This window comes from Lutjanus erythropterus, chromosome 19 (genome assembly GCF_056507025.1).
Source record: "Lutjanus erythropterus isolate fLutEry1 chromosome 19, fLutEry1.hap2, whole genome shotgun sequence".
Lineage (NCBI taxonomy): Eukaryota > Metazoa > Chordata > Actinopteri > Lutjaniformes > Lutjanidae > Lutjanus > Lutjanus erythropterus.
In genome coordinates, this window is record NC_139335.1 from 28,595,626 (window position 1) to 28,667,158 (window position 71,533).

At 37.8% G+C, this 71,533-nt stretch overlaps 5 protein-coding genes across 5 annotated transcripts; 3 read left to right on the top strand and 2 right to left on the bottom strand.

Annotated features, from left to right (window-relative positions):
- The first annotated feature begins 2,230 nt into the window (after positions 1 to 2,230).
- On the top strand, positions 2,231 to 3,748 carry LOC146310040 (interferon-induced protein 44-like). Its single transcript, XM_084744233.1, has 4 exons — positions 2,231 to 2,464; positions 2,577 to 2,723; positions 3,362 to 3,533; positions 3,630 to 3,748. Exons 1-4 carry the CDS (start codon positions 2,246 to 2,248, stop codon positions 3,746 to 3,748), a joined length of 657 nt encoding a protein of 218 aa, XP_084600359.1. The 5' UTR covers positions 2,231 to 2,245.
- Positions 3,749 to 11,906: 8,158 nt separating this feature from the next.
- On the bottom strand, positions 11,907 to 22,163 carry LOC146310041 (interferon-induced protein 44-like). The gene is made up of 6 exons (XM_084744235.1): positions 22,093 to 22,163; positions 17,253 to 17,481; positions 13,188 to 13,328; positions 12,509 to 12,680; positions 12,304 to 12,404; positions 11,907 to 12,156 (listed from the first exon to the last, which is right to left on the bottom strand). The coding sequence occupies exons 1-6, from the start codon at positions 22,161 to 22,163 to the stop codon at positions 11,908 to 11,910; spliced, it is 963 nt and encodes a 320-aa protein (XP_084600361.1). The 3' UTR covers position 11,907.
- A 5,009-nt stretch (positions 22,164 to 27,172) lies between these two features.
- On the top strand, positions 27,173 to 31,138 carry LOC146310042 (interferon-induced protein 44-like). Its single transcript, XM_084744339.1, has 5 exons — positions 27,173 to 27,305; positions 29,403 to 29,549; positions 30,042 to 30,213; positions 30,308 to 30,408; positions 30,553 to 31,138. The coding sequence occupies exons 2-5, from the start codon at positions 29,463 to 29,465 to the stop codon at positions 30,712 to 30,714; spliced, it is 522 nt and encodes a 173-aa protein (XP_084600465.1). The 5' UTR covers positions 27,173 to 27,305; positions 29,403 to 29,462; the 3' UTR covers positions 30,715 to 31,138.
- Positions 31,139 to 49,482: 18,344 nt separating this feature from the next.
- Positions 49,483 to 53,422, top strand: LOC146310043 (interferon-induced protein 44-like). The gene is made up of 5 exons (XM_084744340.1): positions 49,483 to 49,689; positions 51,152 to 51,301; positions 52,594 to 52,765; positions 52,910 to 53,010; positions 53,147 to 53,422. Exons 1-5 carry the CDS (start codon positions 49,483 to 49,485, stop codon positions 53,306 to 53,308), a joined length of 792 nt encoding a protein of 263 aa, XP_084600466.1. The 3' UTR covers positions 53,309 to 53,422.
- Positions 53,423 to 57,755: 4,333 nt separating this feature from the next.
- Positions 57,756 to 67,144, bottom strand: LOC146310044 (lipopolysaccharide-induced tumor necrosis factor-alpha factor homolog). Its single transcript, XM_084744416.1, has 5 exons — positions 66,919 to 67,144; positions 62,258 to 62,426; positions 60,740 to 60,781; positions 58,294 to 58,438; positions 57,756 to 58,114 (listed from the first exon to the last, which is right to left on the bottom strand). The coding sequence occupies exons 2-5, from the start codon at positions 62,409 to 62,411 to the stop codon at positions 58,009 to 58,011; spliced, it is 447 nt and encodes a 148-aa protein (XP_084600542.1). The 5' UTR covers positions 62,412 to 62,426; positions 66,919 to 67,144; the 3' UTR covers positions 57,756 to 58,008.
- Positions 67,145 to 71,533: the final 4,389 nt, after the last annotated feature.

The window sequence follows — 71,533 nt, forward strand, 5'->3', positions numbered from 1 at the left end:
CAATCAAAATGAGGGGGGAAAAACACTTATTTTGTATCAAATCAATTATTAATGATTAATTGATTGTTAGTGTTTTAACTATTGGTAAAGCAAAACACAGAACATTTAGAGCCTCTGGAGAGGTGATGGTGACATCATCGGTTTAAAGTAATAATAATAATTAGTAAAACTAATAATCTGAGTAGTTTTTTTGACAAATACTTTGTACTTTTACTTTAAGTATTTTTCTAACACTAGTACTTTTACTTGTAATTGAGTAATATTATAGTAATGTAATAGTACTTGTACTTGAGTACAGATTTTCAGTACTCTTTCCACCACTGGTAGTAAGTAACTAAGTACATTGATTCAAATACTTAACTTCCTAGAATTGTACTTTACTTACTAAGTATTTCAGTTTTATGCTTTTTTTAGGTCACAGTCACATACCGCTGGTATAAATTCAAGAATATGGGGGGAGGTGACTCAAGACTGCTTGGTGAGTAAAATGCTACAAACATTACAAATATTATTCCAGTTTTTACAAAGAAAATATTGCATATTCTGTTTGCATGAAGTTTTATAACTTTTTCTCATTATTTGTGTGTATTTTGCCCCTCAGATAAGCCCTGGAGGGAAATGCCAGAGTGAGTATGAGTAAACATATAGGGCCCTATCTTACACCCAGTGCAAGGTGCTGCTTGCTTATATCAGCACAGTTGCCATTTTTTGCAAGATAGCAAATGAACTTGTACCCAGTCTGTGTGGCCGTGGACAAGAGTCTAAAGATGAGGGCAGAAGCCAGGCGCGTTTGCTTTCTTGTTTGCCACAAACCACTTGCAATAACAACTGGTGCATTTGACCAGAGCTTGCATGTGCATCTCAACAAATGCAAAACACCTTCATTTATTTATTTTTCATGGCGCAGGAATATTGATGAGTAAAGTGTCTTTTGAAAGTAATTTCAATTTTGAAAATCAAGTGTAAATATTGAAATTAACAGTGTGTGTGTGTGTGTGTGTGTGTGTGTGTGTGTGTGTGTGTGTGTGTGTGTGTGTGTCTCACGCTTGGCTGAGGTGCACACACACATCTCCACAAACACAAAACACCTGTCATTTATGTTAAACAGCCATGTGCATGTGTCTAAAATTATTCTAATGAATAATTAATAAGGAAATATTATTACAATTATCAAGCCTAATAAATCTCAACAGACCTGCAAAGTGTGACACAGCTGTCAGATCATCTTTAACAGATGAGTCAGCATGACAGCTGGAGTGTTTGTGTCTGATAGATATACCCATTTGATAACCTATGTAAATTTTGCACAGGGGTTATCAAACTTCAGAAACACGTTTTGATTCTGTTTCCTGAGCGGGACAGAGGAGGGAGAGTGGGAGGAGGAAGAGAGGATAAGGAGAAAGAGGAAGAGGAGATGCAGAATGGGCAGCCGAGAAGCTGCACTTTAATCCAGCTGAACTCCCTCATGGGCCTGATTGAGGTCTGGGTCGACTCGCTACTTTCAACAGCACCATCTCTCTCTTCCACTCCTCACTCCTCTCTCCTCCTCCTGCCCACTGGCTCCTTCCTCAGGAGCTTCAGCCAGCAGAGCCACATAACAATGTTGATGATATTAATGATTGACAGAGAATGAATCAGTGACAGTGTAATTCAAGGTGCTCCAGTGGAAAACATAGTTACATATCTGCAGCATATTTACAGTTCAGTTATTGTACTACTTTGTGCAGATGTTAATGGAAAATAAACTATTTATGCATGAAGCTGTACTTTCACCTCTTCAACCAGGAGATCTGTCTCCTCGCTTGAAAATCTTTTCTCTTTGTTTTCTCTCGGTTAGTCCACCATCATGCTGCCACTATTTGCACTCGTGGTGAATCTTAAAGGAGATGAGAGCTGACTTTCTGATTGGTTTATTGCATGTTTGGCCTAAATAAATGAATTAATCAAGGAACTTGAAACTTGAACTTGAAAGGCACAGCTGACAGGTGTATCCAGCTGTGTGCTGCTGGTGCAAGGAGCAGGATTCCCCTGTGACCGTGGCGTAAGACAGCAAAGGTGAATTTGGACACACCTTCAATAAATTAAATCCACTGCTTCTTGCGCTTTCAACTTGCATTTCAGATCATTGTAAGATAGGGCCCAAAGTCATTGTGATGTCACTGTGTCCTTTCTGTGTGGTTCTGCTCTTTAATAAGACATAACTCCATAGCATCCAATAATAAAAATAATTCAGTGTTTTAATCTAATGGTTTTTACTTCAATAAACAGGGTGAAGGAAAATCTAGACTTTGTGAAACGTTACAAACCTCAAAATGATGAAGTCACACGTCTCAGAATTCTGCTTCATGGACAAGTTGGTGCTGGCAAGTCCAGTTTCATCAACTCTGTGGAGAGTGTTTTACAAGGCAGAGTTACAGGTCGAGCTTTGACTGACGCACCCACAGACACCAGCTTTACCAAAAAGGTATGAATAACTGTTTATTTTGTTGATTCTAAGTTTACAAAAAGTTTCATCTGATCTAATCTGACGCTGATTCATAAAATGATGTAAATAATTACACTCTCTTCTTTTACAGTACAAAACTTACAAAATCCAGAAATCAGGGGGCTTTTATTCCGTCATTTTCAATGACATCATGGGCTTTGAGCAAAGCACTAACTGTGGGGTTCTTGTGGAAGACGTCAAACTGGCCCTGAAGGGACATGTGAAAGACGGTTACCAGGTACGATCATTTGAACTCTTGACATTGACATAAATAAGCTCGAGCAAAGTGGCCACCTTCCTGAACCACATAAAACTAGATGCTCTTGAGCCTCAGCTATTGATTAATTAATTAATTATTTTATTAATTAAAGGGAGCTTGTAGAGTTTTCTTGTAAACAAGCAAAAATGATACTTGGTGTCACTCACCAGAATGCATTGTGTGTATACTTGATGTTGACCAAATGTGATAAAACACTTGATTTTTCATACAAGGTGTTTAAACCCATGTTTGGTGCTGCAGTGAGCTTCTTCTTCTTCTTCTTCTTCTTCTTCTTCTTCTTCTTCTTCTTCTTGTCTTTGCATTGCTACATTTCTGGTGGTTTACTGCCACTTAGATCAGTGGAATAGAATATAAACATTAGCTGGAACATGTATCACATCACACACACACACACACACACACACACACACACACACACACACACACACACACACACACACACACACACACACACGTGCTCCCTAAAACTGCTCTACAGCACTATAGTGATCAAAAACTCCACAGGCTACATGCTATTTCTTTTCTATTTTGATTTAAACACATAACATTGTTCAGTTTAAATAATCATTATTTGATTGTATGTTATTGTTTTCCAGTTCAAGCCTGAAAAACAAATCACCATGAATGATCCATATTATGAACCATCTCCCACTCTGGATGACAGAGTTCATGTTCTGGTTTCTGTTGTTCCTGCTGACTCATTATCTATAATGAGTGATGAAGTTGTGAAGAAGATGAGAGAAGCCAGACTGGCAGCCAGTGAAATGAGTAAGAACAGACATCACAATGGTTATATTCTGTCTGGACACATTTATGAATCAAAAGTGAATACTTAAAATACTGATTTGGTTTGTGTATCTGCAGATATTCCCCAACTGGCTATTCTCACCAAAATTGATAAAGCCTGTTCTGCCACACAAGAAAACATAAAAAATGCTTACAAGAGCATTTACCTGAAGGAACTGGTACGTTTCTATCGGTGATTTGAGTGTTTTGAGATTTACACGCTCTTAGAATGTAATTCAAGTTAAGTTTTCAGTGTGTCACCATTTTACAATTACTGATCACCTGAAATCTGATCTTAAAATCTAGGTCGAGAAATGCCACAACATGCTGGGCGTTCCAGTGAACTGCATCTTTCTCATCAAGAACTACGAAACAGAAATCACTATAAATGATGACATTAGTGTGCTGACACTGACTGCACTGAGACAGATGATCAACTTTGGAGAAGACTACCTCAACAACCTGTAGACTTCAACCCAGTATCTCTCTTACTAATTTATATTTGTATTTGCAGGTGGTGTAAAGCACTTTGATTGAAAAAGAGAATAGAAAGATCTTACATAGTCCACATGTAGTCCATTTAGAGAAGGGATGTTAAACTCAACTTCATCCCGGGCCACATCACCAATATGGTTGCTCTCAAATCTAGATTATATATATATATATTATATATGTAAGTCTATATAAATGGATCAACTTAATATCTTTGCTACTACATTCAATTATTGTTGGTTTTAATAATAACTTAATAATTAATAATTTATCTCTGAAAGCAGAAGTCCAGACAAAGGAAAGGCAAGCAGACATTTAAATGTGCAACTATTATGAAATATTCAAAATAGTATAAATAATAAAGTCAAAATAACAATAAGGATTGTTTCAGTTTCACTGAAGGTTTTTCAAAGCCAAGTATATTTTCTTAACACTTGGTGTACCCTCAAAATTATTCATGTTAAACTCCCTCATACACATTTTTGTGTATATTTATATGAATATGAATAAACAAACTCATGAAAAACATTTCCATAATCATTTTCAGGGTTTTAACCCTTTAAATGTTTACATTTCTTTTTTCTTTTTTTTATTGAACAGTTAAAAACAGTTAACACATAATCGGTACATAGTGTTGATGTTTTCATGTATAAAAATACTAAAATAAAATGTATTAACAACAATAATAATAATAGCAGTAAAAAACAATAAAAGGAAACAAAATTAAATTAAATAAACCCAGTCATCAGGTAGGTACGTCTGTCTTCAACCATTTTCTGTTGATCAGTTTTTTGCTTGAAATCAACATTATCCTAAACATGTTTATCTCCAAATCTTGTAAATGCTATATCCAATTGTATATATCCAATACCTCAAATGTAAGCAGAAGTTCTACGTTCATATTTTATCCATACATTTCTTAAGCTCCCGCCAATATCTGCTTATAAGTGGACAATCTTGTGTGTATCTTGATATTTTTCTACCCGTGTTCTCTCCATGTCAATAAACAAGTTGTTTTCCACTGTCTTTCATTAACCTCTTCAAATTCATCCACTGTTGATGTAATATTTGCTTTGCTCTCTCACCTCTATTCTTTATCTACTGTATCATTTCCTTTGACATTTTCCACTCCAAGTCCTTTTTTTCTTTTTGCGGTTTTTGATTTTGTTGAACAAGTTTCCTTCTTCAACAAATGGCTCTGCCAGAGAAAACAATGTTAATCACTGCTATACACTGTTGATTAAATATTGTTATTTTCTTGGCTTACATGAAAAGCAATAAATTGATGAGCTGAACCACGAGATATAGTTTACATGACTTTACTGTTCAATCACACAGGTGTCATTCCACTGGCATATCACTAAACCTGTTAAAAACGTATACTGACACTGTGACAATTAACAAAAAGTAGTGCCTTTTTAAAGTATGTAAGTATGTGTTATGGTTGGTTGTTTAGGACCCAAAATGCAGTCTACTCAGGCGAACCAGTTCAAGAAAGTTTAATAAAAAGAACAAACCAAACATAGGCTTACGAAAACACAGGAGTGTAAAAAAAATCAAAGGTCCAAAGAAAAAAAAGAATCCACAAAAAAAGGCAAACACAAAAACAGTCCAGGGGAAAAATAACACAATGTTCAAACACAGGAGGGAAACACATTAGACACAGGTGGACAGACAGGTGAAACAATCAAAAAGAGTCAGAAAAGAACAAAGACAGGAAGTAAAGACAAGACACATGAGGGAGGACCAGGACTACCAAAATAAAACAAGAAATGACCAACAAAAAACAAAACCATGACAGTATGTTTTTCCTCGAATACATAACAAATATTGATATTGATATTATATTAAATTATTTTCATTCTTAAAAGCAATTAATGGATTAATGATTAATCATTAACATTCTCACTCCAAACCTGCTCTGCTGCAGTGTTTTGTTTAACTTCCATATCTCATTGTTTTCATTGGCCCATTTGTGATCAGATGAACCTGATTGGCTACGAAAAAGCAGATGAAAGGTTTGGATGTTAATTAAAATTTTACTCAGTACTCAGTTACAATTTTAAAGTACTTTACATACTGTAATCCATACTTAAGGATGAGTTAAAAAACAGACTTGAAAATCTACTCATAAAAGTATAAGTATCCCAAAACACTGCTGAATTTTAAGTAATTAGAATATTTGTAATTAGTTACTTCCACCCCTGTGTAAGGGATAATAACTGTACTGTCATTGTGAAGAGTCAGATGCAGTAGTGGACAGATTCAAATGCAGACAGGAAGAGTTTAGGGAAGTATTCATGCCAGCAAGTCCTTCTTCTTTTACGTCATGGTGGAAATAAACTGAAACTGAAAAACGAAAGTGACACAAAGAGGTAACTACTGCCGCTCTCAATATTGCAGTTTGCAATTTGTGAAGAATTCATTTTCCACACAAAAAATGGAATTACAGTGTTAGTAGGACAGTAATAATTTTAATTAGTGATTAGTAATAGTTTGTTACAGATCACAAGAATGGCTGATGTACAATTATACAACCATGTCATAAAAATGTGTTGTGTTTTATTTGTTGATTTCACATTAATTTAGCAGCAGCAGACAGAAGCTTGATGATTTCAGAGTGAAGTCAGAGTCAGTCAAATATGATGAGTAAATTCTTTAAATACAGGATATGAGTCTCTTTTGTCTTCATCCACATCAGATAAAATCATTTCATCTTTGACTGCATTTCCAAGACAAAGCTATTTAACTTATGAACAAGACAAGTAGTGTGACTCCAGTTTGTGTTTAATAAAGTGTACTGTGCTCTGTCACTAGTATCCCCACATAAACACTGTGACTTTTTAAGAATGAAATGACACAAGAAGTCACTGTTGTGGCAGTCATACATTAGACTGGAGAAATGCAACAGCAGGCAAAAAAAACAACAAAAACAAACAAACAAGCATTTTATCATTTGTATTCAACTTATTCACAAAAAGTGTGTAATGGAGTCTTTATACTTTTAAGGTGGATGTTGAAAGATATGGTCATCACAGTTACACCTGTTATTAAAATGTGTTTTAAAAAAAGGTAAAATAAGATAGAATGATATATAAGTATGTAACAGAGAGTTGCTAAAAAGGTGCAGGGCTGTCCTTTATATGTGTCATATCGTTAGCCTAATACCATAATTGCCTAAGTCATATTTTGACGTTTTCGGAAAATAAGAAAAAACACATTTTTCAGCAAACCGGTAAAGATTTTTTAGTAATACTGTAATAGTAAGGTCAACTAGATGTGTGAACACGTATACAAAAAAAAGAAAGACACAACAACGATTGCATAACAGATAAGAGTGACTTAGGCAAATCTTGCAGATAATATGCCATGACTTAGGCATTTTTTTCTCTTACATACATACATGCAAACATAACCAAAGTTGTTTTATTTGCCTAAATTCAGCAACTATATTATCTCAAAACAAAATATTAAATGATATCAAACAAAACAAACTGTATAGTTCACAGTGACAACATTACCTGACTGCTGAAACTGATAAAAAACTGAGAAAAATGTACAACAGTTTAATTTCTTTGTTTGAACATGGTAAAGCCTCAATAATAAAATCAAACCTACTGCTTTTTGTCACAGAAGGCAAGGCTTGTGTCTGCCTTGCATTTAGTCAATTCAATATCATGTTCCAAAGTTGTTTTACTTTGCTAAACATAACCAAGTTGTCTTACTTGTCTAATCTAAACTCAAGTCCCACTCAGGTGCTGTGTGAGCTAATTTTCACACTGTCTATTGATGAGGGAGGTTGTCATAGTACTGGTAGGCTGCTCTCCAATGCCTGCAAGTCATTGAATTTCCTGAGAGTAATTGGTAACTGGACAGGAAAGAGCTGGACCCAGTGGAACGGTTCTTTGGGAATGCTGACTCGCTGAGGCAGGTCCTCCCAGTCAGATTCAAACTCTAACTTGTACCCAGGGGTGAAAGTAATTAATTATAAATACTCAAATTACTAGAATTAAGTAGTTTATTGGAGTACTTGTACTTTTATGGGTAGATTTTCAAGTCTGTACTTTTACGTGTACTTAAGTATTCATTGCCATGTAATCTACTTAGTTATTAGTCATAGTTGAGTACTGAGAACAATTTGAATTCATATCCAGACCTTTTATCTGCATTTTTGTAGCCAATAAAGTGATTTGGTAGCAAAAAAGTTAATAGAAACCAGGACATATGGACAAAAAGCAAAAAAAGTATATTTAATAACTGATCTTTAATTGATTTTTCATTAAGAATTTAACCAGTTAAAAATGTATTCATGGATATTTAATCAATAGTTGTGGTAGTAACTGCACCTCATCTAGCTTTGTTTTGTCTGCTGGAGACATTTGCTGAATAAGGAAATAAAAACTTGAAATGAGAGAAAAAAAGACAGCCAATCAAAATGAGGGGAAAAACAATGGTTTTGTATCAAATCAATTATTAATGATTAATTGACTGTTAGTGTTTTAACTATTGGTAAAGCAAAATACAGAAAATTTAGAGACCTAGTCTGGAGAGGTGATGGTGACATCATCGGTTAAAAGTAACTAATACCCTGAGTAGTTTTTTTTTGACAAATACTTTGTACTTAAGTATTTATTCTAACACTAGTACTTTTACTTGTAATTGAGTAATATTTTAGCAATGTAATAGTACTTGTACTTGAGTACAGATTTTCAGTACTCTTTCCACCACTGTTTGTACTGAATTCTACCATCTGCCAAGTACTGGAGAGCCCAAAGGTCACTGACTGTGGGGTCGCCAACTTTTCTATTTGGTTGGATGTTGGTGACATAGGCCCCAGATAACTTCATGAAATTGTTGTGGTCAGGGGCACCGCCAGAAATCTTGGGCCCCCTGAAACCTAAAAAAACCTACGATAGATAATACTATTAAAATAATATTGATAGCCCTCAAAGGGCCCCCTGTCAGGCCCGGGCCCTTAGAATCGTCCTAACTTTTCCCCCCCTGGCGGCGCCCCTGGTCGTGGTATACCTGGGTGACCTCGAATGGGGATGGATGCAAACATGCAGTCTCAAAGATGATAATGTAATCATGTGGAGTGTGAATTTCTTTCATGGTACCACGTTCAATGAGGCTATGCATGGAGTCCTCCACTCCATTTGTGTGTGCCCTACAACCAGATATTTTTGCTCTATGGTTACACCATGCTTTATGGCCAGATCTAGGTCTGACCAGTCTTCTTTCTCAGGTCTATAGTCCTTCTCTAACTCCTTCTCTAAGTCCTTCTCTAAATCGGTATCATTAAGTTCATTTCCTGACCCTGAAGCAGAAGAAAAGAGGGGTAAGGTAACACTTTATGATTCCCCCATAGGAGAAATTCAATTTGTTACAGCAGCATAAGAATTTTAAATGAAAATAAAGTGCACTGACATCAATACAACAATAAATACAATGCTACACCTTAGACAAGTAAAACAACTTTGGTCATGTTTAAGAAAGTAAAACAACTTAAGTTATGTTTAGGCAAGTAAAGAAAGTGCTGCTGAGTGTTTTAACACAATAAACCCTGTTAAATGAAGGTCAGCTCTTTACAATAGCAACAGCACTACATCATACTTTGTCACGGAAATGTGATTAAAAGTTTAAACACACAGTTCATAATTCCTATGATCGACTGAAAGTACATTTACTGTATAGAAGGTTGAGGAAATGTGAACCAGCTTACCTGATGAATCAAAGAGAAGAGGTAATGCTTCACTTGCAGACAGCTGAGCCCTGTTTTTCATCAGGGCTGCCATCTTTGTATGTAGTGTCAAAAATGCCTAAGTCAAAGACATGACTTAGGCAGTAGCTCAGAAATGCCTAAGTCAAAGAGATGACTTAAGCAGATAGTGATTTTGGAGTGTAACAAGCATTCTGATAGGCTTAGGACATAGGCGATAAGGCAGGGTGATGCAGCAGTGTCAGGAGAGTAGAGTTAGGCAGATATCTCAATTTGGCCAAAAAATGACTTGGGCTAACGATATTCTCCTATGATGCACAGTGCTGTAATAAAGTTTGGATTGCATTATGCATGAAACTAAACTGTTCACTTGTGTTGCAGGAGCTGGGGAGTGGAAGTGTTGTGACAAGGCCGCCCCCAAGAAATCATATTTTATGTGCTATAAATTGTATTATACATTATCAAACAATTGTTAAGGTATACAGGTTCAATGTCACCACAGCAGGAGACGTGTTCAGTTAAAAGAATGATTTTATTTCACAAAAAACAATAACCAAATATTATAATCAGGGCAAAGCCACCAGGGTTTAAGGTCGAGGACAGGTACAACTTCGGTCAAGAAATTAAGAGCTCTTCTTTTCTTTGGGAATAAACTGAGACTGAAAAACAAAAGTGAAACAAAGAGACCGTTTAAAAAGTCTCCCTCAGTGTTTCAGTGTCACTCTGCACAGAGCCACACAAGTGAAGGTAAGGACTTTTTATTATGTCTCTCCTCAGATATGGGAGTAAAATATGCTCCTGTGATTGTGAAAACAAAATGACCTTTCTTAATGCTGGGTAATGTTTGACTCATTCTGTTTCTTTTGTTTGATTTAATGTCTGTCTTTTTGTGATTTTACACTAAACAAAAGCACTTTTATGAAAAATGATGAGAAATTTTATTCTTCTGACTATTTAGTGGACTTGAAAGTGAATACTGACTTGACTTTTAAAATCAAAAGAGAGGGAAGGAGAGAGCGTGTTAACCTGGACTGATGTGCCATAAATGTTTTTTTTATCATCAATCATAATGTCACCATACACCTCTGTTGAGATTTTGTTACTCCAAGTCTGATTTGTGTACTTTTAAATACTTAATTGCTTCATCCTGATTAATTAGTCCCTCAGCAGAATTTTACTTAGGGCCCCATGAAGGTCAGGACTGACTCTGGACTGAAATCACACACCTCTGTTTACAATCTACATGTCTGTGAGCTTCTTTCAGCTGCAGCTGAATTAATGTGAAATAAAGGCATAAAAACACACAGGTTTTACCACATTTTTATTTCATGGTTGTATAATTGTTCATATTGTGTCCACGTTCATAAGATTATATATTTCACTGTCTTTTTCATTTCCATACAAACAAGCATCATTTTTGCACTTCCAGGTCAGACCTACAGATTACTAATACAATATTTTATCCATCAAAGTAAAATAACATGCAAGAAGATATATAAATTTTGACAACATTCCTAATTCAATAAGTGATGCAATGGAGAATCATATCAAACAGTGAATACTCTGGGCTGCAGCTAACAATTGTTTTCACTGTTGATTAATCTCTTGATTATTTTCTTGATTAATTGATTAGTTTTATTTCATAACATGTCAGAAATCAGTGAGCTGTAGTCAGAAAAAACAAAAGCTCAAACTGATTAATCGATTAGTAAAATAGTTGGTGATTAAGTTAATAATTGATTAATAATTGATTAATGGTCGCAGCACTCGGATGCTCCCTGAATTACATAATAATAAAAATTACAATTAAGTATTGAGCAGAGTCCTGTTCTGGCCCAGTGCCACATTTTATGTTGCTCACAAGAGCTTGTAAGTAATTTAAGCATCCTTATTTTACAGAAAGGAACCCTGAGGGTCTTCTAGGCCTCTAGAGAAGACTTAACATGTCAGTATTTCAAATGCAAAGCACATTTAAATATATTAAATTTGATTCATTTCATTTAATTATTATGCTATTCTCACCTCATTCCAGTTCCACCCTCATTTTCTACCAACTTTGCTTCAGCAATGAAAGGGTTACTGTCCTGAAAACAGGACTAATTACACTAAATATAGTGTAATATTAAACTGATATTGATGTTTGTGTTAAAGGAGTGATATAACGTTGCTCAGACCCAGAGAGCAGCTGCAGCAGTGGGAGAAGAGAAGTTTTTTTGTGCTCACATTGAAAGTATGCAGGTCCTTGAGGTAGTCTTCTCCAAAGTGGATCATCTGCCTCAGTGCGCTCAGTATCAGCACATTTATGTCATCGTTCATGGTGATTTCTGATTCGTAGTTCTTCACGAGAAAGATGCAGTTCACTGGAACGCCCAGCGTGTTGTTCCATTTCCCGACCTAGGTTTTTAGATAAGATTTCAGCTGATCAGTAATTGCATTGGTGGCTGAAGGAGATTTTTGTGTTGACACACTGAAAACTTAACTGGAATTACATTCTAAGAGCATGCAAATCTAAAAACACTCAGATCACCAATAGAAACGTACCAGTTCCTTCAGTGTCTTGCTCCTGTAAGCATTTTTTACATTTTCTTGTGTAGCAGGACAGGCTTTATCAACTCTGGTGAGAATAGCCAGTTGGGGAATATCTGCAGATACACAAACCAAATCAGAATTTTCAGCATTCACTTTGCTTTTGATTCATAAAATATGTGTCCAGACAGAATATAACCATTGTGATGTCTGTTCTTACCCATTTCACTGGCTGCCAGTCTGACTTCTTTCATCTTCTTCACAACTTCATCACTCATTATAGATAACGAGTCAGCAGGAAGGACAGAAACCAGAACATGAACTCTGTCATCCATAGTGGGAGATGGTTCATAATATGGATCATTCTCGGTCATTTGGTGTTCAGGGTTGAACTGGAAAACAATAACATACAGTCAAATAATGATTTTTTAAAATTTAACAATGTTCAAATGTGTTTAAATCAAAATAGTAAAAAATATTTTCTGGTCCCTGTTTTGTTTGTACCACAGACACAAAGATGCACGTGTGTGTGGGTGATGTGATACGTGTTCCTTCCAATGGTTTTATACTATTCCACTGATCTATATGTGGTGGTCATGCACTAGAAATATAGAAATGCAAAGGAAAAACCACTCACTGCAGTACAAAACATGGGTGTAAACAATGCAGGATTCTAACTTTATGAAAAGTACAAGTGTCAAGTACGAACAGAATGCAGTCTGATGGGCAAATACAACTTTTGTTTCTTTTCCACAAAACTCCACAGACTCCCTTTATTTATTTATTTCTATTCATAGCTTAGGGACAAGGGCATATATTTTAAAGAACATGTGGTTTAGGATGATGGCCACTTTGCTCGGGCTTACTTTACATGGTGTCAATAGTTCAGATGATCGTACCTCGTAACCATCTTTCACATGACCCTTCAGGACCAGTTTGACATCTTCTATGAGAACTCCACTCTTGGTACTTTTCTCAAAGCCCATGATGTCATTGAAAATGAAAACTTCTCGATCATTGGGGATTTTGTATGTTTTGTACTGTAAAGAGGAAAGTGTAATTATTTACATCATTTGATCAAATCCCAGATATGCAACTCTTAAACCAACACATATATCTACAACATCTCCACAAGTCTGAGAACTGAGACAGAAATAGTTTTGAGAAATACACTTCATGTGATGCATGCTTTGCTCAGCTCCCCAAAACTAGATCTGTCAGTTTCTTCATACTTAGTAGAGAGTATCCCACAGGCAGTGAGTGTGTGAGGGAGGATAAAACAGGCTCTATCTGAAAGACCGCTTTATTGTTAGAGTGTGTTCCACAGCCATAAAATCTCCAAGACTATTTCTGGTGTTTTTTTCTTTGTCTGAAGATTAAGTAGTTGAAGCATTTAGCTAGTTTACACCAGCAGGGACTTACTGGAAAGCAGCTGGCTGTGATCTACAGGTGCTATCTGAGGTTGTTTCAGTTTCACATGGACTTAAATGGAATTTTTTACATTCAATACATCAGCCCCACTTATGAACAAAAATCAATGACCAAGCAGTGTGCATGTGGCAAAATCTGTGAGAGTGACTGCAGCTTGAATTGACTGTCGCCTGAAGCAAAAATAAAAAACCCTGAAAGACATCAGAAGTTGGGAGAGTGCAGGATCCTAATAAACCCCTCTGAACTGGAAGTACAGCTCGACATATCAGAGCTACAACTGCAGGAAGTCAGAGAGGTCATCCATAAAGCAGGGGCTGCAAAACTTTCCCAAACTCCTGCTGCAACTGTGGAAGATCATTCAAGTCTCCTGGAGGAGGGGGAAGATCCCAGAACAGTGGGGAATGGTAGAAGGGGTGGGGAAGGAAGAAATCTCTACCCTGAGAGACCAGCTCATCATCTCCCTGCTGTGCGTCAAGGTGAAAATCATCAGTTTCTAATTGATTGTGTCCCTACCTGGCCAAGAACACCTACATCAACACATCAGTCCAGAAGAGAATGATAGCAATAGCTCTGTAAACCCCAATGGAGGGCCGTCCCCAGTTTGGGAACCACTACATTAAGGCATTAATGGATGACCTCACAGTCACAACAGAATCTGTGCCAGGTTGCCAATTTATTCTGGAGGGCCTCGAAAAGCTGGTGAAGTGGGCCTGAATGAGCTTCAAACCAGCCAAATCAAAATCTATGGTTCTGAGAAAAGGGAATGTGGAGGACAAGTTCTGGTTCTAGTTTGCAGACAGAGCCATCCCAACCATCACAGAGAAACCAGTCAATACTTTAAGCAGGTTTCTGACAGCTCTATGTGGAACATAACATTTATCCAGTTGACCTGTACTGAGTTGGAAGGCTGGATAAATTCTGTGGACAAGTCTGGCCTACCAGGAAAATTAAAAAATTTATCACTATGGCATTCTTCTGTGGCCCTCCTACTCATCTATGCACTTTGGTACGGTCTTGTAAGTCGAGATTCAAGAGAGGAGGGTCAGCAATCACTTCAGAATGTGTCTTGGGCTGTCAAAAAGCCTGAGCGGCATTGCACTCTACGGACGCCAGAACAAACTGCAACTGCCCCTCAAATCCTTGGAGGAGGAAGACAAGGTAGCAGGTGCTAAAGAAGAAGTACAGTACAGAGAATCATGTGATCCAAAGATGGATGTGGCAGGGACTCAAGTGAGGACTGGCAGGAAGTGGAGGGCAGAAGAAGCTATTCAGGAAGCAGAGGCAAGGCTGCATCACAAGAGGCTGGTGAGAGTGGTCATACAAGCCCGAGACCTAGGATCCTTTCCAACTCCCCAAATGAATACCATTATAGGGAAGGAAGGGGGCAGCCTAGTTTGGAGAAAGTAAGAGCAGGAGTGGAAGAAACAAGAACGTTCAAGTCAGTGGGAGAAAAGCAACAAGGAGCTTGGCAGCTAAAGTTCTCCAACTCCACATTGCAACCACCACCCTGTGACAAGACATTCTTCTCTATCTTAATCCACCAAGCGGGCTGTGCTGCTGAAATGGGAAGACCATTTGGAAGAGACCTTTGAAAGGAAGCTCTACAAGTATGCAGGGCTGATCAATTGTTGTTAGCAGGGTGAATGGAGAGTGAAGTGTCTGTCAGTGAAAGTTGGATGCAGGTGTTTCTCAGTCCACTCTTTTGCCAGAATCTTCACTATTTTGGGTATCTAGGCAGAGAAGAAGAGGAGAGTCATCTGCAGTACCACCTATGTGACAGAGAGGGCCTCAGGCTGGCTGTGTTTCAAAAGAGGAAAGCCATGGTGTCATCGGTAGCTTGTCATCTGGACACAAGCTGGGGTCTGATCAGCCCCAGCTGGGTCACCTTGCCATGGGTGTATAATGTTTGAAAGACCCGAAACACACTAAGATTCCAGGAGTACCAGGATTCCTGGATAGGGGTTGGGTTCTTTTGTTCTCTGGAGTTTACTAGTGTGTGAGGTCTCACGCAGGGAGGTTGCTCATAAGCCCCCAGCTGACTGCTGCTATGTTGGAGTGCACCCCGGCGGACAAGCACCTGAGGTTTATGGGAAGGAAAACTGACTGTTGTCTGTGCCAATGCACTGAAGAGCAATTCAGAGTATTAAGCCTTCTTGAGGACCCTGAATGGAGTCCTGCATGGGGCACTTCATAATCCTGATGGGAGGCATGTGTTTTGTGGATTTGGAGGCATAAGACCGGGTTCCTTGGGAGATATTGTGGGAGGTGCTGAGGGAATAAGAACTGTGCCTGGGTTTTGTAAGTCGGACTCCTAACCCAGTGAGGGTCAGCCTTTGTCAGAGCAGCACCTTATCACCTTATCATCATTGATCCTATTTGTGACATTCATGGACAGGATCTTGAGGCATAATCGTGAAAGGGAGGGGTTGCAGTTCAGTGGGTTGAGGACTGCATCATTGCTTTTTGCAGATGATGTGGTCCTGATAGCATCATTACCCTATCCAGTACCTCTGGCACTCATTGGATCACTTTGCCTCCTAGTGTGTAGTGGCTGGGATGAGAATCAGCACCTCTAAATCTGAGGCCATGGTTCTCAGAGGGAGTGGATTGTCTACTCCAACTAGGGAATGAGTCCGTACCCCAAGTGAGGGACTTCAAGTATCTCGGGGTCTTGTTCATGAGTGAGGGGACAATGGAGTGTGAGAATCAAAGCAAAGGGGTGGTATTGTGTTCACTTTACTGCACCACTGTAATGAAAAGAAAGCTGAACCAGAAGATAAAGTTCTTGATCTACTGGTCAATCTTTGTTCCAACTCTCACCTATGATCATGAAGGATGGGTCATGACCAAACGCATGAGATTGCAAATACAAGAAAATAGGTTTTCTCAGGAGGGTGGCTGACATCTCCCTTTGGAATAGGGTGAGAAGCTCAGTCGTCTATGAGGGAGCCGGAGTAGAGCTGCTGCTCCTTTGCAGAAAGGAGTCAGTTGAAGTGGTTTGGCCATCACGTAAGGATACCACCTGGTTGATTTCCTAGGGAGGTGTTCCAGGCAAGTTCAGCTGGGAGGAGGCCATGAGGTAGACTGTGGACTGGGAATACCCCTGGATCCCCCAGGCAGAGGTGATTAATGTCACTGGGGAAAGGGACATCTGGGGTCCCCTGCAGAACTGCTACATCTGCAACCCAACTTTGGATAAGCAGTTTAAGATGGATGGATGGATGTTGCTGAATTAAGATAGGTTACCATATGAAAAATAAATGAAAAAATGTTAAGGCATTGTAAAAACTCAGCACACTGTGGTGTCTCATTCCAGGTATCTGTGGCTGACACTGATGGACACTTTGTAAGAGAGAAGAAAACTGAAGGGCAACTTTGACGGCCTGTGTGCATGTCTGTGTGGAGTGCTAGCCTTTTTTGTATGATGATTATAATGATTGAAAAACCTTATTCCTAAAATGTTTTTGGGCTGTAAAACACTGTTCTATAGTTTGAAGAAATGTAAAAAAATGTGAACACAAATGTATTCCTACTTTTTTGGTAAAGCTGTCCCCAGTAGGTGCATCAGTCAAAGCTCGACCTGTAACTCTGCCTTGTAGAACGCTGTCAACAGAGTTGATGAAACTGGACTTGCCGGCACCGACTGGTCCATGAAGCAAAATTCTGACACGTTTGACTTCATTGTTTCGAGGTCGGTAAGAAAAATGTAGATTTTTCTTGTTGTCCCTGTTTATTAAAGAAAAAACATGATTGATTAAAACACTGAATTTTTTTTCTTATTGGATGCTATTGGATGTGTATTGGATGTGGATGTGACATCACAATGACTTTGGGCCCTATCTTACAATGTTCTAAAGCACAAGTTGAAAGCACAAGGAGCAATCGATTTCATTTGTTAAAGGTCTGTCCAAATCCACCTTTGCCATCTTGCACCAAGGGCACAGGGGAATCCTGCCCTGTCCTGTCCCCTGTGCCAGCAGTGCACAGCTGGATACGCCTATGAGCTGTGCCCAAGTCCTTTGATTAATTCATGGGTGAGCTTAGGCCAAACATGCAATGAACCAATCAGAAAGTAATACAATAACTGAACTGTAAATATGCTGCAAATATGTAACTATGTTTTACACTGGAGCACCTTGAATTACACTGTCATTAATTCATTTTCTGTCAATCATTAATATCATCAACATTGTTATGCAGCTCTGCTGGCTGAAGCTCCTGAGGAAGGAACCAGTGGGCAGGAGGAGGGGAGAGGAGTGAGGAGTGGAAGAGAGAGATGGTGCTGTTGAAAGTAGCGAGTCGACCCAGACCTCAATCAGGCCCATGAGGGAGTTCAGCTGGATTAAAGTGCAGCTTCTCGGCTGCCCATTCTGCATCTCCTCTTCCTCTTTCTCCTCATCCTCATTTACTCATGAAAATTATTAGGCCATATAATTATATTAATAAGTTCTTATTCGTTATTAATGAGAACAGAGAGAGATTTTTGACACGGACTTATGTATGCGGTTGTTTCACATAAATGAAGGTGTTTTGTGTTTGTTGAGACATGTATGTGTGCTTTGGCCAAATGTGCTAGTTGCCATCTTGTGCAGACAGAACACCGATTTAGCGCTTTACTCAGGTTTTTGCAGATCTAAGGCACAAGTGGTTTTGACTCCAGTGTGCCGTGCATAAGATAACAAATGCACATGGCCATGCCTTCGTTTTGCCCTCATTTTTAGACCTCCCACATAGACTAGGTACAAGTTCATTTGCTATCTTGCAGATGTTGCAAAAATGGCAAAGGCGCTGGTGTAAGCTAGCAATGCCACCTGTGCCACCGGTGCATCTGCTTTGCACTGGGTGTAAGATAGGGCCCTTTATGTTTACTCATACTCACTCTGGCATTTCCCTCCAGGGATTGTCTGAGGGGCAAATTACACATGTTGACAAATAGTGAGATGAAGTTATAAAACTTCATGCAAATAACATATGCAATATTTTCTTTGGAAAAATTTGAATAATATTTGTAATATTTGTAACATCTTACTCACCAAGTAGTCGTGAGTCACCTCCCCCCATAGCTGTAAACAAAGACATTTTGTAGCATAAGCAGCAAAAGTAGCATAAAACTGAAATACTCAAGTAAACTACAATTCTAGGAAGTTGGAATGCGCACAGAGGAGGGGGCAGAGACGTGTACCTGCTGTGAATTTTCATGGCCAAACCTTAACAAGTTCATGTTCACGTCCAACACAAATTTAAGGACACACATTCAGGTATTTCCCGAAATTAACAATCACTAGCTAAGCTAATCATCACAACTCAGTCAGCAAACACCAACAGCTAACATGGCACTAGCTAGCAACATATCCTTTGGCAGCAAAAGAATAAAACTGTGTGTGTGTGTGTGTGTGTGTGTGTGTGTGTGTGTGTGTGTGTGTGTGTGTGTGTGTGTGTGCATGTGTGTGAAGGGAATTTAGGCAGGAAGAGGTAGGAAAAATGAGAGGACAGGAGAAGCTGAAAAGTTATGTTACTGAGAAATATTACTAGTGTTTTTTTTTTTTTTACACACTTCTCTACAAAACCAAATTGTGATCAATTTAAATAAATAACAAAACATTTTTTGTCCGTTTGAGTAACTGCTAATAGTATATGTTCCAGTTTTATGTGGAGGACCACAGGTAAATAAAATAGTTACAGCGCATTTCATTAATTAAGTGATTGTACAATAAAAAATAGGAATTCATTCATTCATCTCTAAAAAACAGACTCAGTTACAAAATAATTAATTATTTCATGTTTTAATGGGCAATAAAAAGGAGTCATATTAAGAATTTACAAACGAAAGATTAATCCAGCAAAAAATAACAAAAATAAAATAACAGTAACAAATTAATAACAAACAACAAAATTAACAAAAACAACACAAAACAGTCAATAAGTATATTTTTTTAAAACACATAAATTAATTCATAAAAACATAACATTCAAAAGTTGAAAATGCAATTTTAAAACAGAAGAAGAAGAAAGAATACAAATTTTAGTCTGGAATTTAAAAGGACAGTGTCTTTTCCACGTCCCTGCTGCTTTTTTTCCCCTATTAATTATTCCATGTGCTGAGTCATCTGGATTCTCCTTTTAGCTGCTCCATTTCCTTTCCGTGACATTTGAGGTGTAGCTCTCATCATAAGTGATGACTGATGGGGTATTCTTTTTTTTATCTAGTCTATATATAGTTTTTTTTTTAGAGAAATCCTGCAGACCTTAACCTAAAACACAAAAATGTTGTTCAACAAAGTTATGTCAAAGTATACTATATTTACATAAAAGTCAAGTCAGTATTCATTTTCAATTCCAGTAAAAAGTTAGAAGAATAAAAGAGGCTCAGCTCTGCAGCTCAGAAAACAACATTTCTGTGCTTTTGTTCAGTGTAAACATCATAAAGAAACCGACATTAAATCAAACCAGAGAAATAAAATGAGTCCAACATTACCCAAAATTAACAAATGGCATTTTGTTTTCACAATCATAGTAGCATATTTTACTCCCATATCTGAGGAGAGACAGAATAAAAAGTCCTTACCTTCACTTCTGTGGCTCTGGACAGAGTGATGCTGCAATATGGAGAGGGGCAGGGTTTATATACTGTCTCCTCTTTGTTTTACTTTTGAGTTTCAGTTTATTCCCAACCATGTGACTTCCAAGAAGATCCCTTAATTTCTTGACCAAAGCCCCATTTTACTTCCTGACTTACTTCACTGGCATGAAAAATTCCCCAAACTCTTCCTGTCTGCATTTGAGTCTGTCCACTGCTGCATCTGACTCGTCACCATGACAGTACAGTTATTATCCCTTACACAGGGGTGGAAGAAACTAATTACAAATATTCAAATTACTGTAAATAAATATATTTTGGGGGGTACGTATACTGTTATGATCAGATTTTCAAGTTTGTACTTACTTTTAAAGTTATAATTGAGAACTGAGTACAATTTGAATTAAAATCCAAATCTTCCAACTGCATTTTTGTGGCCAATAAGGTGATCTGATCGCAAATTGGCCAGTGCAAACAATGAGATATCGAGAAATTTATGCCATTTGAAATAGAAAAAGATTAAACATGAACTATTTTCAGAAGTTTGTTTGTGTGGATGTTACACTCAGTCAACATTGTACCATTGTGGAACAGCCTATAGGAATGAATGTGTTAAAGAGTTTACAAAACTTTCACCAAACTTTACATCAACAATCTATCAAACCCAACTATCATAATCCTCATAACTCCTTATAATCAGTGTAAAAAGTATTCAGATCCTTTACTCAAGCAAAAATACTAATATCACACTGTAAAAATACTTCACTACAAGTCCTGATCCAAAATGGCTAACAAGTTATATGAAAGTAAACCAGTATATCAACACATCAGTGCAAAAGGAGGTGTTCCTGTATTCTCATACCAGAGAGTACCAGTGTCATTACACAGCTCATCAGTGAAGCGAAGAGGTGAAAGAAAGATCTGTGTTTTTGCTGGACCTGGCAAACACATATGGCACCATTCCTGGAAGCCTTGAAGTACTACTATATGTATGAGTACATCAGGGATATTGGCAAGCTGCTACAAGCTTCATGGCCAGCACCTTTACATCCTCACAGCAAAGGCCTTATTTGTGACTGGAATGAACCTAATCATAAAAGACAGTGAAAGAGAGACCAGACGGCTGCAAAACCAAACAAGACAGCCACAATGCAGAGGATTCATGGATGATCTAAGTATCACAACCACAACACACATCCCAAAGACATCATTGGGCTTGTATGCCAAAGCAGACAGGGACTTGGGAGCACACAACACCAGTCCTGAAAAGAGGCCAGCCCTGCTGGAAGAAGAACCCTCCTGCAGAGAGAGATCAGAGCAAGGAAATAGGAGCTGCAGCATTCCACAGGAGTAAGGCTGGGTGTCAAGGGTGCATGGAAGAGATTACAGACCAAAAACCTTAACATGGACTGATATCTGGAGTTATCCACCTTTGCAGTTTTTTCAAATTCAATTTTTTTACCAACTGGCATCATAATTCATACCATAGAGGCATATATGTAAGGGTGGTGGTGGAAAGAGGTCTGGAAATCTGTCCTCAAGTACAAGTATTGTTACATTAATAAAATATTACTCAGTTACAAGCAAAAGCACTGCTGCTGGAAAAATACTTAAGCAAAACTACAAAGTATTCTTCTAAAATACTACTCAGAGTATTTGTTACTTTTTAACCAGTTCAATTTGTGTATTTTCCTTAGCAGGTGAAAAAGCTAACAATTGATTAATCATTAATATTTTTTTAGATGACCCTGCCTGCCTCTGACCTGCCTGCTTTGCCTGTCTCCTGGTAAGCTCACCAGTCTTCTGTCCCCAACCATGAGTTCTGCCTCAGCGTCTCTGGTTTCTGTCTCCTCACCTTGTTTATCATCCATACGTTTTCATTGGCCCATTTGCGATCAGATGACTTTATTGGCTACAAAAATGCAAATGAAAGATTTGATCCTTAAGTGAAATTGTACTTAGTAGTCAATTATGATTTAAGTAAGATTTAAATAAAAAAAAGTACATTAAATATTGTAATGCATACTTAAAGCGATAGTACACCAAAAAATAAATTTTCCCTCAATATCTACTCACCCCTGTGCTGATGTGAGGATGGGTGAAGATCTCCAGTTCACAAAACACTCCTGGAGCTTCAGAGGAAAACAGTGTTGCAGCCAAATCCAGTACAATTGAAGTGAATGGTGACCAGTTTTAAGATGTAAAAAAAGAACACAAAAAAAGCACAAAACATCTCCATACTGCTCGTGTGGTGTAATCCAAGTGTCTGTAAGCCGTGACATTAAAATTTGACCCAAAAATACGCCATTTACACCATGTTTTTAGTCTAAATATCAACTGTAGCCTCTCAAACTTGATCCTCGTGCACACGCCTGAAGCAGGTACACAAGCTCTCGCCCAAGCAGCATTACTTGAGATATACGAGATCTCGTGATACCTTCACCTCTGTGTTTACATGCTACCTGGAAGTGACAGAGAGAGCGATCTGCTCAGAAATAGTGACTTGTTACGCACACAGTTGACTTCGCAAACTCAACAAAGAAGAAAATATCAGAGGACTTCAACATAGAAGAGGAACATCATTTCTTTGCTGCAGTCGCGCTGCTTGAGCAAGAGCCTGTGTACCCGCTTCAGGCATGTGCACGGAGATCAGGTCTGAGAGACTACAGTTGACATTTAGGCTAAAAACATGGTGTAAATGGTGTCTTTTTGGGTCAAATTTTAATGTCACACCTTACGGACACTTGGATTACACCACACGAGCAGTATGGAGACATTTTGTGGGTTTTTTGTGTTCTTTTTTACATTTTAAAACTGGTCACCGTTCACTTCACTGCAACGCTGTTTTCTGCTGAAGCTCTGGGAGTGTTTTGTGAACTGGAGATCAGATGAAGTAAGTCAGGAAGTAAAGTGGGGCTTTGGTCAAGAAATTAAGGCATCTTCTTGTAAGTCACATGGTTGGGAATAAACTGAAACTCAAAAGGGAAACAAAGAGGAGACAGTATAAAAGCACTGCCCCTCTCAGTATTGCAGCATCACTCTGTCCAGAGCCATACAAGTGAAGGTAAGGAGTTTGTATCATGTCTCTCCTCAGATATGGGAGTAAAATATGCTACTATGATTGTGAAAACAAAATGCCATTTGTTAATTTTGGGTAATGTTTGACTCATTTTATTTGTTTAGTTTGATTTAATGTTTAATATTTGATTTAATATTGACTTGACTTTTATTTCAATATAGTATACTTTGACATAACTTTGACATAGTTAAACAATATTTTTGTGTTTTAGGTGAAGGTATGCTGTGCAGGATTTCTGAACAACACTGTATAGAATGGAGAAGCTAAAATGAGAATCCAGATGACTCAGCACATGAAATAATCAATAGGAAAAAGAAAAGCAGCAGGGATGTGGAAAAAACAGTGTCCTTTTAAATTCCACTCTAAAATCTGTATTATCTCTTCTTCTTCAGTTTAGGAATCCAGTTATTTAGTTCTCTTTTAAAATTGCATTTTCAAATAGACTTGAATTTTCTTTTCTTATCTTAAATAATGTACTAATTGACTGTTTTGTGTTCTTTATGTAAACCTAATTTTAATTTTTTGCTAGATTCCTATTTCATTTGTAAATTCTTAATGTCTTAATTTCTATTTCTTGCTCATTAAAATATGAAATAATGAATTACTTTATAATTTAGTCTGTTTTTTTATAAATTAATTAATTAATGTCTAAACATATTAATATTTTTTATTCTATTTTTATTTTACAATCATTAATTAATTAATGAATTGAATTATAACTATTTTATTGACACTTGTGATCCTCCATGTAAAATTAGGACTACATACAGTTAGCAGTTTATTCAAAAAAGAAAATATTTTATTCTTGTTTTGGTATTAAAGAAGTACGTAAAGAAGAAGCTTTTTAGGCCTTTAATAGATGTGCAGCAAAGGGCCATAGGCAGGAGTTGAACCCACAGCTGCTGCAGAGGACTCACACCTTCACTACATGGAGTGAACACTTTACCAACTGAACCACCAGGTCACCAAGAAGAAGCTTTTTAATCGTTTCATCATCACTTGTCCCACTGATAATACAGTAAAAGATGTAATTGTCATGTTCTGTTGTCATTTTAAGCTTACAGTGTAATATACTGACAATAAGATGAGAGTCTCCAAGTTGTTAACATTTGACAGCATATAAAAGTAAGTCAGTGGTGGAAGTAACTAAGTACATTTACTCAAGTACTGAAGTTACCTAGAATCATACTTTAGTCAAGTATTTCAATTTTATGCTATTTTAGGCCACAGTCACACCACTGGGATAAATTCATGAATATTTACATGTAAATATCTTAATTTACAGCTATGGGAGGAAACACTTCAAAACCAGTTGGTGAGTAAGATGCTACAAATATTACAAATATTATTCCAATTCTTCCATTTGCATGAAGGTTTACAACTTTATCTCACTGTGTGTAAAATATGTAATTTGCTTTTCAGTGATACCCAAGAGGGAAATGCCAGAGTGAGTATGAGTAAACATTAAAGGCCCTATCTTACACCCAACGCAAAGCGAATGCACAGGTGGCACAGGCGGTATTGCTAGCTTACACTGGTGCAATTGCCATTTTTGTATTTGTGCAAGATAGCAAGTGAACTTGCACCTAGTCTGTGCAGTCAGGCACTTTTGCTATCTTGTGCACAACATATTCTGCTTCATGGACCAGTCGGTGCTGGCAAGTCCAGTTTCATCAACTCTGTGGAGTGTTTTACACAGAAGAGTTACAGGTCGAGCTTTGACTGATGCAGCCAATGACACCAGCTTTACCAAAAAGTTTGAATAACTGTTCTAATCTGAAGCCATCATCGATCTATTATGGACTGAAAGATGGCACACACTCACTGGAGTGAATATGGTTCACAGAGTGCACAAGCTGAAAATGGTTCTGAGCTTCCCAGTTTCCTTCCACATTGTGTGGCCAAGTACATTGAATCTGCATGGATTTGTAACAAAGGCAGCTCTACGTTTGGCTCTCATCCATTGTGCCTCTCTTTGCTTTCGACAAGGTGTTCCTCCTTACCCATAGGATGGCTTTGAGTTTGTTTAATTCAGCCTTCTCATTCTCACTGGCTACTCTGGCTTCTCTGCTCTTCCCCTGCTGGTCAGCATGTGTGGGCTTGCTTTTGGTGGTGCCAGATCTCTCCCTACCAAGGGTATACACCATAGATGTTAAGGTCCCAAGTTCCCTTTCTGCAGAGTGTGGTCTCTAGTATCTTACTGACATTCCTGTCAAAGGATTTCCAACTTGTCTCCACTGCTGATGACCATTTCACTCTGGCTTGCCTAGCTGGTGGTAGGTGATTTGCATTTGTCTGTGGTTTTAATGTGTACCATCAGAAAACATGTTTATTTTTGAAACAGTGTTTCAGTGTCATTACAACATTCTTAATATAAGCTGTTCTGGAGGGCATGGACGAACTATGTATTTTCTCATTTAGTTTGGTGGACTGTCTGGCATAGTTATACTGGCGCTGGTTATTAGTAAATTTTAGGGATTTCATTTACCCACAAAACCATAGCAGTATGGACTAACACAACCCATTCCAACATATGAAATTTCCATCAACAATATATTTTCTGTAGTTTAAAGCAGATTTTGGAAGGAAACCATCTTGGAATTTCTATGGCTGAGGAACACACTAACAGTAGGGGGATCTTTCAGATAGAGCCTTCCTTAACATTATGGTATGGCATCTGAGAGTGTACCCTAAAATAATTATTTTTTGAAAATTCCTTCAAACTATGTTTGCTTGGTATATTTTGTGACAAAAAACATTACATTTTTTTTACCAACTGGCATTATAATACATGGCATAGAGGCATGTCTGTAAAGGCAGTGATGAAAAGATGAATAGAAATCTGTACTCAAGTACAAGTACTGTTATATTAATAAAATATTACTCAATTACAAACAACAGCAAGCAAGCAAAATTGGTTTGGCAGTAGCTCAGTCTGTAAAGAAAGGACTTGGCTTCAGAACTGAAGGATTGCCAGTTCAAGTCCCACATGGCCCAAAGTACAGAGTGTGGACTGGTAGCTGGAGAGGTGCCAGTTCACCTCGTGGGTGCTGCTGAGGTGCCCTTGAGCAAGACACTGAACCCCTTTACTGCTCGGGGCACATGACTGTATGTATGTGTGCAGCTCCCTCGCTCTGACACCTCTGTCAGATGCATGTCTATAGGTCCTGTTTGTGTATGTATGTGTAGTTTGGGCCCGTGTATGTAAGAAAAGTGAAAAGAATGTAATTTTATTCTACTTAAGGTTGCAGTCACACACCTCTGGGATAAATTCATGAATATTTACATGTAAATGTCTTCATTTACAGCCAAGGGGGAGGACCTGTCAAACTGCCACGTGTGTAAAATGCTCCAGATATTACAAAAATTATTCCACATTTCCATAGAAAATAATGCAGATTTGATTTGCATGGAATTTTACACCTTTATCTCACTGTGTCAACATGTGTAATTTGCTCTTCAGCACTCTTTAGCCAGCCATGGAGGCCTATGCCAAAGTGAGTATGAGTAAACATAAAGTCATTGTGGTGTTATTGTGTTCTTTCTGTGTGACCCTGCTCCTCAGTAACAGATAACTCAAATGGTTTGTTCTTGTTTTTGCCAGTGTGCGTATGTGTGTCTCTGTGAGAGAGAGAGAGTAAACAGAGCAATAATCCCAATGTGCTTATTGTGCTTCCAATAATAAAAATACTGCAGTATCTTAATTGCATTTTCTTTACTTCAATAAACAGGGACAACACAGAAAATCTAGATTTTGTGAAATCGTATCAACCTCGAAACAATGATGTCAAACATCTGAGAATTTTGCTTCATGGACCAGTCGGTGCCGGCAAATCCAGTTTCATCAACTCTGTTGACAGTGTTCTACAAGGCAGAGTTACAGGTCGAGCTTTGACTGATGCATCCACTGGGAAAACCTTCACTAAAACAGTAGGAATAACTGTTTACTTCTTTCACATTTATTCAGATTATAGAACAGTGTTTTACAGCCCATAAACATTTTATGAATCAAGTTTTTCAAGTCATCACAAAAATAATACGTGTGTAGGCAACCACTACACACAGACACACACACAGGCCATTAAGCTGCCCTTCAGTTTTCTTCTCTCTTACAAAGTGTCCATCAGCCGCAGACTCAGACAGATACCTGGAATGAGACACCCACAGTGTGCTGAGTTTTTACAATGTCTTAACATTTTTTCATTCATTTTTCACATGGCAGCCTATCTTAATTTAGCAACATTACATAGCATATGCTAAATATGTCAGGATAGCTAGTGTTACGTCTGTACTGTGGATGCTCTCCTCTTCCTCCCCCCTAGATACCAAAAATAGTGTGACAGTTTCTAGCTAAAGAGCAGATTGAGAAATCCCTGTATCCAACTTCTACAGAGAGACACTTCACTCTCCATTCAGCCTGCTAACAGGTACTGAAGAGTCCTGTCCTGCATACTTGGAGAGCTTCCTTTCAAAGGTCTCTTCCAAACATTCTTCCCATGGGACTGTCAATTCCAGCAGCACAGCCCACTTGGTGGATTTGGATTGAGGACACAGAAATGAAGTAGCCTCTCCATCTCCAATGCCTGATCTCAGTTCTGTTTGCACCAATTGGATAACGTGCAATGTATCGATCCATTGCCAACCTATCGCCAACTTTGAAATGGAGCACATGAACCCACCCTCTGGTAAACCATGTCCCTGCTATGGGCTGATGCTTCTCAGATGCATTTACAGACGTCAGGAGTAGAGCAGGGAGATGATGTGGAACTGATTTATCAGGGTGGAGTTTTCTTCCTTTGGGATCCACACCTCTTCCACCACTCTCCGCTGTTCTGGGATCTTCCCCCTCCTCCAGGAGACTCGCAGGATCTTCTACAGATGCAGCAGGAGTTTGGGACAGTTTTTATACACTTTATATGAGGTGTTGCTAGGTGCTGGAGCAGAGCTTGCCCTTGCTTTGAGGATGACCTCTTTGACTTAATGCAGTTGTAGCTCTGACATGTACTTCCAGTTCAGGGCATTTATTAGGATATTGCACTCTCCCAACTCCTGCTGCATGTCAGGGTCACTGCATTTTCTGCTTCAGATGATGGTCTGTCTTTCCACTGCACTTCTGCTCCAGCAGCTCTTCTATTTTGGGCCCTCTCATGACGTTGCCTCCTATGCCGCTCTGCCCAGCGGAGGATCCTGATCTGCTTTCGAAGGACACTCATCAGCTCGGCCAAGCCAGTGTGCTCCTCTTCTCTTGCCTCCTTGTATGGGGCTTAAGAACCTTCATCTCCTGCCTGATGTTATGGGTCCTCACCGCTCTTTGGTTCTTCAAATACAGTAAGCCTTTCTTCGCCTCTTCTCAAAACCATTTGGCTATAATGCTGACAACATTTGTTGTCATGGTTTGTAGCTTCCTTTTGTCCTGTCCATTCTCTGTTGCTCCCAGAAATTTGTTGACATCTTCATCAAACTGCTTCCCTGGTGCGGTTAAGTTAGCTGCAGACCATTTGATATGCATCCTTTGCACCACGTGGAGGTTCTGGATACTGTGGGGTTACACCAGGCCTGGCCCTTCCTGAATCTCACAACGTTGGACACCAGTACATTGTGCTGCTCCTGCTTCCACCAGACACTTCATCCTTACTTGCTGGGCCAGAATAACTCAAACAGCTGTTTAGTTGTGAATGAACCCCTTACAACAACTTTGACCCAACATGAGTAACCCAACAATGTGTTTACATCACTCCAAACAACCCAGAATTATGATCCAGCATCAAAAACCCATTTTTTCTTTTTTTTTTCAGAAACACTGTGCAGTCAAAAACAGTCACCTTTTTTTTTTAACCATGACTGTGGTTATTCCCAAGCCATAACCAAGTCATGATTGTTAGTGTGATTTCAGCAGATTTTGGAAGGAAGAAATTGTCTTTTTGTGAAATTGTTTGTTTAGCAAGAAGATAATAGGTGGTTTCAGAATTGCACATACACCTGGGATTTGATCAAATAATGTCAATAATAACACTTTCTTCTTTACAGTACAAAACATACAGAATCTCCAAAGATCCAGGAGTTTATCCCATCATTTTCAATGATGTCATGGGCTTTGAGAAAATTACTAATAGTGGAATTCACGTGGAAGACATCAAACTGGCCCTGAAGGGACATGTGAAAGACGGTTACCAGGTAAAATCGTTTGATCTCTTGACACTATATAAAGAAAGCCAAGCAAAGTGACCGCCTTCCTGAATGAATGAATGAATGAATGAATGAATGAATGAATAAAAGAAGTCTGTGGAGTTTTCTGGTAAACAAACAAAAGTTATATTCTTCCACTAGACTACATTCTGATCATACTTGATACTTGTAAAACACTTGATTTTTCATAAAGTTAGAATCCTGCATTGTTTACACCCATGTTTTGTACTGCAGTGAGCAGTCTTTCCTTTGCATTTCTATATTTCTATTGCATGACCACCACATATAGATCTACACACACACACGTGTATCTTTGTGTCTATGGTACAAACAAAATAGGGACCCTAAAACTGCTCTACAGCACTACAGCGGTCAAAACTACAGTCTATCAGTTTTTTTCCTACTTTGATTTGACATTTGAACATTGTTCAGTGTCATTATTGACATTGCATTACTTGATTGAATGTTATTGTTTTCCAGTTCAACCCTGAGCAACAAATCACCATGAATGATCCATATTATGAACCATCTCCCACTCTGGAGGACAGAGTTCATGTTCTGGTTTCTGTCGTTCCTGTTGACTCATTATCTGTAATGAGTGATGAAGTTGTGAAGAAGATGAGAGAAGTCAGACTGGCAGCCAGTGAAATGGGTAAGAACAGACATCACAATGGTTATACTCTGTCTGGACACATTAATGAATCAAAAGCAAAGTGAATGCTTGAAATTGGTCTGTGTATCTGCAGATATTCCTCAACTGGCTATTCTCACCAAAATTGATAAAGCCTGTCCTGCTACACAAGAAAATATAAAAGACGCTTACAGGAGCAGGTACCTAAAGGAACAGGTGCATTTATATTGGTGGTCTGAGTGTTTTTAGATTTGCAGAATATAATAGAATATAATTCAAGTTAAGTTTTCAGTATGTCAACACAAAAATCTCCTTTAGTCACCAATTACTGATCACCTGAAATCTTATCTTAAAACCTAGGTGGAGAAATGCAACAACACGCTGGGCATGCCAGTGAACTGCATCTTTCTCATCAAGAACTATGAATCAGAAATCAACATGAATGATGACATTAATGCTCTGATACTGAGCGCACTGAGACAGATGATCAACTTTGGAGAAGACTACCTCAACAACCTGTAGACTTTGTCCCAGCACCTCTCTTACTAATTTTTATTTGTATTTGCATGTGGTGTAAAGTGCTTTGAGTGGACAAAAGAATAGAAAGATGTTACATAGACCATTTACCACATGTAGTCCATTTAGAGGAGGGATGTTAAATTCAAAATATGTTGTTAGCTGCAGCCCAGAGTATTCACTGTTTGATATGATTCTCCGTTTCATCCCTTATTGAATTAGGAATGTTCTCAAAATATATATCTTCTTGCATGTTATTTCACTTTGATGGATAAAATATTGTATTAGTAACCTGTAGGTCTGACCTGGAAGTGCAAAAATGATGCTTGTTTGTATGGAAATGAAAAAGACAGTGAAATATATAATCTTATGAATGTGGACACAATATGAACAATTATACAACCATGAAATAAAAATGTGGTAAAATCTGTGTGTTTTTATGCCTTTATTTCACATTAATTCAACTGCAGCTGACAGAAGCTCACAGACATGTAGATTGTAAAAAGAGGTATGAAATGTGTGATTTCAGTCCAGAGTGTGATTTGTTTTGGATGGTGTTTTATTTTGGTAGTTCTGGTCCTCCCTCATGTGTCTGCTTTTTACTTCCTGTCTTTGTCTGTTTTCCCACCCTTTGTGATCAGTAATTATTTTCACCTGTCTTTGGCTCCCCTCACCTGTGTCTTGTTTTCCTCTCCCCCTCCCTAGTGTATTTAATCCCGTCTTGTCCTCCTGAGTTTGTTGGTTCATACTCGTCTGGTCCCGTCTTTGTTGGTGTTTCCTGGAGTTCAGTTCGCTTGTGCCTTTGATTCCCCTTGAATGGATTTTTGGATTCCCTCTTCCCTGCCCGGACATAGGACTCTCCCCTTGTGTTTCATGTAAGCTTTTGTTGGTTTGTTGGTTAATTAAATATCATTTGCACTCTCCCCTCTGCCTCCTGTTTTCTGCATTTGAGTCCTCCTCCTAGTTAAACTGCAACACAGAGTCAGTCCTGACCTTCATGGGGCCCTAAGTAAAATTCTGCTGAGGGGCTCCTCTAACTGACCAGAGAGCCGTAAACCATCTGCCACACAGTCACACCTCACAGCCCAGTGCTCCCACTACAATCCTCCCTAACTGAGCTATAGGGGCACAACTTAACTTCAATATTTAATCAATCATTGTCACTGTCAGTCTGTTAATTTCCATCTTGCATTAGTAAAGAGTTATAATCAGTGTTAGGACAGTAAATAAGTACATTAACATCCAGCACTGTACTTATTTTGTACTTTGCTTGTTTCATTTTATCTAACTTTATGCTTCCACTGGTGGAAAACTGGTGTTTGTGGATCCAGAAGTTCGAGCTGTAGCTGGTAGCTAGCAGCATCTGAGAAAAACTGGAAAAGGCAAAGTGCGCTACTTTTCTACTAGTGTCCAGAGATGAAGACATAAAGGTATATAATACCATGGAGTTTGACGATAATGTGGATGACTTGAACATATTGAAGGAGAATTTTAGAAGTTATTGTGGAAGGAGGAACATAACATATCTGAAGTGTTTTTCACAGGGGTTCAAGGAAAGAGGGAGTCTATTGATGCCTACATGACTGACCTGAAAAAATAAGTTTGAACAGCTCACAGAGTCGCTGATAAGGGGCCGCGTCATGAGTGGAGTCGCAAAACGACCAGGTTAGAGCAAGACTACTCAGAGAACCTGACTTGTCATTGAGCAAAGCTGTTGGTATCTGCAGCACAAAACCACATGAAAGCTTTACATGAGGAAAACAAAGTGGCAGTGAACAAGTGAAGTAAAATGAAGCTAATAAAAAAGGAAAATAACAGCGGCGTCAATGATGCTCTGACCTGTGTGTGTCCTGCCTATGGCCAGGTTGGACTAATGCAAATTGTGTTCACAGAAACACCACTTTGGTCTCATGTGCCAAACAAAGAAATTAAAGGAACATTCCAGGAAAATGGAGAGAAGTGTAAATGAAATTGAAAAGGCAGAAAGTGAAAAGTTCATTGGAACTATTGATACAAAAGAAAGAGGAAAAACAAAAATGACTCAGGTTGGAAAAATAGAAAAAGTTACAATAAAAAAGAAAAAAACAGACTGAAGTACTCAAAGTGAATGGCCATAAGCACAAATTCAGACTGGATACAGTTGCAGACTGCAGTGACCTAAGTCAGGAAAAGTCACAGGAAACATGGGCCTTTGATGAAGTCCAGCTTCAATTTAGTGGCTTATTCCTGCCACCAGATGGTGTCATTGGATGTGGCAAAGCTTAGACGTGAGTACAAGTCTGAAGTGTATGAGCTGGAATTCCACATAATAAAAGCTAACTTATCAGATATTTTAGGAAGAGATTCCTGCACAGAAATAAAAAGAGTATAAAGAGGACAAAATAAATATAAAGAGAAAACAGACATCCTGAAGTCGTACAAAGATGTGGTCACAGGGCTTGGGTGTGTATCTAAACTGCATCACATTCACGTTGATCCAACAGTAACTTCAGTTGTTCTTCCACTCAGAAAGGTATCTGTAGCACTGAAAGGCAAAATAAAATGTGAAGTGGAAAGAATGGAAAAACTTGGTGTGGTTGAAAAACAGACAGAACTGACCGACTAGAAAAATACTGAATCAAAATTACAAAGTACTCTTCTAATATACTGCTCAGAGCATTAGTTACTTTTAAACAAGTTTAATGCATTATCAATAACAAGAATTCAATTAAAAGGGATTTTTTTTTTGTTCAAATTTTATATTTATATATCTATTATATTTTTTCAGCCTATATTTTTTTCAGGTGGGTGTCATTTTTGAAGTTTGTTTCCTGCTCAAACAAATGGCTCTGCCAGAGAAAACAATGTTAAGTGAGATGCAGTTACTGCCATTTCTAGACCATTGATTAAATATTGATTATTGCATTTCTAATTGGTTTAATTCTTAACAGCAATTAACAGATTAATGAGTAATAATTAATATCCTCAGTCCAAACCTGCGCTGCTGCAGTGTTTTGTTTTATCATCCATATGTCACTGTTTTCATTGGCCCATTTGCGATCAGATAAATCTTATTGGCTACTAAAATGCAGACACAAGGTTTGGATATTAATTCAAATTGTACTCAGTACTCAGTTATGATTTTAAAAGTACATTTTATATTGTAATGCATACTTAAGGATGAACAAAAGTACAGACTTGAAAATCTACTTATAAAAGTAAAAGTACCCCCCAGAATACCCTTGATACAGACTATTACAGTCTGTATCTGTTGTAAATATTATTACTGCACTTTATTTTACGTACTTATTTTTACTATTTATATTACATTATATTATATTTTATGACCAGGACATTGTAGCTGCTACAAGAGATGTGCCAAACGAAATTTCATTGTACCCCTTGCAATGACAATAAAGCTTCTTATCTTCAGAAAACTACTTAATTACGGTAATTTGAATATTTGTTTTTAGTTTCTTCCACTCCTGTTTAAGGGATAATACCTGATGATGAGTCCAGTATCAGGAATGAATGGATGATGTTAATGCCAGAACCGTCCAGTGGTTTTCCTGTCAGAGAAGACTGTCTGACAGCAAGTTAAAGCAGCAAAATATTTTAATTTTAATATACAGTTGAATAGATTTTGACATTGTGTAAGTTATTGTGCTGCTGTCTCTGTCCACAGCACTACATTACATATCTTTCATGCTGATACTCTTACCTGCTTCTCCAGACTGGGGTCGTGCCGATGATGCAATCCAATAATTGTCATTTCACCTCTCCTGGTGCGCCTGGTGTGACAAGGCTGCATCCTCATTCTCAATACTGGAGGTGTTTTTGCAATAGTAAAGAAAAATGAATGAATGAATGAAACCTGCTGGTTTCATGTTTTTTTCCAGGTTGTTCTGTCATGGAGAAGAGTCAGACGCAGCAGTGGACAGACTCAAATACTTACAGGAAGAGTTTGGGAAATATTCATGGCAACAAGTCCATGTTCAGTTAGTGAGTAAAATGGGGCTGGGGGAAAAGAAACTTATGGAACTTCTTGTAAGTCACTTGGTTGGGAATAAACTGAGACTGAAAAACAAAAGTGAAACAAAGAGGAGACTCTCTGCCGCCCTCAATACTACAGTATCACTCTGTCCAGAGACTTTTTATTTTGTCTCTCTTCAGATACAGGAGTAAAATATGCTCCTGTGATTGTGAAAACAAAATGTCATTTGTTAATTTTGGGTAATGTTTGACTTCTTTGGTTTGATTTAATGTCTCTTTATGGTGTTTACACTATACAGATAGTCACACACAGAACATAAAAGTAAGCTGATAACAAGTCAAGAATGTCTATCTGTTTTATTGGGTATAGGGACAAAGGAGATTGGGTCAAGTTGTATTTTAGGTATTATCAGATATTGTGTTGTTCAAGGACGAGTCACTGATCAGTCCCTATCAGACAACATTTGATAAGAAACAATCATGAAGAATAAAAGTACAAAGTTTAACATATAGTTTTCCACTACAAAAGTGAACACTGACTTTAACTGACTGACCTTTACTTAAATGTACTATGCTTTGACAACTTTGACAATGTTGAACAATGTTTTTTGTGTTTTAGATGAAGGTATATTGTGCAGGACTATGTATAGACTCATACAAAAATAATACCACGTCAGTCATCACTTATGATCAGAGTCACACCTAAAGTGTCACAGAAAAACATTACAAATATTATTCCTTTTTTCCAAAGAAAATACTGCACATTCTGTTTGCATGAAGTTTTATAACTTTATCTCACTATTTGTGTGTAATTTGCCCCTCAGATAAGCCCTGGAGGGAAATGCCAGAGTGAGTATGAGTAAACATATAGGGCCCTATCTTACACCCAGTGCAAGGTGCTGCTAGCTTATATCAGCACAGTTGCCATTTTTGCAACGTCTGCAAGATAGCAAATGAACTTGTACCCAGTCTGTGTGGCCGTGGACAAGAGTCTAAAGATGAGGGCAGAAGCCAGGTACGTTTGCTTTCTTGCTTTCCACAAACCACTTGCAATAACAACTGGTGCATTTGACCAAAGCTCTCATGTGCATCTCAACAAATGCAAAACACCTTTATATATTTTTTTTTCATGGCACAGGAATATTGATGAGTAAAGTGCCTTTTGAAAGTAATTTCAATTTAAAAAATAAAGTGTAAATATTAAAGTTAACAGTGTGTGTGTGTGTGTGTGTGTGTGTGTGTGTGCGTGTGTGTGTGTGTGTGTGTGTGTGTGTGTGTGTGTGTGTGTGTGTCTCACGCTTGGCTGAGGTGCACACACACATCTCCACAAACACAAAACACCTGTCATTTATGTTAAACAGCCATGTGCATGTGTCTAAAATTATTCTAATGAATAATTAATAAGGAAATATTATTACAATTATCAAGCCTAATAAATCTCAACAGACCTGCAAAGTGTGACACAGCTGTCAGATCATCTTTAACAGATGAGTCAGCATGACAGCTGGAGTGTTTGTGTCTGATAGATATACCCATTTGATAACCTATGTAAATTTTGCACAGGGGTTATCAAACTTCAGAAACACGTTTTGATTCTGTTTCCTGAGCGGGACAGAGGAGGGAGAGTGGGAGGAGGAAGAGAGGATAAGGAGAAAGAGGAAGAGGAGATGCAGAATGGGCAGCCGAGAAGCTGCACTTTAATCCAGCTGAACTCCCTCATGGGCCTGATTGAGGTCTGGGTCGACTCACTACTTTCAACAGCACCATCTCTCTCTTCCACTCCTCACTCCTCTCTCCTCCTCCTGCCCACTGGTTCCTTCCTCAGGAGCTTCAGCCAGCAGAGCTGCATAACAATGTTGATGATATTAATGATTGACAGAGAATGAATCAGTGACAGTGTAATTCAACGTGCTCCAGTGTAAAACATAGTTACATATCTGCAGCATATTTACAGTTCAGTTATTGTATTACTTTGTGCAGATGTTAATGGAAAATAAACTATTTATGCAAGATAGCAAAGGTGAATTTGGACACACCTTCAATAAATTAAATCCATTGCTCCTTGCACTTTCAGCTTGCGCTTCAGATCATTGTAAGATAGGGCCCAAAGTCATTGTGATGTCTCTGTGTCTGCTCTTTAATAAGACATAACTCCATAGAATCCAATAATAAAAATAATTCAGTGATAATATATATCATAATTCTTTTGTTTTTTTTTTATCTTCTTTCACACACTCAGTACTCTCGTAGATGTTTGTTAGTTTAAGAACTGCATATATATCTGGGATTTGATAACAACATTACCCCCTCTTCTTTTCAGTATAAAACTTACAAACTCCACAGAGAAAAGGGTGGATTTTGTTTCCCAATCATTTTCAATGACATCATGGTCTTTGAGCAAAGTACTAATAGTGGAGTTCTTGTGGAAGACGTCAAACTGGCCCTGAAGGGAAATGTGAAAGACTGTTACCAGGTACAATCATTTAAACTCTTAACACCATGTAAAGTAAGCTCGAGTAAAGAGGCCACCTTCCCGAACCACATGTTAATTTATGTATATGCTCTTGTAGTAGGGCTGGGCGATATGGACCAAAAGTCATATCCTGATATATTTAGGCTATCGATATACGATATATATCCCAATATTTTTTCGGCAAAGTGAGAGCAAATGTTCAGTCAAGGTCAAAGCTAAATATGACATGTCACAAGTAGTTTTATTGAAACCGGCTATTTCAGTAAACAGTAACAAAATCAAATGAATAAATAATAAACAGGTTTCTTCACCTGGTTCATGAAAAAAATGCTCAGTTGTTCAAATAATAAAATTTAAACATAAATACTGTATAACAACAGGAGTACCTTTTTTTAAATTAAAGCTCCATGCACATTTAAATAAAAATATATCTTAAATAACACATCAGTGCATCACTAATTCTTATCCAATAATCTAATAAATATGGTTATGAAATCTACCATTCTGTATTCTAAGTGAGTTTACTTTTAGCACTTTAAGTTTTGTTCCTTATTAATTTATTTAACCTCTATTTAACAATCAGTTTTTCAACGGAGTCCTGGCCAAGACAGCAGCATAAAAAACAAAGTAAAATAAGGAAAATAAGGAAAAACTAACATTTTAATATGTTTTTGTTTAAGGTAAAATATCTGAATACTCCTTACAACACTGCACTCACCAATAGCCAAATGTTGTCTGTGACCGAAGCACTGCATCCTCGGCCACTCGTTCAGCTCAGTCGCTTTAACGATGTTGCTCCCGTTGTCGGTTGTTATAGCAACCAGATGCTTTTCTCGGAGTTTCCAGCTTGCAATTGCGTCCTGCAGGGCCTCAGCTATGTGCTCACCGGTGTGATCCTGGGGGAAATAACTTGTTTGGAGACACACTGTTTTCAGTTCCCAGTCTTGAATGAAGTGAACTGTCACGCTCATGTACGGCTCACACGTCCTGCTTGACCACATGTCGCTGGCTGGTCAACGCAAAACGGGTCACGTTAGCAAGCTGGTCAGCAAGGCTCTGCCTGACTTCAGTGTACATTTGTGGCAGTGCTTCTCGTGCAAAGTAGTTGCGACTGGGAAGCTCATATCTCGGGTCCATAGTTTTCAGTGGCTTTTTGAATCTGACTTGTTCCACAGTTGCAACAGGGACCATATCTTTAGCAATGTGATAGGACACCGCTTTCGTTATAGTACACCACGTGTCACTTTTCTTTTCATAAGGCACACTGCGGGTAAATGAGGCTTGCAGTGGGCTTTGTTTTGGGGCTGGAGCTTTTTCGGGTTGTGGATGGCTTGCGCCTGGGGCTTCTGCAGCGCGCAGCTTCACACACTCTTCGTACTGCAGTTTGTGCCACTGTTTTAGGTGGTGAAAAAGATTTGTAGTGCTTCCACCCCTGGCTGTAACTTGTTTACCACACTCCCTACATATAACGTGATTTTGTTGCTCATCTGATACTTTAAAACCAAACCATCTCCAAATTACTGAGCCACTGCTTTTTCTTTTACAAACCAATTCCTCCTTTGCGCGCTCTGCAGCCATTGTTGCTGCCTCCATGCTTGTTGAAGAGTGCCGGTGTTTCTCTCCTTGCCTCTTCCCCCTCTGTGCATGAAAGAGGAGGGGCGGGGGCGCGCGGAGCAGTGCAGAGAGCTCCGGGTCATCAGCGCAGCAGAGCAAGGATCACAGCGCCAATTTGAACTATATCGATATATACGATATAGTCTAATTCCATATCACATTTAAAAATATATCGATATAATTTTTATATCAATATATCGCCCAGCCCTATCTTGTACCTCAGGTATAAATAAATACATAAATAAGTGAATAAATAAATGGAACCTGTGGAGTCTTCTTGTAAACAAGGAAAAATTATATTAGGTGTCAGTGACTGGATTGTATGCTTGTATGTATACTTGATCTTGACCAAATGTGATAAACACTTGATTTTTCATACAGGGTGTTTAAACCCATGAACAGTCTTCTTCTTCTTCTTCTCTTCTTTGCATTGCTACATTTCTGGTGGTTTAGCACCACTTAGATCAGTGGAATAGTATGAAACCATTGGCTGGAACATGTATCACATCACCCACCCACACACATGTGCATCCTCTGCATCACAAATAAAACAGGGACCCTAAAACTGCTCTACAGCACTATAGTGGTGAAAAACTCCACAGGCTACCTGTTATTTTTCATTATTTTGATTTCAACACATTTGAACATTGTTAAATGAAAAAAAAAATCATCATTTGATTGTATGTTATGTTTTCCAGTTCAAGGATAAAAAACAAATGACCGAGAATGATCCATGTTATAAACCATCTCCCACTCTGGATGGCAGAGTTCATGTTCTGGTTTCTGTTGTTCCTGCTGACTCATTATCTATAATGAGTGATGAAGTTGTGAAGAAGATGAGTGAAGCCGACTGGCAGCCAGTGAAATGAGTAAGAACAGACATCACAATGGTTATACTCTGTCTGGACACATATTGGATTTTATTAATCAAAAGCATGTGTTTTGTGGGGAGACATTGTGGGAGGTGCTGTGCGTGTGTGGGGTCAGGGGGTCACTGGTCAGGGCCATCCAATCTCTATGCCCAAAGCAGGAGCTGTGTCTGGGTCCTCGGTAGTAAATCAGACTCTTTTCCACTGGGCGTTGGCCTCTCTCAGGGCCGTGCCTTATCACCAATTATGTTTGTGACTTTCACAGAAGGACTGTATCTGGAGGGATTGATTGCAACAAAACTGCCCTCTGAGTCTGAGCCTACTCGACAACATTATATCCCTCCTTTAACACAAAGTGATTTAAGCTGGCTCAGATCAGTATCAATTTAAGTTTTCCTGATATTTAGAACATTTGCCCTGCTATACCCTGCTGTTACACAAACTGAAGCTGACATCTGTGCTCTCTTCACTGCCACAAAATTCCATTCCTCTGTTCCACTCCTAATTTTACCCTCACAGGACACAGGAGTCACTGGTCTACAGCTATCTCGATCTACATTACATAATGTTAGCTCAGACTCAAACATGTTAAATCACCAAACGCAAACTGAAGACAAACAATAACACAAACTAACTAACAGAGTCCTACAACTCCCGTGTCCTGCGAGGGAAAATGACTGATTCTATCCCTGGAGTCTGGTGTCTGTAATGTAGACGACAGGTGTTGGTAGGTATGGAATTATGACATAAGGGAAGGAAAGAATATGCCAGACAACGCCACCTGGGGAATTTCACCCCAGGAAATACTTGAAGCACCTCAATTATTGTGTAAAGGGTAATGTAAGGCACACAGGCTCGTTACTGACCACAGGTGGAGATATGTATTCAATTAAAATAGATACTTTTATTGAAAAACAAAATAATCAAAACAATAGCAGGGGCTGGAGCTGCTGAAAAGAAGAAAATTATTAATGAACAAATAGCTAGATAAAAATACTTTATTACAATATGTTAAAGAGGGGCCTTCATATAAATTGTAAAAAAGGTGAACAATACAATAATTAAAAACTCAGCCCAACTTAAGCAAAACTAATTAAACTAAGAAAACTGAGCCGAGGCCACATGGGAGAGGCAGACTACTCAGGAGTGTCTAGGGGTGCTACCACTGATCACCGCAAGTGAGCACAGCAAACACAGCAATCCTCAAACAGAAAATGGTGTAGTCTATGGTGTCCCAGTGCAATTACTCACACACAAATGTGAAGGGACCTCACCACGGGTGCCTAAAATAATTAAGAAAACAACAAATATGTACCTCAGTTGGCAAGTAAAGTAAAAGAAAACCATAGGCAAAACAAAAGAACTGTACACAAAGTAAAGGAAAACCAGGGCAAAGCAAAAGTAACAACAGTAACGTAAAACAGAACAACAGTAGGGCGAAGCAGCAGTGGTAAAAGGGGGGGCACTAGGACTTGAAACAAGGCAGAAAATACAATTAGCCGGGCTCCCACACTTCATATTAAGACTGGTGATGAAACACCCTACTCACCACCTCGAGGTCTGGGCTCTAATACACAGCAGGGCAGGAGGGAAGTCACGGTACCTGGCCAACCAACACATTGCACATGCTAAACAAAACTAAAATGCAAGTACAATTGTACATAAACAGGCTTTTGTGAGCACATACCTGGGGGGTGTACTACGAAGCAAGCTCGACACAGCCAGGCTTTCTTTGCATGATCTGGATCGAAAGCCTAAAACCACAATCAGAGATAACGGGTATCATGATGGTGGTTATCAACTCACTTTGTTAATCCAGGTTTTCGTCTTCAGACTCTGTGCACGCTCACATAAAAGGGGCGTTTGTTGCATCATTTGACTCTTCTTCCGCATGAAATGAAGCGATCGCGAGTCACTTACTTAAGTCAAAATCATCAAGTTGTTATAATTATGAGCTGTGGAAAACATACAAATACATTACGACAAAAAGCAACATTGTTGCTGCAAATAAAGCAGGAGAAGAAGAATGATGTCAGAAAATTACTGATCGACTAAATGTGGTCTTAATGCTGCTGTTTATTCTAACATGAAAACTGCACATCAAACAATAAAACTCCATACAGCAGATTTAAACATGATGAAGTCTGTCTGACACTGTCCTATGATGACAGAGACGTGGACATCACTGAAGTTTTTGACCAAACCAACGTAAAATGAGTGTAACTGATTTAAGATTGTCTGTGATAAATGATGATGAATTTTCTAATCAGTGATCTGAGCTGCAAAATCACCAAGACAAAACAGATAACAGTAAGAAGTATTCAAAGTGTCTGTAGTTGTTTCATCATTATTTTAGTGTGTGGATTATATACCATGTAAATTTAAAGTGTTAATATGATCTGGAGCAAACGGGGAAAATGACTCTGCATCACCAAACGGAGGTTACCGTCATGACAGCACGATGCATACCGATACCGGCATACCGATGCAACATACAGCTCAGCAATTTTTCATTGTTCATTATCCTCCCTCAGTTTAAAAGCTATATCGCTCATAAACAATCTTGTTAGGACAATAAGTAGTTAAAGAACGGTGCTTTTGACAGACGATTTAATCATAAACTCTGAACATAACCTGCTCCCATCCAGGTTATGAGTTTAGCATCAGTTACCATGGTGATCTAGCCAGGTTAAAAGAGAGCCACCTTCGTGACACTGAAAATCCTGGCTTTAGACTCAACATAGCTCGCTAACCCATTAATCTTGCTTCGTAGTTACACCCCTCTGGTGGGAGCAAACGTTCTCAGCCAACAGCAGGGACAGAGCATGAGGCAGGAAAAGAGGCAGAGGAAAGGCCCACAGGTGCCTTATATTCCCTGGCTCTGATTAGGAGGCTGGAACAAAGGAGGAGTCCAGCCCAGGCTGCTTTCAACCCACTCACTGTTCTGCACTGCTGGAGGAGCCCCACCACATAAAGAAAGAGACACCGGCTTTAGTTCCATGTTTGAAAACGCTGCCTGACGACAAAATAAAGCGGCGAACATGTTCTAAATATAACTTAGACTTAAACCCATATTAATTTTTTTAGGTTGTCCTTTGTTCAAGTGCTAAAATACATTTTTCCAGATTTCTTAATACTTATGAATATTTACTTTCACTCAGGTCTCTGTGGATGCTTAATGCAAACCTTTATTCTGATATCATATGGATTTTTACTATCTCAAGCCAAATTTCCAGAGACTTTTAAAATGAAATGGTGGCATTTTGGTGATGACAAACACTTACCCAGAGTTCCCCTGCTGGAAATGGCTATGATTTGAGACACTTCCTAACATTTACTGACATCAAGCAGCTGGACGTCTTCAGTGCGCAGTAAACAAAATCACAGTGGCAAACCGGGACTTCAGTTCAGCCAAACTTAGCCAGATGCACCAAAAATGCAGAACAAGTAACATTTTGTTTTTGAGTTTTCCGTAGTTGAACTTGTACTAAATTAAATCTGTGTTTGATATTAAAAACTGTAATAATCTATGTAGTTTCTTTTTATCGTTCTTCTTTCTCCGTTTCAGTACCACACACACACACGGTTACATGTAGCATAGATTTCTCTCATATTATTTCTAACAATGTTGAGAAGGTCTCTGCACACCTGAAATGTCTGACAGGTGCGTCAGAGAAAAAAATTCAACTTGAAGAAAAAACAGCTCATATTATTTCTACCATCACAGCTCTGTCTGACAGACAGACTACATAATTTTTTCTGATTTCAGCTACTTAAATGTGAATATTTTCTGGTTTCTTTACTCCTTTATGACTGTAAGCTGAATATCTTTGGGTTGTGAACAAAAGACATTTGAGGACATCATGTTAGGCTTTGAGAAATAATGACTGACATTTTTCATTGATTTCTAAACAGTGAAAACTATTGTAGGCTGCATCCTAGAGTATTCCTTTTTTGATATTATTTGCCATTTTATCCCTTGTTGAATCAAGTTGTGACAATATATATCTTTCTGCATGTTATTTAACCTTACTGGATAAAGTATTGTATGAGTAGCCTGTAGGCCTGATGTGGAAGTGCAAAAATGATGCTTGATGATGTTCATACATTAAACTGGGGAAATGTAATAACTATGCAAGTGAAAAAAAAAAACATTTATCATTTGTATTCAGAGGATGGAAATACAGGCCTGTTTTGAAAATCTAAGATGTAGAAAGTACAAATATTTGTGTTCAAATGTATGGACCACAAGGAAAAAGTTCTCAGAAAAATAAATACTCAAGTACAGATAAAGTAGCAAAGTATTTGCACGTAGTCACTTCCAACCCCTGACTTTATCTGAACTGCTTAAACAGTTAAAGTTGAAGTGGCAGTTTAATTACTGAAAGAAGATAAAAAAAAAAAATCAGTTAAAGTGTCTCCCTGTGTGATTTCATCTGCAGCGTTAGAAGAAAGTGAAAGGTCACAGAATGAAAGCAGTAAAACTGAAGTATAACAACTCAAACTCTCAAGAAGAGAGATGAAGGTGAGTTGTAGTGGTTGTGGGTCCTCACCACTATTACCCCCACCTTTATAAACTTTTTGGAAGTCTCTCTTGATGCTTAGAGATGTGGTGGTTTAAGCTGCACACATTAAAAAAAAACACTGTGATAGTTGCAACCCACCATAAACCAACAGCACCTATGACAAGATCAAGATCAGCAGGTGCTTTACTCACTGGTGAGGTGTTTCCCAAACTCACCTGCTGGGCAAAGTTATAAGAGGTAGAGGTGGGCAGAGTAACCATTAAAGAAAAAAGAAGAAAAAAAGAAGTCATCAAAATAACTACTTTAATCAGAGTACAACAGCGTCTACTGAAAAAAAAGCTTGAGTAATGAGAAACTTGAGTAGCAAGAAGAAACACTGACACACTTTGGTCTTTAGTGTTTAATTTGATATGAATATGAGTGGAATTATTTCAACCAGAGTCTTCCTCAGCTAAAGGTAAAGAAGAGAACATGTATTTATTTGTGATTAAATGACAGATAACCTGCCACATTTACATAGTCAGTGTGACCACACAATGTTACTGCTACAATATGTGTCAAAGTGAAACTGGATAGTGGTGGAGGCAGAGTTCAAGTGCATTTAATCAAGCAAATAAATGATCAACAGCTTACGTAAATGAAGAAGGTCAAAACCAGAGTCTGGAAGAAAACAAAAGAATCCACAAAGGCAAAATGCAAAACTCAAAGAAATGAGAACAGGTCCAACAATCAACAGGATGACACAGTGGGGCAACAACGAACTGACACAGAAACAGAGAAAACACAGGGACTAAATAGACAGAACCACATTAGACACAGGTGGGCAGACAGGAACACAGAAAGACAGGATATGACCAACAAAAAACAAAACCATGAAAGTTACATAAATATTACTGGCTACTCTATTAAATCTAGAAATGCCAGAATTTGATAACCATCAGAACATTAATAAACAATCATTTTGACTTTTGACTTAAACTCATGATAAGTACCAAATTAGGATTAATGCATTTATTCTGTTAGTTAATCTAAAAATGAAATGACACCATGATGTAAATTTAGTAAAATTTATTTAGATATTCATCAATATGCATGCCATCGTGTGGTAAACTGTAATGATTGTATATTCACAGCGATAGTTATCAAATTTTAGGTTTATCTAGAATTATTCAGAACTCATGGTATTAACTGTTTTAATTTGTTCAAAATAAACTGTGGTAAAGTTTTATAGTAGTTTACAATTGTATAGTAAACTTCTTAATTAAAGTAATTTGAATATTTGTAATTAGTTACTTCCACCCCTGTGTAAGGGATAATAACTGTACTGTCATGGTGACGAGTCAGATGCAGCAGTGGACAGACTCAAATGCAGACAGGAAGAGTTTGAGGAAGTATTCATGCCAGCAAGTCCCTCTTCTTTTAAGTCACATGGTTGAGAAGAAACTCAAACTGAAAAAAAACAAACAAAAAAACAAAAGTGAAACAAAGAGATAACTCTATATAAACACTGCCCCTCTCAATATTGCAGCATCACTCTGCACAGAGCCACACAAGTGAAGGTAAGGACTTTTTATTATGTCTCTCCTCAGATATGGGAGTAAAATATGCTCCTATGATTGTAAAAACAACAACAACAACAACAACATTTGTTAATTTTGGGTAATGATTTTATTTCCCTTGTTTGATTTAATGTCTGTCTCTTTATGATGTTTATACTCAACAAAGGTACTTTTATGAGAAATATTTTCTGAGCTGCAGAGCTGAGCCTCTTATTATTCTGACTATTTACTGGACTTGAAAGTGAAAACTAACTTGACTTTTATTTAAATATAGTACACTGAAATTATTCTAAAATTCTACTCAATAGAAAAAATATACTGCATTATAACTACTCTGACACGTACAATTTCTCCAAAAACTTGTTTACATGTGATGCAGTAAATGTAGCACGTTAAACCCACCACTGATGGCAGGTGATGGAAAAAATATGCAATATTGTCTGCAGAGTTTTGGTCAGCAGGGGTGCTGCATGTACATTTCAGCATGTCCAGAACTTTGTACTGGACTCACGAGTGGCTGCTGGGCATTGTGGGGAGATTTTCCAGCAAAGGTTGCGTTACTTTGCTTATGAGAGGCTACAATTCAATGTGTGACACATAAGGCTGCACCCTTAGCTCTCACACACACACACCCTGACCAGACCTGATCATCTGAGAGGAGAATTCTTTTAAATCACATGATGCAAAAGAAAGTGAAAGTTGAACTACTGTCATGACCTCACACAATACACACCAGTGTAGATAAGATCAACCAGACATCTGCAGCTGCCACTCAACACTTAAGAATATTATATTTTTAAGGGTTATGTGACACTGAAGATCTTTCTATCTACAGTACCTCCTTTTTAGTCGTTTGCTGTTGCAGCACCCTTTCACCAATTTTACCTGCCAAGTTGGTCATTTTTTCAAACTTCTATGTATCAGACATGGGCCAATAAAGAAGTACTCAGATGCAGGACTCAAAACACATGGTATTTAATGGGAAATGTGGTCGGTACACAGATACATCAGTCAAAAAAAAAAAACACAAGCAGAGGTATCCAAAGGCAGCAGGCAAAAACAGGGTCCAAAATGCAAAAACAGGTCAAAAAACAAGGAGATCGCTAGGAATACAGCTAAAACACACTCATATACAACTGAGACGACGTGGCAACAGACAAACAGTAGCACAAGGACTAAATACACAAGAGAGGAAGGGTAATGAGGGACAGGTGAAACCAGTCAGGGTGGGACAGGCAGTCACACAGGAGGAAAACACACAGGGGAAGGAAGTAAAGTGCCTGAAAGGAGAGACTAGGGTGATTACCAAAGTAAAACAGGAAGCACTGACAAGAACTGAAAACAAGGAAAACATGACCTTAATGGGAACCTCAGGGTTTAACAATATGTGCTGTGTTGAATTAAAAAATACAATGCTGCTGGTACATGACTTTTGCTAAATGTCTCTGTATTTTCATATAAAATGTTTTTTTGTTTTTTTTTTTTCATCACAGTTCCACAACCTATTTACCTATTTCAGTCCAATTTCCTGACATTAAAATACAATTAATTAATTAATTAATTAAACTCAATTAAAAATAAAGTAGGAGAGACCAGGGACAGTTGTAACACTTTTTGTCTCAGCACTTATTACTCACTGAATTTTTGTGTTAAAGCTCTCAGTAGTAGCCTTACTTATTACAAATAGTAATGTTTTGTTGTTGTTGTTGTTGTTGTTGTTTTTGTTTTTTTGTTTTATTTTTGTACTCATTTCCAGGCTTTTCCCAGAGGCTATTATTATTATTATTATTATTATTATTATTATTATTATTATTATTATTATTATTATTATTATTATTATTATTGATAATAATAATCTAAAATTTAAATCAGATCACTGATGGTTATTATCCTACAGAAAATACAGCTGCGAATATTTGCAATCATTACAGTTCACAGGCATATTGATAAATATGTAAATAAGTTCTACAGAATTTAATTGTTGGTGTTATTTCATATTTAAAAAGATAAACTAACAGAATAATTAATCCCTTAGTCTGTATTTATCATGAGAGATAATACAGTTTGAAAGTCAAAGTTCAAAGTGATGTTTCTTATCGTTCTAGTTATGTTCTAGTATTTATGGAATTCCTGCACTAAGTTACTACAAATCTGCATTCACAAATAGAGTTCCACCATTATTGGTGTTTTGACCCCTTCGTGTTCTTACACCAATGTTTAGAGACTCTAAAATAATTTAAAGAATCACTTGGATTTAGTGTCTGCATTACTGAGCCAACAGTGATGCAGACTAGGTCGGAACAAAGGTGATCTCCATAAACCAAGGCTTAGAAAGGGATTATACTCAGACACACATTTTTTATTATTATCATTATTTTTTATTATCTTCTGTGATTCAGAATTCTTGAAAAACTTTCTTAAGGCCCTATGCCAGCGACAGCTGTGGCTGGAGGCATATTCCATATTATTATATATTATTATTATATTCCATATTTCTTGTGAACACAGAAACAACTTTTGAGAATTTCTTCAAACTTGATACAAATTACAGCTTAGAATCAAGAATAAACTGAAACACTTTGAGAGGACAAGATGACCTCCCTAAATACATCTGTGGCCATAACTCAAAATTTCGTACCCTAATTATGACAAAAGCACATACAAATATCTAATAGCATAAAGTGGTGAGGTGATTATATTTTATATCCAAAAGGTCAAAGGTCAGCTTCACTGTGACATCATAATGGTCAGCTCTGTATCAGTCCTCTGTCCTCCTCTGTAAAAAATAGTTTCTACCTGGAAGACAAGTATAGTGAGAACTTCTATTTTACCAAAAAATACACTTAATTCCTTTTATTAAATGAATCATCTGGACAGACATAGATATAAACTGGAACTTGTATTTTTTGACTGCTCTGTTTTATATGACCACTGACAGCTGACTTCTCAGTTTTCTTAACAGCCACTAGGGGCAACAAGTGATTAACATTTGCCTCAGTTTGAAATGCTAACATGGTGAACATGTATGAATACTATTTGAGGCCCAGAAGGTGAAAAAAGGCTAGAAAAGTTTTTTGTCTTTCCTCTTCCATTAATCATTTTATAACCCCCAGATTTAGACGGAGAACCACTAAAGTAACTAAGTGTAACTAAAACTAACCTCCACCTCAAACCACTACAACACTAGAAGACCTCTTTCCATCTAACACTGTCTTATATCTGTCAAATTATTTTTGATTGTGTTCAGTAGATTTTGCTGACAACACTTCTTGAAGATGATTTTCATAGCAGCACTGTTACTTGTAACTGAGTAGTTTTTAAATCACTGTATTGGAATTTTTACTCAACTCAGTACTTGTTCCACCACTGGGGTAAATTCACCATCATTTCAATGTTTGTCTTTACAGCTATGGGGGGTAAGTCTTTTCCTGTCTCACTTTCACCATGAAGATGATTAACAATGATATCATTAACAAAAAATAATGCATGATTTCAATAAAGTTCTTTGCTTTGTCTCACTGTATGTCAACATTTGCTGTTCAGGTCTTTTTAGTTCACCATGGAGGAGTTTTGAAACGTGAGTATGAGTAAATATATATGAGTCAGTATGTTGTTACTGTGTCCTTTCTGTGTGGTTCTGCTTCTTAATAACTCAAATGGTTTGTTGTTGTTTTGGTTGTTTGGTGTGTGTGACAACAGAGCATCAATAAGATATTGTACATTCAGACAAGACCTTATGTCGTGTGGTTTTTTTTTCTTCAATGTACAGGACCTTCGAGGAGGATCTCGAATTTGTGAAATCTTACCGACCTCGCAACAAGAGAGCCACACATGTCAGAATTCTGCTTCATGGACCAGTCGGTGCCGGCAAGTCCAGTTTCATCAACTCTGTTGACAATGTTCTACAAGGCAGAATAACTGGTCGAGCTTCAGCTGAGGCAATCTCTGGGAAAAGCTTTACCAGAAAAGTATGAATAACTTTTTAATTGTGGTGATTCTAAGCTAAAATGATGCAGTTTAAACTAAGAACTTAACATGTTTTCTACGATGATTATATTTCATTAATCTGATCATCAGCTGTAACAGACCTTTACTATAAAGCATTTGTAAAATATTATTAAAATGACATTTTTTGCTTATGTTTTGAGTATAAAAAATACAAAGAGGAATAAACATATTGGAGGTACAAATTATATTCAGCACAGGCAAAAATAAATTAAATTTATGCAGGAATATCAAATCCAAAGTAAATTTGTCCATTTATTCTTCTTTTTTTCCAGCATAACGTTTAACGAAAATGTACATTAGGGTGTTTCTTTAACTACGAGCACTTTTCACCCTCCCAAATAAAAAGACATCAGCCTCTTGAGATTTTAATGCAGAACATTTGGGGCCGTTTGTTTTTATACATTTGTCCTTAGGACAAAAATGTCATTTCTAGAAACTTGTGAAAATTTTGATCATACACACAAAAGATAATATGTTGCCCTTTATGACAGATATTGCAGTTCTAACCTGTAAATTATCTTTACTGAAGTGTTAAAATTAACAAATAAAATTCATATTAATAATGAAAATAGGAGTAATGGAGGAGTAATGAAAAAGGAGTACTGACATTTTGTGTTGTTAAGAATAGAATGTTAATGCTAAATGCTAATAATGTAACCTACTGTTTACATTAGCTTCACTCAATACTGGACCAAAGAATGGACAACTGGAACTGTTGCAGAAATGATATTTTTGCTAATCTTGCAAATAAATGGCAGCTAGCAAGGTGCCATGTTTTTAAGACACAACACATCAGTATTTCACATGTGTTGTTGAAAGTTTTACAGACTGGTCTGAGATCTGTTTTTTGGATTTTTTTTGTTACAAAACCGTGAGTGAGCACTGAGATAAATTAGCAGTTAGGTCATATCCAGCTCTGTGTTGTTGTGGAGGGTATGGAGAAACTTTGGTGCACTTGTTGGTCTGTTACAGAGGAAACACAAGTCATAATGACAGACTGAGCAGCAGGTGATCACAGGGTCGACCTCTTCGTATATGTCTTTCTGAAGACGTGTGTATTCAACGTCTGTATCAGTATTTAGTGTAATTCAAGAAGGATTGTGGATCAAAACTGTCTTGGTGGCGCTTTGATAACACACTCTCATGGAGGAGGGAATTTCCGATTGGCTACATCCTGTTTTTCTCTCTCACACACTCACATCCTGTGGAATGTCCTCTCAGTATGGAGAGACTGATGTAGTTTGGAGGAACAGAGCAAAACACAAATAAGTGCATTTATCAAAACTATTCCTTTCAGAAACTGTGGCTTTTTGTGAAATTGTAGATGAAGTAATGAAGCAATTGTAGATATCTATATTAGTTTAAGAGTTGCAATGTGATGAATGAATATTTATTAATATAATTGCATCTTCTGCTTTACAGTACAAAACTTATAAAATCAGCAAAAATGGAGGTGGCCATTATTCCTTCATTTTCAATGACATCATGGGCTTTGAAAGCAGGGAAAACAATGGAGTTCTCGTGGAAGATGTCAAACTGGCCCTGAAGGGACATGTGAAAGATGATTACCAGGTACAATCCTTTGAAGTCTGACATTATTTAAATGGAGCCTGTGGACTTTTCTTACAAAAGTTATATTTACATTCAGTGTTACCCACCAAAATGTATTGTGTGTGTACTTAAGGTTTACAAAATGTGATAAAACACATGTAAATATGGACAAACATGTCGAAATGATCTAAAACCTGAAGTCTGGCATCATTACAGTGAAAAACTGACAGATCCACATTATATTCATTCTTCTCTGTTTCATTTTTCTCTGCATCTCAGAGTGCAGTTGTCTTTCATCACGATGCGTTCAACTTGAACTGAAAAGTTTGAATTTCAAGTCCCCAGTTGGAAATAAGTTGGAGTTTAAGTTTGCTTTCTGCTGTAGTGTTAATTGGCCATTCAAATAACTACAATTTTTAAAATTATTATTATTATTATTATTACTTAATACAAAAACATGAATATAATGCACCATTTTGCATAACATTATTATATGTTACTCCAGTGAATCTGACAGGAGATTCTATTTTAAGTTAAAAATGTTGGGCTTTGGGACTGTGAACTTAATAGGTCAATTTTCAAAATTGTGAACTATGAATGTGAACTAGTTCATTTTAATTTCTGTGTACTTTGTAAGTGTTACCTTGCACAGCACTGCTCTTATGTTATAATGATGATAAAACATGATAAAGAGCAGACAGAAATGGCAGCGTTTCCCAGTCCTGGTCCTCAGGACCCACTGCCCTGCATGTTTTAGATGTTTCCCTACTGCAGCACACTTTATTCAAATGACCAGTTTGTTATCAGGCTTCTGCTTGATGATGAACTGATCATCTGAATCAGGTGTATTGGAGCAGGGAAACATCTCAAACATGCAGGGCAGAGGGTCCTGAGGACCATGATTGAGGGTCTAGGGTGTCCCTCCAGAGGAGAAAATGCAATGCAGTATCACGCAGGCTTCTCTACATATTAGAAAATTAGTTGGTCTCTATGTGCCTTGAGATGATTAAACAGTTAATAGTTTCTTGTGTGACTTTTCGGTGCACTGGTGCTTTCTTTTTAGCCTCTGCCCCACAGACAGCCAGTCCACCACTGAGTGGAACAGTATTGAACCATTGGCTGGAACATGTATCAAATCACCCACCTTGTATCTACATCACAAACAAAACAGGAACCCTAAAACTGCTCTACAGCATTACAGCAGTCAGAAACTCCACAGGCTACCTGTTATTTCATACTATTTCAATTTCAACACATCCAAACATTGTTCAATTTAAATAACCATTATTTGACTGTATGTTATTGTTTTCCAGTTCAAGCCTGATCAACAAATGACCATGAATGATCCATCTTACAAGCCATCTCCCACTCTGGATGACAGAGTTCATGTTCTGGTGTCTGTCGTTTCTGCTGACTCAGTATCTATAATTACTGACGAGGTTGTGAAGAAGATGAGAGAAGTCAGACGGGCAGCCAGTGACATGGGTAAGAACAGACATCACAATGTTTATATTCTGACTGGACACATATTTAATTTGAACAAAATCCACTATCAATGTCAAAAAAATCCTTTAATAAAACAAAAGCAAAATAAACATTTAAAATTCTGCTAATTTTTTGTTTATGCAGATATTCCCCAACTGGTTGTTCTCACCAAAATTGACAAAGCCTGTGAGGATGTGGCAGAAAATATAAACAATGCCTATTACAGCAAATACCTGGAGGAACAAGTAAGTATTGGTGAATTTTTGAAGTGTTTTCAGACTTCTGATCTTAAAATGTAACTTTCAAATTTTCAGTATTTCAGCACTGGTCACCACTTTGCATTTATTGATCAGCTGAAATTCTCGTACTTTTAAAACTTAGGTCAAAAAATTCAACACAACGCTGGGCATTCAGGAGAACTGCATCCTCCTCGTGAAGAACTACGATAAAGAAGGACGTACAAATCGTGGCGTTGATAGGCTGATACTGAGAGCTCTGAGACAGATCATCAACTTTGGAGACGACCACCTCAACGACCTGTAGAGCGACATACTGAAGAGAAGCTCACATGATTGAGGCATGAAAAATAAACAGTAACATGCACTCTGCTGATTTTATGATCGTATGATTCATATACTGTTCACTATATCATGAGATTATTCTTCCTTTAGGGGAGTAAAAGTTTTGTTTCACAGTTTGAGCTTAATGATTTTAGAAAGCTATATTAAACAAAATGTATCCATAGGTATTAAAGGGATAGTTCACCCAAAAATGACAATTCAGTCATTATATACTCATCCTCATGTCAATTGAAGGTTTGGTTTAGTTTCTTAATCCACAAAACACTGCTGGAGTTTAACAGGAAAACGGTGTTGCAGAATCTCCCAAATAATTTAACTGAATGGTGAGTTTTTCTGTTTTCAAACAGGAAAAGCCCAAATCTTCACTGTAGATCCTTAGTTGGGAGCCACGTTTCCGTGTGTGCACGCCATCTGAAATGAGTGTTTACGGTGCGACTGTGTGCATGCACAAGTAAACGGCATGTAAAAATCAAAATGCAAAATCAAAATACACATTTTTAAACTGTGCAGCTTTGAATTAGAAGTACAACAGTGTCAGCTTTTTATGTTTGAAACACATCTGATATTTTTTTATTTGATTTGTCAAAAAAAAAAGAATGTTCATTCAAAAAAAAATTTGACCAAATTTTCTATGTTAAAATACAAACTTGTTACACATTTGTTATCAGGTATTTTTAGTTTACATAACACATTTTTGAATTGTTTGAAGTTGTGAATTCTTGTCTGGGTCTTTTCTGGCACAGAACAAGTTTTTTAAAAAGGCAAAAACATTTTATAAATTTTATAAATTTCCTATTTGTGAAGAATTCATTTTCAGCACAAAAAATGGAATTACAGTGTTAGTAGGACAGTAATAATTTTAATTAGTGATTAATAATAGTTTGTTCCAGTTCACAAGAATGGCTGATGTACAATTATACAACCATGTCAGAAAAATGTGTTGTGTTTTATTTGTTGATTTCACATTAATTTAGCAGCAGCAGACAGAAGCTTGATGATTTCAGAGTGAAGTCAGAGTCAGTCAAATATGATGAGTAAATTCTTTAAATACAGGATATGAGTCTCTTTTGTCTTCATCCACATCAGATAAAATCATTTCATCTTTGACTGCATTTCCAAGACAAAGCTATTTAACTTATGAACAAGACAAGTAGTGTGACTCCAGTTTGTGTTTAATAAAGTGTACTGTGCTCTGTCACTAGTATCCCCACATAAACACTGTGACTTTTTAAGAATGAAATGACACAAGAAGTCACTGTTGTGGCAGTCGTACATTAGACTGGAGAAATGCAATAGCAAGTACAAAAAACAACAAAAACAAACATACAAGCATTTTATCATTTGTATTCAACTTATTATTATTATTATTAAAATGGAGTCTCTATACTTTTAAGGCAGATGTTGAAAGATATGGTCATTACAGTTACACCTGTTAGTACAGGGGTCTGCAACCTTTACAATCAAAAGAGCTTGATTAAATGCTCTCTTTTGCCTGAAGACTTTTTTCTGACAGCCGTAGCTTATGGAGACTCAAGAAGACGAGCCACCATCACAATTTATAGGAAAAGACACCGAGCCATAGACACAGTTTTTGATATTTTAGTTGATGAAATATTAACATTTTTTTTATAAATTTGGTGTACAACATACTGCAATAGATGTTTGAGTTTTGTGCCCCACTCAAACTTTTACAAACTTTCTGCTGACCTTTAGTTGAGATAATTTATTATTCTTCCTCAGAGAAACTTATAGTAAAAGTTAAAAGTTAGAGAAACTCAAAAAAAAATGGTTTTCTAAATTTGGTCACAGTTAACTGTGAACCTGATTTGTTACTATTTTGTTGCCTTAAAATTAAACAGTTTATGCTATAATTTTTTAAATACAACATTTTGGGGGTTCTAAAATTCAAATATTTAAATTTATCCAAAGAAGAAAAGTAAATTATCTCAACAAAAGATCAGTAGTTGGTAAAACTTTTTCAAAACTGAAGAATTTGACGTGGGCTCATAGCTGATGTACTATGTTTGTAGTATGTTGAGCTGTCTCAAATTTTTCATAGACCTTCAACAATGAAACATGAAAAATATTAAAAAATATAATGTCATTCATTTCCATATCATTTTTTGACAAAGTCACAAGGAGCCACTGGAGAGGAGCTGAAGAGTCATATGTGGCTCTGGAGCCTCAGGTTGGAGACCCCTGCTCTAGACTATTGATTAGATATCCATGAGTACATTTTTAATTGGTTACATTTTTTAAGGGCAATTAATTTATTCTGAACATGAGGTGTGTAGTCGAGGATGGTTATACTATTATCCATTGTCTTCTGTAAAGATGTACAACAGTGGTTCCCAACAGTTTTTCCTGGGACCCCCCCACCCCTACTTGTATCTAAGGAAAGCTGAGCCCCTTCCCAACCCCAAACACAGCCTTTTGTATTGATTGCAGGGTTCGTAAAGGTGCTGGAAAATCTTATTAAACACTTTTATTTAAGTCAGATGTTTACTGAGCCAGATTGTACAGGAACTTCATTACCAATAATTATTTGATAAGAATTTAACCAGGTATTAAACATGTATTAACTGAGCAATGGTTTCAGAATGGCATTAATTGTGCTTCATTTGATATTGTTTTGTCTGGCTGAGCCACTTACTGTATCAGCAAACCTAAAATTACACTTAAATAAGAAAAAGAGAAGAAAACAATAAAGAAATAGATTTTTAAAAAATAGATTTAAAAAGTTTGTTTTATATCTAATTAATTATTTCTGATTCATCAATTAATCAGTTGTCAGCATTTTCAACTACTGGTTAAGGAAAATGCATAAAAGCGTCAGTTTAACTTTGGAAAAAGTTTATGGATCCTGAAGATGTGATTTTGGTTGATGTGCAAATCTCAGAACAGACGAAGTCTTGGGTTCCCACTGTGATCTCTGGCGCCACCTTGAGGGGGACCTGGACCTCAGGTTGGGAACCAATGATGCTGAACACTGCTGTCCATCCTGACACAAAGTCATGAAAAATGAAACTATCCTGTTTGCAGAGGTCAGTGTTAATTTTTTCAACCAAAATTATGATGACAAGTATTCGCTGACATCTTTTTATTTTGTGACCAAATTGTGACAACGTAAGTGAAAAAAATACTGACAACAAAAACTGTAACTAAATCTTTGTTCATTCTGCTCTGATGAATAAAGACAAGACAAAATAGTTGGCTAACTAATAGATCTGTCAGAGCCTCATCTTCACCAGTGGCCTGTCAGGTTGAAAGAAATAAAAGAAAGAGGAGGGACAAACTTTTCTTTTATATTCACTGAAAGTAAGACTGAATGTACATTGAATACATTGAAAGAACAAATAACAGCGCTGAACGGCACTTTTCTCAATGGAAAAGTTGTTTTTCTTCTTCTCCTGACCGACTTTGGCAAGAGTTTGATCCGAGTGGTTGAAGTTAGCCTGTGTTAATATGTAATAGACAGGTGTTTTTTTTTTTTGTTGTTGTTGTTTTTTTTAAGTTCCTGCCCTTTTCCAAACAGTTTCTAAGGACAGCTTACCAGATGTTTCTGTGCAACAAATAATGTGACTTGTCAGGTGACCATGTCCCTGCAGCTAACATGAAGAGGGTGGCCACCAGGGGGTGACCAAGATGTTCTGGCTTCACTTTCAGTGAGCTGTCATGATGTCCATCATGATTGATCAATAAATGGAACATAATAAATCTTTTTCTGGCATACTAAATAGTATGGTGGTCTTTTTTTACTGTGGATTATCTTGCAATTATGGGCTGTATAGAAGCACTATGGCACATTGTGGCTGCTATGTCTTGAGAAAGGTCCTTGTGACACATCAACATTTTATCAATAAATCAATGCAGAGGTGATAAGTGTGTGCAGAAATTAACTTTTTTTTTTAAGTATTGTATGGATTATCATTCAATTTAGTATAGATGTTCAGGGTCCCCAGAGGATAAATAAGTGATAGCACTATCATCAGGTCAGAATTTCTATTTGTCCAATTCTTTGTTACCACCATCCTCAACTAACCTTTGTGTTCAGTGCTAATTAGCAAATGCTAACACACTAAGATGGTGACTGTGATAGAAAATTATATGCACAAAACACTGGAATATTTGCATTTTCATGATGGTTTGTTAGCAAGCCATCATTAGCATTTAGCTCTAAACACTGTATGGACTCACAGAGCTGCTGGCATGGCTGTAATCTCCATCTTTATCCTAGAAAATAAAATAGTACATTAAAATGCCTTTCATCCAAAAGAAGAAAATATAATATAACCAATCGGTCAAACAGAGACCCTAAGAAGAAAATACTGGAAATACAGAGAGAGCAACCAGCTGGACTCAACTAATAACCACAGCACACATGTTTATTGGTTTATATCCCTTGTTTAATGAATTACAAATGTTCCACCGATGAATACGAATATAAGTCCACAGTGTAATGCCTCATCGTATATATATCTATATATTATTGGAATTCATATTATAGCAGGAAAGGGTCACAGGATAGGCACTCAGTGAGTACAAGACAGGAATAAGTGCATTTTATATTACTTGATCAATATCAAAAGAATCTTGTAGCACATAAGGATGTGATCAGGCTACAGGCAGAGATCTTCTCCCACACCCACAGTCAGGATACTTTCACATTCGCTTGTATATGTAGATGACTTTGTGGCAGGATGGACAGCGATGCTCTACATCTTGACAGGAATCAATGCAGAACGGGATGCAACAGCAAAGAAAACACCTGTGGGAGGAAACAGAGTGAACTGCAACTTTTGTTCCTGAAGCAGCAATAGTTTGTACGATAGGACTTTTTTCCTCTGTAGTGTTAGCTTTATAGTTTCATATTAATCTTTCTATTTTTTTCCCATGAGATAGAGACTAGAAGTGCAGCGAGTTTCTACCCAAAACGTTTTTTTTTACCCAAATATGGCGAGGCCAGCACAGATGGCCCAGGTCATCAGGCCTGCTGTGTGCTCTGTCTGGGTGACCACTGTCTGCTGGCAGTGGGGACACACAGTTTGTCCTGCGACGTCATGCAGCGCAGGTGTTACTACCACGTGAGTCACTGCGGAGGAGAAATACATAATTCATAAAATAAAGGTTTCCACACTCTTTTGTCTCCATTGTCACTTGCACAAGCTTAAAGGTGCAGTTCTCCCATCTTTGAGTAGTGCTGTTTAGTCATGTAGATAGTTTTGGTGTGTTTTGCAGAGTTTTGGAGATGCCTGCCTTCTTTTCGATGTTACAGAACTAGATGGCAGTCAGCTTGTGAATCTCAAAGCAATATCTTTCTCCAGAAATCATGACATGGTCGAGATAATATCAATAAGAATTTGTTCTTAATGACTTGCCAGACTAAAAAAGTTCAAATAAATCAATAAAATGAAAATAATCTGCAGACCTTGTTGCAACCAACCATGTCACTGCACGGAAGGAAGCGTGCATCTACTCATGTATGAGAGGCTTGTGCTTGTGACAACACAGGATGTAAACATCAATGGCATCCTCCTTGGCTGAGTAGTAGTTCCCACATGAAACTGCTCACAGCAAGGTCCGTGGATTATCACTTGAGTAACAGGGTAGTGATTTCTGGAAAGAGAAATCACTGTTGGATTTTTCAAATGTATTTCTTCTGGTGCTTTGAGTGCCGTCTAGTTACTTATACTGAAGAGAAGTCAGACATCTTTACAGCTGTTATCTCCAAAACTCTGCAGCTCACATCAAAACTATCTAGATCAGTTCAGAGCAAAATGTGGCCTTGGGGCTGGATGAAGCCCACTGAAAGGTTTCATGTGGCCTGCATTTTGCTTACCATTAAATCATCATCAGACCTTTATATCGAAAGGCCTCAGTGCTGTGTTCTTTGATAATGATAATGAACTGTATCTTTTATATTAAACTGTAACTTTATTCACTCAATGCTGCACATCCATGCTGTTTATGTTGTTCTTCTTCTACTTCTGCTGCTACTATCATTGCAACCTGTATGCAGCAAGCATGGTACACTGTAAAAAGTCAAGTTTTGGACACTGGCAACAATGTATTAGTCCACAATTCATCGCATGGCAATTCAGAAAGGGTGACCAACAGTAAAAGTGCCCTATATAGAACACTTCTGCCCGTTCCATTATCAAACATTTGGCGATTATTAGGACTTTGTATCATTTGTGTCTGGCCCACAGCAGCCTGATTGATTTCTCACATGGCCCCACATGAAACATAATTGCTCACCTCTGATCTAGATGGATAAATAACACTACAGGTAGGAGGAAAAGTACAGATAATTGATGGATAAAATGTACTGACTGCACTGACTAAACATGACCAGCAGAGGCTGCCAGTAGCACAACATCTGTGAACTGATAAGGAGCAGGTCCTCTGTTTCTGCCTTTCTGTTGTCCCTGTTCTGTCCCTGTTAAGTTACTGAGGCATAGACGGTTTTAAGGACATACAGATTGTTCTCCAGGCACGTGCACAGACAGACCCCGGGGGTTGCCGAAGCAACTTCCTTTCTCCCTTTTTCTTTTGCTAATTTTATGTTTTACTTTTTAAGTTTGGCCCATGGCATCATTTCTCAATTTAAAGCATGCTGGAGTGTCCACAAGTCCAGGAAGTACTGAAGTAAAATAAAAAAAATAAAAAAAAATCATATCAGACACAATTTATTACTTTCTGCCAAGCATTTTATATTGTTTGAAAGATGGCTGGTGGTGGATTTTAAATAAATACATGTAACTATGTGAAAGATTTGCTACAGCATTAATAAATAAATAAATTTAATTAGATTTTTTTTAATAATTATGAGAAGAGTGACCTTTTTTCATTTGAGGACCTGGCCCCTAGAATGCATGTCACTGTTGTTCTCATTATTTAGTGGAAACTGTCATTGACAGACAAAAAACATCAAAATTGGAATTATTGTAAATGTTAGAATTTCATGTGAGCTGTATTAGTCTTTGAATATGTGGAGGCCACAGGAAGAAGGACTACACCTGGGACAGGAATGCTTTTACAAGCAATACCCAAAATGTGCCTGAATAGCACTAGAGTAAACAGTGAACAATAGCTTTTTGTTATGCACTGAGGCTACAAACGGGCTATTCTTCAGACCCTTGCGTTGGGAGACCGAGGACTTCACCCACTGACTGTGTGACAGTGTGCAAAGGCAGCCGCCCTCATTTCACAAGCTGGAACAGAAACACATTCACCATCCGTTTCACACGTGTGTTTGGTGGTGTGCGTGCTGCGTGGGCAGGGTGCAAGTGTGCGTATGCATGTGCATATTCTGAGAAATGGTACAACAATGCATGCATCTCTATTGTGTTTTGCAGGAAAGCTTTGTCTGGGGTCAGGTGCACAGCCTCACCTGTTGTGGCAGGTGCACCCGGGGCTGCAGGAAAAGGAGCACCTGGCAGATGAAATACACAGTTTATAAAAGCAGGAAGACACAGTTCAGAGGACACATTTCCATAAACCACGTGCCATAATATAAATTACTTTGCAATAAAATACACAAAACTTTCTTACACTCCTTAGCATGACTTAAAGGAGAAAGTGTAATACTGTATATTTACTGTTATAAATCATAAAATGACCATGATATGTGAACAGAAATTAAGGAAACATGCTAAGCTGATATACCAATTTCTCTGACAACAACACTACAGCCTGTAACTTGTGTTATTGTTTGCCTGTTTCATGTTTATTTTTTATTCAAATTAATGCCGAATATTCACCAACTGAGTGAGTGTCTGTTTATGAGTCATAAGAGACCCTTAATAATCTTTTAGAAAGAATGGATGTTCAGAACGATTAAATTGAACGATATGTTAATGGAGTCTGGCAGGCAGTTGCTGAACTCCAACTTCAGAGTGTGTATTTTCAGAGCAGAGGGCTTTTGTAATAGACGAATCTGGTGAAGTCCCGGAAGTTAACAAGCCACCATTGCTGCAGTGGCGACTCCCTACAGTTTGAGCACGAATGAATGTGAACCATCGTATGAGGTTTACAGTTTTCTACTTTTACACTTACTAACGTTCCTTTTGACAAGAATGTCTATAAATCAAAAACATTAACAGAAAGGGACTTTTTTCATGAAAATCTTGAATGAAAAAAGTAAATTCACAGTTTTTTTTAATATATATTACACAGTACTTCATCACTTAAATGTGGTGGAGGTGGTCCGTTTTTTTCCTCTTCCTCATTATCCATTTCTGGGTGTTGTCACAACCAGCGTCTAACTACTGTGTAACATTTTAACAACACTAATATTGCCGCCGTTAAACATCGTCAATCCAATTATCCACGCTGTCACTATCACCAAGGAAAAACAGACACAGTGTCTGGAGAGTGAACATTTTCACCGAAACCATGAAAAACTCTGAGAGCGGCGGACACAACGTGCCCACCGCAGCAGTGGCGACGCTGCAAGATGGCTGAACACACAAAACGGTCGCTGGATTCATCTATAAATAATGGTCTTAACTTTACATTGACAGATGATTATAAACAGCTAATCATCTTACAGTGTAAGACTCGTTGTCACTTGTTATTGTCTTGCACTCCTGCAGTGTTCCTGCAGCCTGCCTGAGCTTCCTCAAGTCTGTGGAGTTCTGGGCCGAGGGAGACAACTCGCTTCAACTACAGACTGTATATTAAATAGGTTTTCAGCCTATTTAATATACAGTATATGGCTCCAACTCACTATTTGTACTGCTTTACTCCTTTTTGGACATGCAACTGTTACATAGCATTGTTACATACCTATTTGTTTTTGTTGTTTTGACAGAAATAGCTGTGAGGTGTTCGGCCTCAGAGGAACTAATCTGCCACAATGACCTCTGAGAAGTAACTGTATCATCTTTTAACACATGGACGAACAGACCTCCTTGGTATCCAGCAGGTGGAGGTCCTGCAGACATGCCCGGCTGTGGGTACATCCCTGGCTGTGGGTACATCCCTGGCTGAGGACCCCCATAGTTCACAGGTGGTCCAGGGTACGGTGGAGCTGACTCCTGTGGTGGATATCCTTTTTCCATCTTCAGAAATCTTTACTGAATATGAGAAATGTGAAATTTATTTAAGGTGATGAACTGGCTTTTAATTAATAAGGGATAATGTACAAAATGTGGGTCATTATTTCAAAATAAAAGCCCCTAAGGAGTCCTGACACAAAATATTACTTTTACAATTATTACAAAGGACTTTATTGCTCATCCAGAGTCTATGATCAGAGCTGTGTCAATATGGTGGTCTGTTCTTCATTGTAACGGTCTGCTGTACAAAAATAGCAGACCACAGAATGCTGTTTTTGTTTCCTGTATATTAATTTCATTTCCCCAGTTTAATGTTGCTGCCACAATACGTGCAAACAGTAAGTGAAGACTTCTGCTGTTTCACTACATAGTGACAGCTATATGGAAAAGCTCAATTCAAAATAACTACAACCTTTAGTTACAATTTTTTGTGGCCATGCTGATGCATAATTTTTAGGTGTGGTTTCCAAAAATTGCATCCAGAGGACAAAATATCTGTTTCATCAAATGTAGATATAAGACTTATAAAACAATGGGAATGCAAAAGAAGATACCAACTGACTTTTTGTCGAATCAAATTTAAAAGTATTATTAGTAATGTATAAAGCTAGAAATAGATTATTATCTGAACATGTACAGAAGTTGTTTATATGAAGTTCAAATCGCAAGGGTCATAGAGGGAAATTTAATTTCATTGTATCAGTGCATCATCTGTGTTTTGAAAGTGGTATTAGAAAATACACAGAAATGATCAAAATAAACAAAACAAAAAGGAATGAAATAGATTCAGAAGATGTTTTAGAAGCTACCAGTAGGGTTATAACACCTCACAGTGTCTCCATTTTCAGTGAGTACTATACAAACAAACAAAAAAAAAAATTTGAATTAGACTGACCTATTTAGTTCCCCTCAGATTTATTGATTGCACTCATAAGTGGTGGAAGGCAGAAGTTGACTGTTGTGGTGGAACCAAGTTGTCACTCTCTGACCACTTCTGTCTTTTCAGTTCATGCATGTGTGAGCATTCGTTAGTAAAGTGATGTTAGCTCAACACAACACTGACAACAACACCAGCAGCTCTGCTTTCACCATGAAACATTTTACTCTAAACCTGTTTCCTAAACTTTTCTCCTGAGGACCCACTTTTTAAAAATGACAAACCATCATGACCCAATTCACAGCAATAAATCTTTGTGCATAAATGACCATTTTAACAGTCATTTCTGCATCAGCTTATATTATCTTTATGCTTGTTATTGAAAACAACAATTTCCTCTTTTATCATTTGGCAGCCAAAATAAAACCTCCTGTGACCCACCTGTTGGTCATGACTCAGTCTCTGAATATGACTTCACTAAATTAAGCAGCATATGTGAAACTGCAAAATTTCTCTGAAGGCGACCATATCAAAATATAATTTTCTTACGGTCACAGTGCTCTGAGAAAACCAGTGAGGATCTATTCAGATCATTTACTTTAACACGCAATCCCTGTCAGCCACCTGCAGGCCTCGGAAACAAGTTTTACACCAACATATCGCCACCTTTAAAGTCGACATGACAAACTTTTTACCAGAAATGTGTTATTTACACATCAAGCAGTTACAGAGCAACATTAACATTCATTGAGCTTTGTGTTTTTGGCACCGTGCGAATGTAAGTGCAATACTTAATCGTTTTTGATTTTGGTATCTGTCTTTTTAACTTCTAAATGCACTATTATGTTGACCAGCTAGTTGCCAACTGTTTCTGTTTGCTAGTTAATAACAGACTGTTGCTGAATGCAGAGCTGATCTTAAACTGCGTTCAAGTGGAACTCATGAACTCGTAATTATGACACGGAACAGGAACTCAGAGCAAACGTGATCCCATTTGAATGCACCAATAAACTCTGGAGAAACTAACAACGGTTGAATAAGCTTGGTATCTTCAACTCTTTCCTGTCCTGCTTCCTGTATTTAGTCCTGCTATGTGCTTGGCACGCCTTGGCTGAAAAGAAAACCAAATTTTGTAGATGGTTAAAAGATGTTACCGGGGGACAAGAGTGATACATGTTTTCATGTGATGTTAATAAGCACTTTTTTAAATAACTGCAACTAAGGAGTTTCACATCCTCTATGCAGAACCAGTCATTGGTAATTCCTTCACTGTCATCTTTGGAAGAAATTATGACTAAAAATTGTAACAGCAATGGTCTGATCTCATTAAAATACAGCTGGCTTGCATCTGGGTCTAAAGAGACTTCAATACCTAAACTTGATGCATCGAGGACAGACTTAAAAAAGGACATTTCGAATGAAGATTGGAGCACAGTCTGTAAAGAGGCTCAGACACAAACTGCTAACACTAACTTAAAGTTGATCCAATACAACGGGTTGATGAGGACATATACAACCCCTGTCAAACTGAACAAATATGACACTTCTTTTAAATGTAATGAAACTCAGGGAACACTTATACATTGCATTTGGGAATGTGAAAACATAAAGAAGAAAAAATAAACTCCAAAATGACATTGCTACACCTGCATCCAATAGATCTCAAGCTGAGAATCAAAGAATATGAATTTGTTGACTTTGCTATACTTGAAAAACATGTGATTGCTTTTAATTATATGTTTTGGGGCTGGGGGGTTATTTGACTGTTTGTTAAGGTAAAATATGTTTGCACTGTAATATATTGCAGAAGAATACTGTTGTCTGTGCAAAGGAAAATTAATAAAGACGTTATTTAAAAAAATAGCTAGATAATCTACATCAATTATCAGCTAGCCTTTGCTAATATTAGCTAATTTAAAATGTAGAGGTCTCATACAGGAAAAGGAGAAAACTGACAAGATACCAAGTTTGCTTAATTGTTATTGGAGCACAGAGCAAAAAGGGGTGGGACTTAGGAAGGGGGGTCCACAGAGGTCAACAGTGAGGGTTCCAGAAGTGAAAATCAACCTCATAATATGCATAGATTTAGATTTTTAGTCATGCCCTAACCATCCAAAGTGGATTTACCATGAGGTGCATGCTCCAGCACAACACATTTCATGCATGATGTCATGGAGAAATACTGCACTACCCACAATCCTTAAGTGCAAGAGCGAGGTCTGTGACTGGCAAAGCCACAGTCTACACAACACAGTCTACAAGATATTACAATACTTGCATTAACAGTATAATAACAATAATAATAGCAAAAGTTATGGTGGTCATGGTGGTTCAATCATCCTGTCAGGATTTATTTTGCAATAATGACTAACTCACTGTACATCATCCCTTACTTAGTAGGAGCTTGATCTGGTCAAACTTAAAACTCCACTAATTATGTTCAAAGTAATTCACTATTCACGAGTTTAAAAAAAAAAACAAAAAAACATTGTGTCTGTACAACAAAGATGAGCAGAGCACAAATATAAATCAATTTAAAGTATTATACAAAAATTATGTTTTGGGCGGTATAGGGGTGAAGAAATGTTGTGATAAGGATTGGTTTTTATTTATCTTCTGGACTCTGGGTGAATATTTGGATTGTAAATAAACCTGGGATAGTTGTTTGTATATTATATCTGGTTATAACTAAATTTGAGTAGTTACTGTGGTATAATATTACACTAAATTATATTCATAAATTTATCTATAATAGCGCATCACATAGCTTAAAATAATCACAGTAAAGTAAGTATTAAAACAGTTATATTGGAGTAAAATTTGCAAGTGAAATAGTAAAGTAGAGGTTTAAAGCATAATTAAATGGGTACATTACTATTTGAAATAGTAATCATGGACTCATCACTGGGGGAAACTGAGTGTATCTTCAGTGAAATGTCAAACAGCAGCCTTAGTGGCTCTTGATCTAATGCAGTCGGAAGCCATGAATAACAACAATGTTACCGTAACAGACATTTGCTTAGTGGGCGAGGCAGAGAGCTGAGACAAAACCACTTTGCTGAGGTACTGTTGTCCTGTACCCATCCACAATCTTAACAGCCTCTTGTAGTGATGCAGCTGACATATACTGCATTTGTGCTGCTGAGTTTTTGACATGCTTAAAATCAGCATCGGCGGATTAGTGCTGTGTTTTGATAAGAAGAATATGGTGCCACAGTGTGCTCTGCTCAGTCTGTTGCTCGTAATGAACAGGCCCACTCAGTCCCAGCAAACCTTCCTGTGTCTCATCATAAATCCATCTTAAATCAATTAGAGAAACGTGACGCACATGCACACTGATGAGGCACTTAAATTCACCACAGTATTGTACTTGTGCCTCGCCCTGGTTTGTCTGGACAGTGTGCATAGAGGCTGCATAAAGCTTGCAACATAATGGATGAATTTGAATAGGCAAACTTTTTACAGAAAACAAAAACATAAGTGTCCCATATGTTCAGATTTTATGCATCTGTTCTTCAGTGGTGTAATAATAATAATATCAGCATTCAGATCTTACACAAACAAAATTAACTTTAAGACAAAATTATCAACAACATGATTACAGATATGGAAAATAAGATAAGATTTACTTACTTGTGACTTTCCATCAACAAAAGGGGGAGTTAACACCCTTTTTCCTGGAGCTGCCTTGTCCTGAGCAAGGATGGAAGAAACACAGTAAAATCAGGAGATCACAGACGGGGCAAAAATTTTGAGGACAGGGGACGATTAAAAAAACAACTGCTACTAAAGGCTGTAAATCTATAGAAGGATTGTATGTTCTTCCTTCAGTGCGACATAGAGGAAAGACTGTAGTTCCTGATTCCCCCTCCCCCTTCCTCCTCCCATTTCTTTTTTTTTTTTTTTTTTTCATGTGACTGGGTGGGTCTCAAAAAATTAACAGGAGACTATTGCAGTGTTTGCTCAAATGTTCAAATAATGACCATGGAACTTAGAGTCATGAATGCATTTGTTTGCTAAGAACAAAGTGTTCTTTGTAAACCTGACATACCGCCTCAAATCATTTGTCAGTCACAGTTTCAGTCAGCAGTCCTTGAAAAAAAAAATCCCATTTTATAATATGCTAAAGGAAAAATGGCATTACTAAAAACTGTGACTCAGAGCAGTTAAGGTTGGGGGACCAATAAAAGACTTTAAATTTCAGATAGTAAAGTTTTTGCTTTCCTGCAAAAACCTCTGTAAGCTTGTTGCTGGCAGCCAACCCCTCTGGTGTTTGTGGTCTGACATTTTCTCAGTCTGACTCATTTAACAACAAACATATGTGGCTGAAAAAAAAAACTGCCAAACTACAAAGAAAACAACTCTCTACAACTTTCAGTCAACAAATTACAATCTAACAATCCTGAAAAAAGACCATGTGTACAATCCAACTGTCTATTTTTATCTTTTTTTATAATAATGCAGGGGATTCCTTACATCTTAGAAATGAATCAACCGGTCAGTCTCCAAAGATGGCAGTGTAACCCAGCAAAGTGGAATTCTTTATCAGTTAGAGAAACACCAAACTCTCTGAGATAGCTACTCTAATGAACTGGCTATGTTTTATTAATAAATTGAACCTTCACCAAGCTCCGCCCTCCTTAGTTACTACACCTGTCAAGCTTACAAAAACAGTAAATAGTAATGTGAACGAAACATTTGCAATTTCCACTTGTTTAAATCAGTAGTAGTGACGTTCAGAGCAGCATTGCTCTTCATTGGACGCCTGTCAAGCTTTACATTGTCTCACAGCATGTTTGCTGTTGATAAATGTCACAGATTGGTCCAAAGGTGTAAGGGTTTTATTATTCAAGGTGTGTCCAAATCCACCTTTGCCATCTTGTGTCATAGACCCACAGGTGTGTCTGCCATCTGCCATTTTAAATGATGGAGGCAGGAGCACAAGTGCTCGCAGGAAAACAGTTGAAAACAGTGATTACATGGAAGAGGACATTGGCTGGGATTTCTGCTAACACTACTGTGGGTGGAGGAAAGAAAATTAGAATGTGTTTCTGAAGTTTGGGGGAAGTGGTTTTCCAATGAGTGTTTGTACTTCTGACAGAAGTAAAAAAAGACCTTTTACTCCCAGGCTCTGGCCGGTCTTGTGGTCAGATACTACAGCTGCTCCAGCTGCCGTGCTGTTAAAGATGATCTGACAGCTGTGATCCCATCCTGTGTGCACTTTGCAGGTCTACTGAGATTCATTAGGCTTTAGAATTAAAATAATAATTCATTATTCGTTATTAATGAGGAGAATTTTAGACACATAGACAAGCATGTTGTTTATTTCAGTATTTACACTCAATGTCTGATAGAAAATATGTTGAAAGGACACTGATACCCTCTCCTGTGTGGTGACTTCACCACAGTATTGTACTTGTGTCTCGCCCTGGTTTGTCTAGACAGTCACTGTGGGTGCAGTCACGGTGGTGTGTGACTGCACCACGGACTTTGCATTTTGATTGGGTTTTAGCAGGTCTGTGAGGCAAGTTGTTTTGGCTACAATGAGCCGCGCACAAGATGCCAAATGCAACCTGGCCAAACCTTCGTTTTCAGACCTCGCACCCACTGGCGCACAGAAAGGCGCACATTCATTTGCTAGGTCTTTGAGAGAAGTAAAGTGAAGCAACTTCTCACTTCTAGTAACTGGCTAATGTAAGATTACACTACTGCGTAAACGCCTTGAGTCAGTTGAGATGTCTGGCTGACTTTTTAATGTTTCTGTCTGACACATTTTCAAACTTAACCGTGTAAAAGGTTGTGGAATATGTTCTGCTTGTTACACAAAACTCTTCCATTAGTATTTAACTGATTCAATCACTTTACTTCACACATCTGTGCTCTTGCAAAACAGTATGAATCATGCAAAGAAAAAAGACCTCAAGAAGAAGTAGTGGAATGAAAGAACTTTATCAAGTTGAAATCATGGAAGGTAAATTATACATTTAGACAATACCAATAATAATGATTAAAGAACGCAGAGAAGAGGAAAGTGTGAATAACTCTGTTCTACCCAAGCACTCCTCTGGAACTGATTATATCTGTCAGTTATGACTTCCTGTCTCCTGTTTATGGAAACCACGGTCTTTCGCAATACTAAATACTTGTCAGAGTCTGTATAATTCCACTTATCCAGACCCTCTCTCCCACGCACCGAGTGTGAATGATCTTCCTCCAAACACATGACTTTTGACACATGAAGCTCTGCTGACTTCCAGGGCAGGCTGAGGCTACCGAGAGGTCACAGGACTATCACAAGAGCATTACCAATCACATCTGGAATGCACTGCTACTGCTGCAGCCATGAGAACCACACCGTCAATCAAATGCAAGTTGTTCATCACATGCAACTCTAAAAGCTTAACATAAACCAAGCTAAACAGAAACACTAGAACAAATAAAACATAAAAAAAAAAAGAAAAGAAAACTTGCACAAAAATGCACAATATGTAAATTCTGCCTCTATAGCTCTCTCTCATTTTTAAGCAGTAATGAAAGATGTAGTTTGATGACTTCATGAAGTAGCATGGGATCATGGGAGTTTTAGAAAAACACCATAGCTGATGAAAAGCTATCTAACATGACTCAGGCAATAATCGTGGTCAAGTTTTATTCACGTTACGTTTACTCACATTGATGTATCAGATGTATCTCATGTTTTCCCAGAAGTCATAGCAACTAGCCAGCAACGGCTAGCAGGAATCATCGTTACCTTTAATAAATTCAGTATTTCTCTGGGCTTGAACATTGATGGAAACATTTGGGAAGATTTAAGCACACAACTCAACAAATAAAATAAGTCTAACATTTTTAGACATGTAATACTGAAATGTTACATAGTTTTTCTTTTAAAGGCATCCACACTCTCTGCTTCCCTCAGGTCGTCCGGCGGGCCGTTCCACTGGGTGGGGCCATGGTCGCTAAAGGCGGCCTCACCTTAGGTCTTAGACCGGACCCTTACAACAACCAAGAGACAAGGGATCTAATGCACACAGATCTTAAAACCAAGTCAGAAAAGTATTCAGGATTAAGACATTTAGTTATGTAAACTAAAAGTATATTATTTCCTACTGTTAAACCCTTATTTAACTTTATTAGAAGGTAATAAAGAACACATAATAACAGAACTGTACCTTAATTAAAGTGTTTTATTTCACACTGTTAAACCATTATTAGATTTTATTAGCCGGTAATTAGTTTACAGTTCAGTTCTGTTGTAATGTGTCCCTAATACTATCTAATAAAAACACATTATTTCTTTAATAATATAAAGCTCACAGTTACAGAAGATACAGGAAGATACAGAAATAGGGTTAGGGTTCTCACGCTCATCAACCAGCTCTCAAGTCAGCTTAGCAGCAGCAAGAGCCCGTGCCAAAGCAAAGGCAGTCAAAACCTGGCTGGCCTTCACAGACGTAGTGGAAAAATGATATGTTGAACTATTTTGTTCCTCATATTTACTCCTCATGTTCTGTAAGGTACTAACTGGTTACTCGTCCTTGAACACACAGCTGTTCTCCCTTCAGAAGAACAACTTCTGATAACAGTCACATCCTGACCCTCCTGATAAGCACTTCAGGTCCATCCTGACCCAACCTCCTTCTCCTAACCCTATAAGACAGATGTACATTCTTGACTCATTATCAGTTCCTTTTACACTTTCTGTGTGACTGTGTGCTGATCCTTTGCAAAGCTCTACTAAAACACCACAAAGACAATCTCGGTCACAATGTTTGTCTTTATTTTCAGATTTTCCACCACAATTTGGTATCAGAAGTGGAATCGCTCATCTGAGGGTTTCTGGACTCCGGGTTGATGGTGGCAGTGCACACCCTGAGGAGATATTCCCTTCAGCCTCAACCTCCCCACAAAGATGGGTGAGAAGGAACTCCTGAGACCCAAGACTGGACTCGCTCAGCGCTGCGATTCAACGATTCTGATTGGTGAGAATCTGAAAATTGATTTAATTGAATTTTCAAGGTATCAGTAGCTGCAATGGGACAGAGGTATTGGTCTACCAGTTCCAGAAAGAGTCCCAACAGTTTTTAACTGAGGTTTAGTAGAAACCTGGAGATGTACTGACAAGTCCAACTTAAAAGAGTTTACTAAAAACACAATACAGGAAAAATTATCACTGGATAATTGTTGTATTGTGTGAAGTAAGGCTCCAAAAAATGCACATAGAAGAGTAAAAAAAAAAAAAGAAAAA

What these genes read in the sequence shown, in the direction of transcription:
- LOC146310041 (XM_084744235.1), bottom strand. Translation starts at nt 22,163, where the DNA reads ATGATAAACAAGGTGAGGAGACAGAAACCAGAGACGCTGAGGCAGAAC. An exon ending in GGGACAGCTTTACCAAAAAA is followed by an intron (nt 13,329 to 17,252) that starts GTAGGAATACAT and finishes TCCTCTTTACAG; the next exon opens with TACAAAACATACAAAATCCC. An exon ending in GCAAGACACTGAAGGAACTG is followed by an intron (nt 12,157 to 12,303) that starts GTACGTTTCTAT and finishes CTAAAAACCTAG; the next exon opens with GTCGGGAAATGGAACAACAC.
- LOC146310043 (XM_084744340.1), top strand. Translation starts at nt 49,483, where the DNA reads ATGTACAGGACCTTCGAGGAGGATCTCGAATTTGTGAAATCTTACCGA. An exon ending in GGAAAAGCTTTACCAGAAAA is followed by an intron (nt 49,690 to 51,151) that starts GTATGAATAACT and finishes TCTGCTTTACAG; the next exon opens with TACAAAACTTATAAAATCAG. An exon ending in ACGGGCAGCCAGTGACATGG is followed by an intron (nt 52,766 to 52,909) that starts GTAAGAACAGAC and finishes TTGTTTATGCAG; the next exon opens with ATATTCCCCAACTGGTTGTT.
- LOC146310044 (XM_084744416.1), bottom strand. Translation starts at nt 62,411, where the DNA reads ATGGAAAAAGGATATCCACCACAGGAGTCAGCTCCACCGTACCCTGGA. An exon ending in ACCTGCTGGATACCAAGGAG is followed by an intron (nt 60,782 to 62,257) that starts GTCTGTTCGTCC and finishes TTCATCTGCCAG; the next exon opens with GTGCTCCTTTTCCTGCAGCC. An exon ending in GCTGGCCTCGCCATATTTGG is followed by an intron (nt 58,115 to 58,293) that starts GTAAAAAAAAAC and finishes TTCCTCCCACAG; the next exon opens with GTGTTTTCTTTGCTGTTGCA.
- LOC146310040 (XM_084744233.1), top strand. Translation starts at nt 2,246, where the DNA reads ATGGTTTTTACTTCAATAAACAGGGTGAAGGAAAATCTAGACTTTGTG. An exon ending in ACACCAGCTTTACCAAAAAG is followed by an intron (nt 2,465 to 2,576) that starts GTATGAATAACT and finishes CTTCTTTTACAG; the next exon opens with TACAAAACTTACAAAATCCA. An exon ending in ACTGGCAGCCAGTGAAATGA is followed by an intron (nt 3,534 to 3,629) that starts GTAAGAACAGAC and finishes GTGTATCTGCAG; the next exon opens with ATATTCCCCAACTGGCTATT.
- LOC146310042 (XM_084744339.1), top strand. Translation starts at nt 29,463, where the DNA reads ATGGGCTTTGAGAAAATTACTAATAGTGGAATTCACGTGGAAGACATC. An exon ending in ATGTGAAAGACGGTTACCAG is followed by an intron (nt 29,550 to 30,041) that starts GTAAAATCGTTT and finishes ATTGTTTTCCAG; the next exon opens with TTCAACCCTGAGCAACAAAT. An exon ending in GCAGGTACCTAAAGGAACAG is followed by an intron (nt 30,409 to 30,552) that starts GTGCATTTATAT and finishes CTTAAAACCTAG; the next exon opens with GTGGAGAAATGCAACAACAC.